The sequence below is a fragment of the Chiloscyllium plagiosum genome, unplaced genomic scaffold, assembly GCF_037043375.1.
Source record: "Chiloscyllium plagiosum isolate Xiang-an unplaced genomic scaffold, Cpla_swu_hap1 HiC_scaffold_32, whole genome shotgun sequence".
Classification (NCBI taxonomy): Eukaryota; Metazoa; Chordata; class Chondrichthyes; order Orectolobiformes; family Hemiscylliidae; genus Chiloscyllium; species Chiloscyllium plagiosum.
The window spans coordinates 3,189,706-3,246,673 of NW_028270170.1; the positions used below are offsets into that span (position 1 = coordinate 3,189,706).

The window sequence follows — 56,968 nt, forward strand, 5'->3', positions numbered from 1 at the left end:
CCTTAATCAGGATTTGTAAATCAGTCAGTGATATCTCCTCTATCTGCACAACAGTTTGAGCTGTTTCACTGGCATTTCATTTTGTATTGTGAGAAACCTGGTTTCTGTCCTTAATGAATTAATTCTACTACACACCCAATCTCGTTCAAAGATCCTGCACCCGAGCCCTTTAAACTTCCTCACGATCCTGATGGGAAGAGTGTGCAGGAAATCAAGCCAGCTAATACAGCATAGGCCTTCTTACAAGCTCTATCCACCTGAGTGGCAACGTTCAAAGATCTATGAACATAGACCCCAAGATCCCTCTGCTCCTCCACCTTACTAAGAACCCTACTGTTAACCCTGTATTCCGCATTCTTATTTGTCCTTCCAAAATGGACAACCTCACACTTGACAGGGTTGAACTCCATCTACCACTCCTCAGCCCAGCTCTGCATCGTATCTAAGTCCCTTTGCAGCCGACAACAGCCCTCATCACTATCCACAACTCCACCAATCTTCGTATCGTCTGCAAATTTACTGACCCACCCTTCGACTCCCTCTTCCAAGTCATTAATAAAAATTACAAACAGCAGACGACCCAGAACTGATCCCTGCGGAACTCCACTTGTAACTGGGCTCTAGGCTGAATATTTACCATCTACCACCACTCTCTGACTTCGACCGGTTAGCCAGTTCTCTATCCAACCGGCCAAACTTCCCACTATCCCATGCCTCCTGACTTTCCGCATAAGCCTACCATGGGGAACCTTATCAAATGCTTTACTAAAATCCATGTACACTACATCCACTGCTCTACCCTCATCCACATGCTTGGTCTCCTCCTCAAAGAATTCAATAAGATTTGTAAGGCAAGACCTACCCCTCACAAATCTGTGCTGGCTGTCTCTAATCAAACAGTGTCTTTCCAGATACTCATAAATCCTATCCTTTCTCTCACAGACACTGCCAGACCTGCTGAACTTTTCCAGCAATTTCTGTTTTTGTTTCTGAAACCCACACTAGGTTTATTGTATATTTGTAAATGTATATGTATATTTGTTCTAAACAACTGTTTCGATTAACTAGTGGCAAAGTGGTTATTATCTGCTACGAGGCAAACTTAAATTAAATCTCATGCAAAAGGGCAGTAGAGAGGGCTTTAAATGAATTAAAGTGGGGAGAGGTCTGGAGAGGAGAAATCTAGGCTTGCTCAGCAAAATGATATGGCAACATTGCAGGTATGATACCCAGAATGGGACAGGAAAGAAAGAATGCACAAACATAAGAAAAAGCAGCAAATACAGTCAAAGGGGAGAGAAAAATGGTAAAAATGCAAAATTAATGGCCTTGTCCTTGAATGCACATAGTATTCCAAACAAAATAAATTAATTTATGGCACAAAAAGATGGATGTGATCTTACAGACATGAATACAATAAAGTCAAAGCTGGGAGCTAAATATTCAATGGTAAGTAGTGGTATGGGTATATGAATAGGAAGAGTTTGGAGGGACATGAGCCGGGTACTGGTCGTGAGACTAGATTGGGTTGGGATATCTGGTCAGCATGGATGGGTTGGACCGAAGGGTCTGTTTCTGTGCTGTACTTCTCTACGACTCTATATGCCTTTGGGAAAGGGCAGGAAGGAAAGGGGGATGGGCTAGCTTTGTTCATACAGATAAAATAAGTACAATAGCAAAAAAAATCTTGGATTGGCAGATGTGGAATCCATGTAAAGGTAAGAAATAACAAGGGGAAGAAGACACTGTTGGGAGTAGTCTAGAGAGCACCTAAGAGTAGTTATAATGAGGATCAAATATTATATCTGGAGATAATGACAGCATGTAGAAAAGGCTGTACATTAATAATGGGTGACTTTAATCTCCATGTAAATTGAGAAAAGCAATTTAGTAAAGGAAGTCAGAAGAAAGAATTCATAAATTGTAATTGGGAGAGTAGATAAGCTGCATATTATTTAAATGGAGAAACACTGCAACACAAGGGATTTAGAGGTCTTCACAGATAACTCATAAAATATCAGCATCCAAATTCAGCAGGTAACAGGGAAGGGAAATGGAATGTTGCTCTTTATTTCAAAGGAAATAGAGTATAAAATATAGGGAAGCATTGCTAATAACTATACAAGGCACTAGTCAGGCCACACCCTATCATACCATGAACAGTTTTGGTCCCGTTTGAAACTGGAGAAGGTTCATTAGGTTTATGCCAAGTATGGATGGATTTTCTTATGAGGAGAGGTTAACTAGGTTGAGCTTGTACTCATTGGAGTTTAGGAGATTGAGAGGAGACCTCACTGAAGCCCATAAGATACTTAAGCAGGGTGGGTTGTTTCTTCCTGTGGGAGAGTCTACGACCAGAGGGCATCATCTCAGAATGAGGGACCATACATTTAAGACAGAGTTAAGAAGGAATGTCTTCACTTTGATAGAAATGAATTTGTGGAATTCTTTATTGCAGAGGGCTGTTGAGGCTAGGTCATTAAGAGACAGACAGATTTTTAATCAGGAAGGAAATCAAGGGTTATGGGGACAAGGCTGGGAGATGGAGTTGCGGATTATCAGATCAGTCATGATCTCACTGAATGGTGGAGCGACTCAAGAGGCTGAATGGCCTACTCCTGCCCCTATGCCTAATGGTCTTAACCAGATTTATCTATACTGGTGTTGTCTATTTGGAGGCAAGGTGGCTCAGTGGTTGACTCTGTTGCTCACAGTGTCAGGGAGCCAGTCCAATTCTAGCCTCGGGTGACTGTGTGGAGTTTGTCTCCCCGTGTCTGTGTGGGTTTCCTCCGGGTGCTCTGGTTTCCTCCCACAGTCTAAAGATGTGCAGGTCAGGTGAATTGGCCATGCTAAATTGTCCACAGTGTTCAGGGTGTTTAGGTTAGGTGCATTAGTCAGGGGTAAGTATAAAATAGTGGGGTGGGGGATTGGGTCTGGGTGGGTTGCTCTTCAGAGGGTCAGTGTGAACCTGTTGGGCTGAAGGGTCTGTTTCCACACTGTAGGGATTCTATCCCATTCCGCTTGTAAATGTTAATAAACTAGAGAGTATGATGTGAGGGGACGAGGCCTGTGACACAGGTGATAGTAACCCTCCCTGAAACTGTGTCCCCTCCAGCAGCTGCTGAGCTCAGAAGGTAAGCCCGTAACTATAACCAGACACATTGGATATCAATCTGTAAGTGCTTCCAGTGGTGGATTTGGAGAGTGGAGACCCCTTCAGAGTGCAGCTTCTGGTGATATTTTCCAGGGAAAAATCCAGCCCCAGGGACTGGCGCCACAGCTTTCAGGAAAAGCAGAAAAAGTGCTAGAGAAACTCAGCAGGTCTGACGCAGCTGTAGAGAGATAGAGAAAGAAAAACGATCTCACTCTTGGGAACATTTATCTACAACAGCTCCACAAGGGTGGCAAAGAAAGGAATATTAGGAATATGCTAGGGATAGGATTGACTATTTATCACGTGAAAATTCCCTGGCCGGTTTCTTGAGATCTGTGGCTTGTTTTTGGACGATTTGAAGTTAGTTACCGACAGCCTGTAAACTTACAAATATTGTCTTTTGTTATGTCATTTTGAAACGCACAGCCTCAATTTTTACGTTATGAGAACAGTCAATAATTAGGTTACATACAAACCAAAGGCAGTCACAGATCCATCATGTGAGTTGACAGGAGCAGGGAGTAAGTCGGCGGGGTCTGGCAGAGAATGTAAGCGGGTGTTAGTACTGACTCTGTGGCCCACTGGATACTGAATGACCTCTCACTAAACGAAGGCAAGGACCGTGCATTGTCCATGTCACCAAATGGAAGTCGCTGGGGAGCTTGCCCTTAGTGATGTTACAATTGCCCGGGTTCTGGAACCCTGAGCGGCGCCGCTGAAAACACAAATCGTGACAACCGCAGCTCACACATTGAGCACCTCCACCAAGCTCACTGGGAAAAGTTCTTCAGTCGCTTCTGCTTTGAAAGCTTCATTATGGAGGAACCCTCAACCTCAACTCGGCAGCTGAGGCAGAGCACCATGGAGAGGAAGATGAGCGCCATGGCATGTACTATCTTCAATGAGCTTCGACTTGAGGGAAAACTCTGCGACGTGCTCATCAGGGTGAACGGCATTGACTTTAACGCCCACAAGAACATCCTTTGCAGCTGTAGCTCCTACTTTCGGTCAGTAACTGCAGCAAAGAGACTCCTTCCTCAGCCCCGGCCACCCCATGTGTGCTCTAGTCCCTATAGGAACCGCTCTGAAAGGAAGGCTCACAAAAATAACTCACCCCCAAAATGTGAAACTCAACAAATTCAAAATGTAAAGTGAAATTCAGAATTAATCCACTGGGTAAGGTGCAATATTTTAAATGGAACACGATTACAGGAGGGAGCTCTATGACAGGGTGTTAATCAGAATACGTAACTTTGTAACCTTCACAATCACACTATATTATTCCTTGCCAAGCCAAAAGGAGTGGGATTTTGCGAAAAGTCTGCAACATTGTATTTGCTAGTCCTAGCCAAAGAATCTCCTGCTTTGGTTTCTAGATCAGAGTGGTGCTGGAAAAGCACAGCAGGTCAGGCAGCATCCGAGGAGCAGGAAAATCAACGTTCCGGACAAAAGCCCTTCATCGGGAATGAACGCATTTCTGATGGGCTCCTGCCCGAAACGTTGATTTTCCTGCCCCTCGGATGCTGCCTGACCTGCTGTGCTTTTCCAGCACCACTCTGATCTTGACTCTGATCTCCTGCACCCGCAATCCTCACATTCGCCTACTTTGGTTTCTACTCGATCCTACACTGCCACCTCTTATCCTGCAAAGCATCCATCCTTGGCCACCTGCTATTTCTTACTCACATGTTGTTCCCGGACCAGACACTTCGCCAGAGTGCCCGACTATCCCTGGCCAGGAGCCACTCAGCGCCAACTGATAACTCCGGACGTACCCAGCATTCAATAGTCGCTGCCCCAGTGCTCGGTTTGAAATTCGAATCTTTGTACTCAAACCTTTCGAATGGGCCTCGCCACCCCTAACCTTGTGGTACTTTCTGCCACCATACAGCCACCGGAGTACTCCACTTTCCTCCAATTCTGCCCTCTTCCCCCAACCCGTTTTCTGTCAACAACTCCCCGGGAATCGCAAAAACACTACACCTGCTGGAAATCTGAAATAAAAGACCTAAAGTTCTCAAAGTGTTCAGAAGCTCCGTGAATTCAGAGAAATGACCTGCTAACATCTCAGGTTCGTGACCTTTCATCAGAATCTGAAACATTAACTTTTTCTATCCACTGATGCTGCCCAATATTTCAAATTCTTTAGTCAACCATTGGTGGTCATGCCTTCAGCTCTCTGTATATCAAGTTCCAGAATTCCCTCCCAAAACCTCTCTTTGTTCCAAAGATGTGTGGGTTAGAGTGACTTGGTCATGCTAAATTGCCCATAATGTTCAAGGTTAGGTGCATTAGTCGGAGTTAAATGTAGAATAAATGGGAATGGGTTTGGGTGGGATACCCTTTGGAGGGTTGGTGTGGACTTGTTGGGCTGAAGGGCCTGTTTCCACACTGTAGGGAACCATGGTTGAATGGGCAGAGCAGACTCGATGGGCTGTTTCTGCTCCTGTCTTTTATGGCCTCCCTCATTGATCCAACTTCAATATTTCCATGGGTCTCTACGACAACATTGTTTCATAATGGCCCTCTAAAGGAATTTTGGACACCATTAAATGCAAGGTGTTTTTTTTTATTAATTCATGGGACGTGACACAGTTGACTGGGCCAATATTTATTGCCCATCCTTAATCTCCTTAACCTGGTGATGAGCTGCCTTTTAAACCACTGCAGTCCTTGAGGTGTATGGACATCCATGATACTGTTAGGGAGGGATTTTGAATGAGCAGCACTGAAGGAACATGTCAAGATGGCCTGGAGGGAAACTTGCTGGGGGTGGTATTCCCATGTATCTGCTGGGAGAAAGTGAGGACTGCAGATGCTGGAGATCAGAGCTGAAAATGTGTTGCTGGAAAAGCGCAGCAGGTCAGGCAGCATCCAAGGAACAGGAGGATCGACGTTTCGGGCATGTTCTTTTTAAATCTTTCCCCTCTCACCTAAAAGCTATGTCCTCTAGTTTTGGACTCCCCCACCCTGGGAATACACCTTGTCTATTTATCATGTCCATGCCCCCTCATGATTTAAAAAAACCTCCATAAAGTCACCCCTAGCCTCCGATGTTCCAGGGGAAATAGCCCCAAGCCTATTCAGCCTCTCTCTACAGCTCCAATCCTGGCCATATCCTTGGAAATAATTTCTGAACTCTTTCAATTTTCATGACATCCTTCCATTAGCAGGGAGACTAGAATAGAATGCCTACTGAAGTTATTCCTTTAAAAAAAAGGATCAGGACCAAATGATGCCTTAGCAGGGAAGCACGGTGGCACAGTTGGGAAGCACGGTGGCACAGTGGTTAGCACTGCTGCCTCACAGCGCCAGAGACCCGGGTTCAATTCCTGCCTTAGGCGACTGACTGTGTGGAGTTTGCACATTCTCCCCGTGTCTGCGTGGGTTTCCTCCGGTTTCCTCCCACAGTCCAAAAATGTGCAGGGCAGGTGAATTGGCCATGCTAAATTGCCCATAGTGTTAGGTGCATGGGCAAATGTAGGGGAATGGGTCTGGGTGGGTTGCGCTTCGGCGGGTCGGTGTGGACTTGTTGGGCCGAAGGGCCTGTTTCCACACTGTAAGTAATCTAATCTAATCTAATCATTTGAAGTTTATTGTGGATTTAAATCCTCGTGTAGGATTAAGGTTATATCTCAGCCCTTTTTATTTCAAATGTACTTATGCCAAACTATTCTCAGTTGGATTACTACAGAGCAGCTACGAGGTGAGACAGATGGAACGTTTAGGTAGAAGTATGCTCTTATTTTCCTAAGCTTTCTGTGTCCTTTGCTGTGCAGGGCTCTATTTACTAGCGGCTGGAACAGCATAGAAAAGAAAGTGTACAACATTCCAGGGGTATCCCCCGACATGATGAAGCTCATCATAGAATACGCATACACTCGGACAGTCCCAGTCACTGTGGAAAATGTTGAGAGACTCCTGGCTGCTGCAGATCAGTTCAATGTCCTGGGAATTGTCAGAGCTTGTTGTGAATTCCTTGAATCTCAGTTATGCCTCGAAAACTGCATCGGGATTTGCAAATTTGCAGACTACTACTTCTGCCCAGAACTCCGACATAAAGCCTACATGTATATCCTACACCATTTTGAGGAGATAGTGAAGGTGAGTGAGGAGTTCCTAGAGCTGTCAGCCTTTGAGCTCAGAGACATCATTGAAAAGGATGAATTGAATGTGAAACAAGAAGATGTAGTATTTGATGCCATTCTCAAGTGGATTGCCCAAGACCCAGACCTCAGGAAAAAGTGCATTGTCATACTGCTGCCCAAGGTACATTAGGAGCTAGATGTATCTTTCATTTGTATCAGTTAAATATTTTTGTTGTTAAAGAGAGACTGGTGGGAAGCATTAATTAGCATACTGTCCCTTCACTTACACCTGAGCTTGAGTCCTATCACAACTGGGAGTACCCCTGTTCTGTTTTGTTGGTTCTATCAGCCCTACAATGGGACTACTTGCTGGTAAGCCTTGGTCCACTTAGAAAGCAGCCATCAATCTGGCGATAAACAGGAAAGCACGCAGCTGAAGTACATGGGTACAACACATAATTAGCATTTAACTTCAAGATTTTGTTGAGTTAAAAATCAAGATTGTTATTTTCCCTTGCAATCTTGGCATCCATGATAATGGCATAATACAAGTCATTCCCTAATGGAGGTTAAAAGAGTCTTCTTCATGAGGATATATTGCTGTCTTCCTCACAAGGAAGTAGCTGGTGCTGTGTGGATGAAGAATTCACCAATGGGAACAATCTAATCCTAAATAGCGATTACTGGAGCTGGAGCCTATTAACCACTTCATATTAGCTCTACCACAGTGAGGCGGTAGTGTGGGGGTAACGGGAAAAAAACAAGAGGAGTGTCAGACATCCTGTTCAATCAGACAGCTGGCTCAGAGGGAGCTGGGGGAAAAAAGAATTAACCACTTCATGGCATTTTGTGATTCCAAGTCTTTGTATTTAATCTCTGCAGATTGATTATAAATGGGTAGAAGAATCTTATCAACATACATGTTTCTCTCAGTGCATGTTTTATTGATAAAATTTTACCGAAGTAATGTCAATTTTGACATCACTTAAAAGTGAAATACAATTATTTTATTTCGGTCAAGTCTGTGACACTGAGTTTCCTCAAGCACTACCCCTATAATTGTAGGTTATATTCACAATGGATTCCATGTAAAATGTCTGTGGTTACCCACAGACCGCCGGCTTTTACAAGGATTCCAATTCCTCAGTGTTCTTTGATGGAAGCACCTGAGAGAGTGGCCTTTTCCCATTGAGCCTTTGTGGTAACTGTTCCTCGTTACCTAGGATGTGCCAATATCATTAACTGTGTTTCCCGTAAGCGTCTCCAGTAACCCATCAACTCAACTCCTGTAAACACAAGCTGTAATTCACCTTTACTGTTTAAATTTCCATCCCATGCATTAACTGACCTAGTTATCGAAACCTTGGATCAGCCTTGCTACTTATGTATTTTACTGTCCCCCCACCCATTCCACAATGGGGCCAGGCTCGTTTCCACTACCCCTGCATTCCACCCATGATCATTCCTTGGGTTGAGGCTATAGACAAGGAACAAGAGTAGGTCATTCAGCACATCAAGCATGCTCCACCATTCAATAAGTTCATGGTTGATCTGATTTTAATCTCAACTGTACATTGTTGCGTATCCCTGATTATCTTTTATCCCCTTAGTCATAAAGAATCTATCTGCAGAAAATTCTGCATCCACTTCCTTTTGAGGGAGGTCATTCCTAAGACTCACAATTCCCTGGATTGCTGAATGTTCGGGGGAAGCAGAGAGAAACCCAGAGGCAGGTTATCCCCTACCCCAGGCCTGACATGTGCATTCCTGCAGGGACCATTGAGAAATGAACATGAACTGGTTCTATCCCCGCTTTCTGGGGGGGTGTTCTGGGACAATGAGGTCACCACATGGTTCAAACTAAAACCTCCCTCCATTTGGGATCAGCAAAAAGCCGAAATTAGAGCCTTTGGTCCAGGTAGCGTGATGCCTTTGCCCCAGGAGCCATCTCAGTTTGTGTCGTCACATTTATGTGACACTGAAAACAAAAGTATCTTTGATGCTGGTGATCTGAAACACACACAAACAGAATGTGCTGGAGAAGCTTGGCAGGTCTGGCACTGTCTGTGAAGAGAGAAACAGAATTAATGAAACTAATGTTGATTTTCAGGAAAAAGCCCATCAAGTTGGACCAAAGGGTCTGTTTCCATGCTAACTCTATGATTCACTAATGTCCTTCAAGGATGGAAATCTGCCATGGTCTGGCCTATATGTCACTCCAGTCCCACGGCAATGGGGTTGCCTCTTAACTGCCCTCTGGGCAATAAATGATTGTCTAGCCAATAACGCCCACATCCTGCGACTGAATAAAACCGACTTAATGTTTTGAGTCCAGTGCCCCAGTCTGCTCAGTTCTGAAGAAGGGTCACCGGACTCTAAACATTATCTCTGTTACTCTCTCTTTAGATGTTGCCATAAAACAAAAAAAAAAATTACTGGAGAAACTCAGCAGGTTTGGTAGCATCTGTGAAGGGCGAAATAGAGTTAATGAAACCTTTGTTGTATAAACACCCATCTGCCTCATTAATGTCCTTTTGGGAAGGAAATCTGCCATCCTTATCTGGTCTGACCTACATCTGACTCCAGATCCATAGCAATAGGGTTGACTCTTAATTGCCCTCTGAATAATTAGGGATGGCCAATAAACAAATGATGGTCTAACCAGTGATGCCCATATCCTGTGAATGAATAAAAAAAGTTATTGTTTTGAGTCCAGTGACCAGTGTGCTCAGTTCAGAAGAAGGGTCACTGGACTCACAGAACAGAGCATTGTACAGCACAGGGTTAGACCCTTCGGCCCACAATGTTGTGCTGAACATGATGCAAAATCAAACTAATCCATTCCGCCTGCCCTTGGTCTATATCCCTCCATTCTTTGCATATTGATGTGCTTATCTCAAAGTCCTTTAAACGCCCCGATCGTCTCTGCCTCCACCACCAGCCTCAGGCAGCGCGATCCAAGCTCCTATCACTGTGTGAAAGAAACGTGCCCGTCACATCTTTCAACATTCCCGGAAATGTTAACTGTGTTTTTCTCTCTCTCCACAGAGCTGCCAGACCTGCTGAGTTTCTCCAGTAATTTCTGTTGGTGTGCATTTATGTGGCGCCGGAGAAGGGGCTGTGCAAGTAAGGTAGGGGTCGCGGGTTTTGATCATTCTGACCACCCCTCCCTCTCTGGCAGGTCAGACTGGCCCTGATGAATGCCGAATACTTTATGAATAACGTGAAGAACAACGACTACGTGAAGGACAACGACGACTGCAAGCCCATCATCATCAACGCGCTGAAGGCCATGTACGACCTGAACATGAACGGACCTTCCAACTCGGATTTCCGGAACCCGTTGACCAGACCCCGGCTGCCGTACTCCATCCTGTTCGCCATCGGGGGCTGGAGTGGGGGCAGTCCCACTAACGCCATCGAGGCTTACGATGCCCGGGCGGACCGCTGGGTCAATGTGACCTGTGAGGAGGAGAGTCCCCGGGCCTATCACGGAGCCGCCTACCTGAACGGCTTCGTCTACATCATCGGCGGCTTCGACAGCGTCGATTACTTCAACAGTGTCAAGCGCTTTGACCCGGTCAAGAAGAGTTGGCAGCAAGTGGCGCCCATGCACTCCCGCCGCTGCTATGTCAGTGTCACGGTGCTCGACAGCTTCATCTACGCCATGGGCGGCTTCGACGGCTACGTCCGCCTCAACACCGCCGAGCGGTACGAGCCCGAGACTAACCAGTGGACACTCATCGCCCCCATGCACGAACAGCGAAGCGATGCCAGTGCCACCACCCTCCACGGCAAGGTACCGGCAGCAGGGCTGCAGGTCGCGGGTTGGGCACGGCCAAGGCTGGAGATGGGGGGGTCAAGCAATGGGAGTGGGCTGGAGGCGCGGCAGGGATGGAGATGAGGATATGGGGTTGGGATGGGGTCACACTTGGAGCTGGGATGAGGATTGGGTGGTAGATGGGGTCACAGACGGTGTTGGGACAGGGATGATGATGGGACTGGTGGGTGAGGAGAGGGCATGCAAATAGGGCTAGGGGTTGGACTGGAGATGGGAATGGAGGATGGGTGCAGGGATGGGGCTGGAGATGGGGATAGGGCTTGGGGCCAGGGATGAGGATGAGATGGGGGTAGCTGAGGTCTTGAAAAAGCTTGCAGCAGCCAGAGCATGGGAAAGGAAAAGACTCCCCTTCACATTCCCTCCCAATGAACACCAAGATGCAGCTTGTTCGATGGCTCAAACCTGGGAACCTCTGGTTTCACGGTCTTGGGCAACACCAGGGAATGGGTCAAATGCACTTCCTCTCCCAGTTTATATATTCTTTTTAATTCAAACTCTTGTGCAGGTAGGACTTGAACCTGGGCTTCTCCTGGCCCAGAGGAAGGGACACTACCACTATGCCTTAAAACAGCCGAAATCTGAAACTAAAACAGAAATTGCTGGCGAAACTCAGTAGGTCTGTGGAGAGAGAATCAGAGTTAACATTTCAAGTCTAATAACCCTTCTTCTAAACCAAAATCTTACATGTGTAGAGTTCACTTAGGAGTGATCTGAAAGAGCCAGCATGGTCGCAATGGACTGAGTGGCCTCCTGCATTGGATGCTGAATCATTCCTGATTCGACACAGGTTCTGCCACAGAACCTGGACCTACTAATGTGTCCTATGAGCCCCTCATCCTGGTCCTCAAATTGTTCATTAACCTGTTGGGACAAGCTGGCACCCAACACTGGGGCTGGTTGGGTTGAACCAAGAACCTTCTCGTCCAGAGGTAGAGTCATTACCACAAGAATCCTTTCACTCCTGGTTCAATGTGGATGACTCTGCTATCCCATTCAATCTGCGGAACGTACCAATTTTGGCTGATATTACTTTTAAGCACCCAGTCGGTTATTAAGAACCTATCATCATTGCCATGGCAAAGCTTCATTCCTGCCTCAGTTTCTGTACCTGCAGACAGTACCACCCTTGCCACAGTCTGATATTTTCCTGAAATATCCCAGGCCTCTCCATCACTCACATCATAAGGATGTTCCATCGCTATTCTGTCCTGGTCTCAGGGGAACATTATCTAGTTTCAGGATTCTGGTCCTTGTATCTGAGAATGGTTTGATGACAGAAGCCTACATCAGATATTGATTCTCTCCAGGACATGGCCTAAAATTTCATCTTCAGACAGTGATGCAAAACTAGATCAATTGCCTCTTAGCAATCTCTTTATTTCCATTAACTATGAGCGGCTGATTTGATATTGCCCACTTTGTGCCACTCTCTTAGACATCAATACTGGATCGTGTATGGTCACCAAGGTGCAATATCTGAGGATAGCTGACATAAAGGAATCAGACTCTTATAAGAGTCAAAAGTTTTTAGAGCAGTAATGACCTGGAAAATAGCATCTTGTTCAAGTCTCCTTGTTTGTTTCCTCTCCCAGCTCAAGAACCATATACAAGGCCAGAGGTGCTCGGGTTCACCTTGTATTTCATGAGTGTCACAGTTTTGTTTTGTACTCAGGCGGATGATAGCATTAGAGCTGAGAAGTGAAACACCCCTCTTCAGGCATTCTGGCAGCTTATAAACCCACCCAGGCTAAGCAGGGTACAGTTCCCTGTGTTCTTCATTGTCGTTGACAGTATCCATGTGTCCTTATATCTAGATATAACCACATGTCCAATGGAATTAGTTTAAGATTGCTAAAACTCATTTCACAAAAGCCTGGGGCTCAACAAAAGGAGTCTCTGGTCCTTTGGCTGGGTATGAATCCAGGTCCCAGAGATTGGAGATCAGTATTTAGCCCAGAATGTCATCCTTTTGCGGATTCGATTCCTGGCATGAGGCTGCAATTATCCCCTGCATAATGGGTTTTGATGTTGTGGTTATGTTCGCCGAGCTGGGAATTTGAGTTGCAGACATTTCATTCCCTGTCTAGGTGACATCCTCAGTGCTTGGGAGCCTCTTGTGAAGCACTTCTGTGATCTTTCCTCCGGCATTTATAGTGGTTTTATAACTATAAATGGGGGAGGAAACATCACAGAAGCGCTTCACAGGAGGCTCCCAAGCACTGAGGATGTCACCTAGACAGGGAATGAAATGTCTGCAACTCAAATTCCCAGCTCGGCGAACAGAACCACAACAACGAGCACCCGAGCTACAAATCTTCTCATGACTATTGATATCACATAGTCATGCTCCCACAAAGTGTATGACTGACATCCTGACCCTTTCAGCAGACTTCACTCTGCACACATTAGAGATTATTTATAGAACCAATGCTCCAAAAGTACTCCCAACAATTGTGACCTATTCCTAAACATTTGCTGCCTGATCTTTCAGGCTGATGCTCTTTTCCATCAGGAAGGTGCAGCATGGTGGCACAATGTTTAGCACTGCTGTCACACAGCACTAGGGACACAGGTTCAATTCCAGCCTTGGGCGACCATCTGTGTGGAGTTTGCTGTGTGGGCTTCTACCAGATGCTGTGGTTTCCTCCCACAGTCCAGAGATGTGTACACTAGGTGGATTGACCATGTTAAATTGCCCCATAGTTTCTGGGATTCAACAGGCTAGGTGGATTATCCATGATAAATGTGGGGTTATGGGGATCTGATGGGATGCACTTTTGAGTGTCAGCAAAGTCTCAATGTGTTGAATGGCCACTTTCTGCACTGTAGGGATTCTGTTCTATGGAAGGTGAGGTTAAAGTCATTCCCCTACAAATGAGTACCCACATTGCCAACATGTCTGCATTAGGTAACTGAGCAACAGTCAGATTCTTTGGCCCATTCGGTCTTCACACATAGTCATACAGCATGGAGGCAAACCCTTCAGTCCAACTCATCTGCATTGACCAGACATCCCAAACTGACCTAGTCCTATTTTCCAGGATTTGGCTAATATCCTTCTCAACCTTTCCTGTGCATTTACCTATCCAGATGCCTTTTAAATGTTGTAATTGTACTCACCTCCACCACTGCCTCGGGCAGCTCTTTCCATATATGCACCATGATCTGTGTGAAATAGTTACCCCTTAGGTCCTTTTAAAATCTTTCCCCTTAAACCTAATCCCTCTAGTTTTGAACTTCTCCACTCTAGAACAAAGAGCTACGCTATTCATGCTATCCATGCCTTTCATGATTTTATAAACGTCTACAAGGTCACCCCTCATACTCTGATGCTCCAGGGAAAGAAACCCCAACCTATTCAGCCTCTCCTTATCACTCAATCCCTCCAGTTCCAGCAATATCCTTGTTTATCTTTCCTGCGCCCTCTCAAGTTTCACAATATCTTTCCTAAGAATGGTAACCAGAATTATACACAGTATTTTAAAAGTGGCCTCACCAATGTCCAGTACAGCCACAACATGACCTCCCAATTCCTATGAGAAATTCCTGTATCAGCGCTGCCTTGTGCTCCCATGAGGAGGTTGAACAGTTCATCCACTTTACCAACACCTTCCACCCCGACCTCAAATTTACCTAGACCGTCTCAGACTCCTCCCTCCCCTTCCTAGACCTCTCCATTTCTATCTCGGGCGACCGAATCAACACAGACATTTACTATAAACCGACCGACTCCCACAGCTACCTAGACTACACCTCCTCCCACCCTGCCCCCTGTAAAAACGCCATCCCACATTCCCAATTCCTTCGTCTCTGCCGCATCTGCACCCAGGAGGACCAGCTCCAATACCGAACAACTCAGATGGCCTCCTTCTTCAAAGACCGCAATTTCCCCCCAGACGTGATCGACGATGCCCTCCACTGCATCTCCTCCACTTCCCGCTCCTCCGCCCTTGAGCCCCGCCCCTCCAATCGCCACCAGGACAGAACCCCATTGGTCCTCACCGACCACCCCACCAACCTCCATATACATCGCATCATCCGTCATCATTTCAGCCACCTCCAAACCGACCCCACCACCAGGGATATATTTCCCTCCCCTCCCCTATCAGCGTTCCAAAAAGACCACACCCTCCGTGACTCCCTCGTCAGGTCCACACCTCCCACCAACCCAACCTGTGGGCGGCACGGTGGCACAGTGGTTAGCACTGCTGCCTCACAGCGCCTGAGACCCGGGTTCAATTCCCGCCTCAGGCGACTGACTGTGTGGAGTTTGCACGTTCTCCCCGTGTCTGCGTGGGTTTCCTCCGGGTGCTCCGGTTTCCTCCCACAGTCCAAAAGATGTGCAGGGTCAGGTGAATTGGCCATGCTAAAATTGCCCGTAGTGTTAGGTAAGGGGTAAATGTAGGGGTATGGGTGGGTTTTGCTTCGGCGGGTCGGTGTGGACTTGTTGGGCCGAAGGGCCTGTTTCCACACTGTAATGTAATGTAATCTAATCTAATCTAAAAACCTCCACTCCTGGCACCTTCCCCTGCAACTGTAAGAAATGCAAAACTTGCGCCCACACCTCCCCCCTTACTTTCCTCCAAGGCCCCAAGGGATCCTTCCATATCCGCCACAAATTCACCTGCACCTCCACACACATCATTTACTGCATCCGCTGCACCCGATGTGGCCTCCTCTATATTGGGGAGACAGGCCGTCTACTTGCGAAATGTTTCAGAGAACACCTCTGGGACACCGGGACCAACCAATCCAACAACCCCGTGGCTCAACACTTCAACTCCCCCTCCCACTCCACCAAGGACATGCAGGTCCTTGGACTCCTCCATCGCCAGACCATAGCAACACGACGGCTGGAGGAAGAGCGCCTCATCTTCCGCCTAGGAACCCTCCAACCACAAGGGATGAACTCAGATTTCTCCAGTTTCCTCATTTCCCCTCTCCCCACCTTGTCTCAGTCCCAACCCTTGAACTCAGCACCACCTTCCTAACCTGCAATCTTCTTCCTGACCTCTCAGCATCCACCCCCACTCCAGCGTATCACCCTCACCTTAACCTCCTTCCACCTATCGCATTTCCAATGCCCCTCCCCCAAGTCCCTCCTCCCTACGTTTTATCTTAGCTTGCTTGGCACACTTTCCTCATTCCTTAAGAAGGGCTCATGCCCAAAACGTCGATTCTCCTGCTCCTTGGATGCTGCCTGACCTGCTGCGCTTTCCAGCAACACATTTTCAGCTCCCAATCCCTATACTGACCAATAAAGGCAAGTCTGATCAGGTCCTGGGGATTTATCTACCTTGATGAATTTTAAGCACTCCTCTGCTGTAATATGAGCTCTTTTCAAGATATCACTTTATCTCCCCAAGTTCTCAAGCTTTCATGTCCTTCTCCACAGGAAATACTGATGTAAAATATTTCTTTAGTTTCTCATCTATCTCCTGTGGTTCCACACATAGATGGGCACATTGACCTTTTAGAGGCCTCATTCTCTCCCTAGTTACTTTTTTGCCCTTCATGTACTTATAGAGTCTCTTCGGATTCACCTCAATCCTATTTGCCACAGCTATATCATGTCCCTCTTTTGCCCTCCTGATTGCCCTCTTAAATATACTCAAAGTGCCCTTATGATCATCTAGGGTTTTACTTGATCCCTGCAGTCTAAACCTGACACTTGCCTCCTTTTTTTGACCACAGCCTCCATTTCTCTAGTCATTCAGCATTCCCTACACCTCTCTGCCTTGCCTTTACACCAACAAGAATGTAGTGTCTCTGACCTCTCATTACGTCATTTTTAAGGGCCTCCCACTTTCCAATTGTCCCATCACCTGCGAACAGCCTCTCCCAGTCAACTTTTGAAACTTCCTGTCCAATACCATCAAAACTAGCCTTACTCAAATTGAGAACTTTAACTTTTTGATCAGTTCTATCCTTTCCATAACTATTTTAAAACTAATATAATTATGATCACTTGCCCATAGTACTCCCCTACTGATAGCTTTGTCACCTGCCATGCCTTATTGCTCCTTCTCTAGTAGATACATCCACATTATTGTACACACTGAACAAAATCCTCCCCTTCCAAGTCCTTAACACTATGACAGTCCCAATCTGTGTCTGGAAAGTTAAAATCCCCTACCATTACAACCCTATTATTCTTACAGCTATCTGAGATCTCCTTACATATTTGATTCTCAATTTCCAGCTGATTATTGAGGGGCCTAATAGTATAATCCCAGCAGGCGAACATTCCTTTCTTATTTCTCAGTCCCACCTATATAACTTCAATGGATGATCTTCCAGGAATATCCTCCCACCCAGGACTATCCTCCGTAAGTACAGCCTAACCAAAAACTCCACTCCCCCTGCTCTTTTTCCTCTTTTTCTATCCTTCCTGTAGCCTCTATACCGTGGAAAATTAAACTGTCAGTTCAGTCCATCCCTGAGATTGGATATTGGTCCATCCCTGATATTGGTCCCCTCCCAATTCAGGTGAAACCCATCCCTCTTATACAGATCATTTCTACCCCTGAAAAGATTCCAGTGGTCCAAAAGTGTGAATCCTTGAACTAGCTCCTCTGCCACGCATTCATTTGATCTATCCCCCTATTCCTATTCTCACTAGTTTATAGCACTGGTAGCAGCCCAGATATTAGTACCCCCAAGGATCTACATTTTAACCTCCGACTTAGTTTCCTATTGGACACAGATTTCTAAAACAGAATCTCATCCTTTCCTTACCCATGTCATTGGTACAACTATGCACAACAAGCTCCTGCTGGTCATTCTCCCTTTTCAGAGTATTCTTTACCATCTCTGAAATATCCTTGACCCTGGCCCCAGGGAGCCAACACACCATCCTGATATCTCGCTGATGACTGCAGAAATGTCGGTCTGTGCTCCAAACTAGGGAGTTCCCTATTATAATCAATAGCTTGGAATCTGACATAGCCCTCATTGCAATAGAGCCAGTCACATTATCAGAAACCTGGTTGTCAGTGCTATACTCTCCTAAAAGGCCATTCCCCCCATTGTATACAAAATGGGATACCTGTTTGAGATGGGAATAGTCACAGGCAACCCCTGGCTACCTCTCCTGCCATTTCTAGCGGTCAACCATCTACCTGACTGTATCTGCAGTGTATCCACCTTCCTGAAACTGCCATGCATTACATCCCCTTGCTCTTGTAAACTCCTCACTACCTCAAACTGCCACTCCAGCTGATCAATCTGGTCCAATAAGATTCGCAAGCAAACATACTTTCTGCAGACATAGTTGCATTCAAATTGTCCCTGATCTCCCACATCTGACAGGAAGAACACATCACTATACGAAAAGCCATTTCTGCTCCTTTAACAATCTGCAGATCCAGAAATTACCTAAACACAAACACAATCTTGTACTATAACCAACCAAAGCCCCCTCCACATTCCGAACTTTCCCTGATATAATATCAACCATCTCCAGAGATGGTTTGAAAAGTTTTGGCTGAGATATTCTAACTTTCCCATCACTAAACAAATATAGAATAACATAAAGATGTTTCCTCTTGTGAGTGAGCCTAGAACTGGGGACACAGATGAGAATTTATTTTCTTTCTGAGGTTTATGTAACTTTGGAAATCTCTGCCTCACAAGGTGGTGGCATGGAGTCATTGAATATTTTTAAGATGGAGCTAAATGCACATTTGTTAGGCAGGGAATCAGATGGAAACATGGAATTCAAAACACAAACACAAAAGTAATGTTCCTTTGAATGGCAGATCAGGCTTGAGGAGCTGAACGACCTATTCATATGTTTATAAAGCATTAATAACCCCTCCAGCACTGCCTGCTCTGTAGGGATCCCCCACTTTGTCTTGGAGTTGAGCAGAAATTTGAGATAAGTACCAAGAATAATAGATACTTACTGGTAGATAGAATGAATACATTAACAGGGCTTTCAAGATGAGTCCTCAATGAGCTAATGTCTATACTTGCAGCTTAAATTAAGGTTCAGTTCTCATTCTGAACCTGCAGTAGCATCCATTTTTATTCATTTTAAAAGTTTTCTAAAAACACAAGTTGCAAACTCCTTCAGTGGTAAATACAGTGCCTGGTGTGACACTATGTCATATATAATTGCCCGAGTCCCAAGCCTTGAGTTGTCTTCAGTTTGATATCAATCAAGATAACAATGTAATTTACAATTAGTTTTGGCATAAATAGACTGGGAAAATTAGGGAAATATTCGTCCAGGTTCTTCCTGAGATACTCTACAATATGTGTGTGTACGAGAACATGGTGGGACAATGGAATTGGAATCTGTTGTGATGTCAGCTATCAGTGAAACATCCTCTGACACATTCTAGATCCACACCTGAAGGACAAGAGCTAGGGCAAGGTGTGGCTGGGGCTCTGGTGATTTGGTGATTATTTTCCAGAGTTCAATAGATTCGGAGTCGGTTCCTGAGGATTGGAGGGTGGCTAATGTTATACCACTTTTTAAAAAAGGTGGGAGAGAGAAAGCAGGAAACTATAGACCAGTTAGTCTGACCTCAGTGGTGGAGAAAGTGAGGTCTGCAGATGCTGGAGATCAAAGTTGAAACTTTATTGCTGGAACAGCACAGCAGGTCAGGCAGCATCCAGGGAACAGGAGATTCGACGTTTCGGGCACAGGCCCTTCTTCAGGAATGAGCAGAGAGTGTTCAGCAGGAGAAGATAAAAGGTAGGGAGGAGGGACTTGGAGGAGGGGAGTTGGAAATGTGATAGGTGGAAAGAGGTCAAGGTGAGGGTGATAGGTCGGAGTAGGGTGGAGGCGGAGAGGTCAAGAAGAAGACTGCAGGTCAGGAAGGCGGTGCCGGGCTGGAAGGATCCGGCTGAGACAAGGTGGGGGGAGGGGGGATGAAGAAACTGGTGAAGTCCAAGTTCATCCCCTGCGGTTGGAGGGTTCCCAGTCGGAAGATAAGACGCTCCTCCTCCGACCGTCGGGTTGTTGTGGTTTGGCGGTGGATGAGTCCAATGACCTGCATATCCTCGGTGGAGTGGGAGGGGGAGTTGAAATGCTGTGCCACAGGTTGGTTGGGTTGGAAGGTCCGGGTGGCCCAGAGGTGCTCTCTGAATCGCTCCGCAAGTAGGCGGCCTGTCTCCCCAATATAGAGGAGGCCACACCGGCTGCAGCGGATGCAGTAGATGATGTGGGTGGAGGTGCAGGTGAATCTGTGGCGGATATGGAAGTTTCCCTTGGGGCCTTGGAGAGAAGTGAGGGGGGAGGTGTGGGCGCAAGTGTTGCACCTCCTGCGGTTGCAAGGGAAGGTGCCGGGAGTGGTGGTTGGGTCGGTGGGGGGTGTGGATCTGACAAGGGAGTCGCGGAGGGAGTGGTCTCTACGGAAAGCTGATAGGGGAGGGGAGGGAAATATATCCTTGGTGCTGGGGTCTGTTTGGAGGTGGCGGAAGTGACGGCGGATGATGCGCTGTACATGGAGATTGGTGGGGTGGTAGGTGAGGACCAGTGGGGTTCTGTCCTGGTGGCGGTTGGAGGGGCGGGGCTCAAGGGCGGAGGAGCGGGAAGTGGAGGAGATGCGGTGGAGGGCACCGTCGACCACGTCGGGGGGGAAATTGCGGTCCTTGAAGAAGGAGGCCATCTGTGTTGTGCGTATTTTGAACTGGTCCTCCTGGGAGCAGATGCGGCGGAGACGAAGGAATTGGGAGAATGGGATGGCGTTTTTACAGGGGGCAGGATGGGAGGAGGTGTAGTCCAGGTAGCTGTGGGAGTCGGTAGGTTTGTAGTAGATGTCCGTGTTGATTCGGTCGCCTGAGATAGAAACAGAAAGGTCTAGGAAGGGGAGGGAGGAGTCCGAGACTGTCCAGGTGAATTTGAGGTCGGGGTGGAAGGTGTTGGTGTAGTGGATGAACTGTTCAACCTCCTCGTGGGAGCACGAGGTAGCGCCGATACAGTCATCAATGTAGCGAAGAAAAAGATGGGGGGTGGGGCCAGTGTAGTTGCGGAAGATGGATTGAGCGAAGAAAAAGATGGGGGGTGGGGCCAGAGCGAAGAAAAAGACATCTTCCGCAACTACACTGGCCCCACCCCCCATCTTTTTCTTCGCTACATTGATGACTGTATCGGCGCTACCTCGTGCTCCCACGAGGAGGTTGAACAGTTCATCCACTACACCAACACCTTCCACCCCGACCTCAAATTCACCTGGACAGTCTCGGACTCCTCCCTCCCCTTCCTAGACCTTTCTGTTTCTATCTCAGGCGACCGAATCAACACGGACATCTACTACAAACCTACCGACTCCCACAGCTACCTGGACTACACCTCCTCCCATCCTGCCCCCTGTAAAAACGCCATCCCATTCTCCCAATTCCTTCGTCTCCGCCGCATCTGCTCCCAGGAGGACCAGTTCAAAATACGCACAACACAGATGGCCTCCTTCTTCAAGGACCGCAATTTCCCCCCCGACGTGGTCGACGGTGCCCTCCACCGCATCTCCTCCACTTCCCGCTCCTCCGCCCTTGAGCCCCGCCTCTCCAACCGCCACCAGGACAGAACCCCACTGGTCCTCACCTACCACCCCACCAATCTCCATGTACAGCGCATCATCCGCCGTCACTTCCGCCACCTCCAAACAGACCCCAGCACCAAGGATATATTTCCCTCCCCTCCCCTATCAGCTTTCCGTAGAGACCACTCCCTCCGCGACTCCCTTGTCAGATCCACACCCCCCACCGACCCAACCACCACTCCCGGCACCTTCCCTTGCAACCGCAGGAGGTGCAACACTTGCGCCCACACCTCCCCCCTCACTTCTCTCCAAGGCCCCAAGGGAAACTTCCATATCCGCCACAGATTCACCTGCACCTCCACCCACATCATCTACTGCATCCGCTGCAGCCGGTGTGGCCTCCTCTATATTGGGGAGACAGGCCGCCTACTTGCGGAGCGATTCAGAGAGCACCTCTGGGCCACCCGGACGAACCAACCCAACCAACCTGTGGCACAGCATTTCAACTCCCCCTCCCACTCCACCGAGGATATGCAGGTCATTGGACTCATCCACCGCCAAACCACAACAACCCGACGGTCGGAGGAGGAGCATCTTATCTTCCGACTGGGAACCCTCCAACCGCAGGGGATGAACTTGGACTTCACCAGTTTCTTCATCCCCCCTCCCCCCACCTTGTCTCAGCCGGATCCTTCCAGCCCGGCACCGCCTTCCTGACCTGCAGTCTTCTTCTTGACCTCTCCGCCTCCACCCTACTCCGACCTATCACCCTCACCTTGACCTCTTTCCACCTATCACATTTCCAACTCCCCTCCTCCAAGTCCCTCCTCCCTACCTTTTATCTTCTCCTGCTGAACACTCTCTGCTCATTCCTGAAGAAGGGCCTGTGCCCGAAACGTCGAATCTCCTGTTCCCTGGATGCTGCCTGACCTGCTGTGCTGTTCCAGCAATAAAGTTTCAACTTTGACCTCAGTGGTGGGAAAGATGCTGGAGTCTATTATAAAGGATGAAATTACGGCACATCTGGATAGTAGTAACAGGATAGGACAGAGTCAGCATGGATTTATGAAGGGAAAATCATGCTTGACTAATCTTCTTGAATTTTTTGAGGATGTAACTCTGAAGATGGATGAGGGAGATCCAGTAGATGTAGTGTACCTGGACTTTCAGAAAGCTTTTGATAAAGTCCCACACAGGAGGTTAGTGAGTAAAATTAGGACGCATGGTATTGGGGGCAAAGTACTAGATTGGATTGAAAATTGGTTGGCTGACAGGAAACAAAGGGTAGTGATAAACGGCTCCATTTCGGAATGGCAGGCAGTGACCAGTGGGGTACCACAGGGATCCGTACTGGGACCGCAGCTTTTTACAATATATGTTAATGATATAGAAGATGGTATCAGCAATAACATTAGCAAATTTGCACAAAGCTGGGTGGCAGGGTGAAATGTGATGAGGATGTTAGGAGATTACAGGGTGACCTGGACATGTTAGGTGAGTGGGCAGATGCATGACAGATGCAGTTTAATGTGGATAAATGTATGGTTATCCACTTTGGTGGCAAGAACAGGAAGGCAGATTACTACCTAAATGGAATCAATTTACGTAAAGGGGCAGTACAAAGAGATCTGGGTGTTCTTGTACACCAGTCAATGAAGTTAAACATGCAGGTACAGCAGGTATTGAAGAAGGCTAACAGCATGCTGGCCTTCATAACAAGAGGAATTGAGTATAGAAGCAAAGAGGTGCTTCTGCAGCTGTACAGGGCCCTGGTGAGACCACACCTAGAATATTGTGTGCAGTTCTGGTCTCCAAATTTGAGGAAAGACATTCTGGCTATTGAGGGAGTGCAGCGTAGGTTCATGAGGTCAATTCCTGGAATGACGGGGCTACCTTACACTGAAAGACTGAAGCGACTGGGCTTGTATACCCTTGAGTTTAGAAGACTGAGAGGGGATCTGATTGAGACATATAAGATTATGAAAGGATTGGACACTCTGACAGCTGGAAACATGTTTCCGCTGATGGGTGTGTGCCAAACCAGAGGACACAGCTTAAAAATACGGGGTAGACCATTTAGGACAGAGATGAGGAGAAACTTCTTCACCCAGAGAGTGGTGGCTGTGTGGAATGCTCTGCCCCAGAGGGCAGTGGAGGCCCAGTCTCTGGATTCATTTAAGAAAGTGTTGGATAGAGCTCTCAAAGATAGTGGAATCAAGGGTTATGGAGATAAGGCAGTAAGAGGATACTGATTAGGAATGATCAGCCATGATCATATTGAATGGTGGTGCAGGCTCGAAGGGCTGAATGGCCTACTCCTGCACCTATTGTCTATTGTCTCTGAGGTCTGGTGAAAGACGTGCCTTTATGTAAGTTACAGCTTGCAGGAAAGGTGAAAAGGCAACAAATGTGGAATAGGTAGTGGGTGACAAACTGGACTTTAAATTATTAAAGCAGCCACTGTTTTGAAACTTATTCTCAAATAAATAACCAGAAATACTCAACAAATACCTTCAAAGTCAGGCTAAAGTTAGTGACCACAGAATCCTGGAATGAGGTAGCCATTCACCCCATCATGTGTATTCTGGTTCTTTGAAAGAATACCTAAGTAGTCCCACCCTCCTGCTCATACCTCCTTCCCCAGGTGATTTTCCTCCTCCTTGGCAGTGTGGAGGAACAGAGGGATCTTGGGGTCCATATCCTTAGATCCCTCAAAGTTGCCACCCAAGTTGATAGAGTTGCTAAGAAGGTGTATGGTGTGTTGGCTTTCATTAGCAGGGGTTTGAGTTTAAAAGCTGCGAGGTTATGCTGCAGCTCTATAAAACCTTGATTAGACCACACTTGGAATATTGTGTTCAGTTCTAGTTGCCTCATCATAGAAAGGATGTGGAAGCTTTAGAGAGAATTTACCAGGATGCTGCCTGAACTGGAGGGCATGTCTTATAAAGAAAAGTTGAGGGAGCTAGGGCTTTTCTCATTGGAGCAGAGAAGGATAAGAGATGACTTGCTAGAGATGTACAAGATGATGAGCGGCATAGATAGAGTGGATAGCCAGAGGCTTTTTCCCATGGTGGAAACGGCTATCACAAGAGGGCATAATTTTAAAGTGATTGGAGGTAGGTTCTTTAAACAGAGAGTGGTGGGTGCGTGGAATGCACAGCCAGCGGTAGTAGTAGAGTCAGATACATTAGGGACATTTAATCGACTCTTGGATAGGCACATGGATGATAGTAAAGTGTATGGTATTTAGATTAATTTGATCTTAGAGTAGGATAAAAAATTGGCACAACATTGAGGGTGGAAGGGCCTGTACTGTGCTATGTTCTAATCTAGCATTTCAGTGAAGCAAGAATACAGAGAAATAGAGCACCTTGTGAACTCAGAATTCCGAGTGTGAGTTCTGAAATTTTAGCAGTGTGGGTTCAGTTTAAGCTCGATGCTGTCTAGCACTTTGAGACTTGAATTGATTGAATGGAAGTGTTTAAGAAAATTAAAGTTAAAAATCACACAACACCAGGTTATAGTCCAACAGGTTTATTTGGAAGCACTAGCTTTCGGAGTGCTGCTCCTTTATCAGGTGGTTGTAGCAGTGCTTCGAAAGCCAGTGCTTCCAAACAAACCTGTTGAACTATAACCTGTTATTGTGTGATTTTTAACTTTGTACATCCCAGTCCAACATCAGCATCTCCAAATCACACAATGTTTTATCATTTGGCAGCAAGGATAGAGAGAAATGTTCCTCCAGTGGGAGAGACCAGGACAAAAGACCATGGCCTTGGGAACAGATCTGGGCTGTCGAGGAGTAATGTTTGGAAATACTTCCTCACACAAAGAGGAGTGGAAATATTACACAGCCAAGTGGTAGATGGAGTTAAGGCATAGGTCAGTCTTAACCTAACTTTTAATAAGGCATTTGACAAGGTTTCACATGGCAGATTGGTAAAAAAAAAGCTTATGAGGTATAGATTGAATGGGGTTGAACAGGGCTTAGCAAGGTCAATGGCTGCCCTTGCAAATGGAAAGCTGTTTCAAGTGGTGTTCCATGGGGTTGTGTTGGGACCCCTCCTATTTGTTTTGTACATTATTGAATTGGATTTAAATGTGCAGGGCACATGTGGTAAATTTGCAGATGACACAAAAATTGGCCATGCAGTGGATAGTTAGAGGATAGCTGTATAGCTCCAAAAGAACGCGTATGGGTTGGTAGAGTGGGCAGGACGGTGGCAGATGCAGTTAATCACTTATAAGTATGAGGTTCTACATTTAGGGAGGTAAACTAGTAAAAGGGAATACACAATAAGCATGGATATATTGAGAGGGGCAGAGGAAGTGAGAGATCTTGGCGTGCAAGTGCAAGAGGTTGGAGTTATTTTCCTTGGAGAAGAAAAAGTTGAGGGGTGACATGATAGAGATGTATAAAATTGAGGGGTAGAGATAGACAGGAGGAACCTGCTTCCCTTGACAGAGAGTTCAAAAACCAGGAGTCATAGGTTCAAGCTCAGTGGCAGATGGATTAGATGGGACGTGAGGAAAACATTTTTTTTCAGAGTCTGGAATTCGCTGCCTGAATTGATGATGGAGTCAGAGACCCTAAATTATTTCAAAATGTATCTGGATCTGCATCTTTAGCACTGTGAACTGCAGGGCTATGGGCTGTGTGGAGAATGGTAGGGGTTGATAAATGGTTTCCTTCTTTTTCAAAATTTCCAACAGGAACAATCAGTGAGAGATTAGGAGAGGGAGCCTTGGCTATACTTTCCTGCTAATCCTGGGATGGAAATTCATAGTTAAGAGACTAAACTGTGGGAAGGGGGAATACACCTGGGACCTTACTAATCAGCAAGGTTGACTACCACAGTAGTTACCAATCATGTCATTTTGTCGATTAAAGTGAGCAGTTTGAATTCTTTTCATGGGTATCAACTGGAATGTCAACTGTCCATCAGACACCCACTCATTAATGCCGGGTGTTAAGGAGTGGAGATAACCATGAGTTCATCCATCAGTAAATTCTCTCAGTAAACTGGCCCCCACTGGTATTTTGTACTGCAAGTTTCATTGATACACATCTCCAGAAAACAGTTAAACGTCCGCAGTTAAAGTTCAGCTTTTACTGTGAGAGGATCAGCTACAAAGTACAATAACTTAAGAAAGAGTAGAATGAGAAAATATTGAATCAGCCACTCTCCACAATCTCTGTGCAATTCCCCATTTCAGAGATTCTGCTCCAGAATAAATCATGTACCAGAACGCATGCAGCTATCCTCTGAGAATCTACCCTCACCTACTTAATGTCTTGAGGGAAAGCTGTATCAGCATTCACTGATCATTCCCTCAAAAAAAGCTGAACTGAACTCCTCACATTCACAACTCAACGGATTTAAGTGCAGCTTGCTAAAGCTTAAACATAGCCGACTATCTAGGAATTAGCATAGATGCTGAGGGTGGCTGTGGTGGGGTCTATAACAAATTGTTTTAATCATTGCTGGTTATATTTGACCGCAGCATGTTTTTAAATAACTACAAATATCACTTATGATAATTAATGGTTAATACCTGGTCTGTATGGAAATATACTACCTCACAAAGATAGCTCATTTTCACCTACCCTGTTTTTGAAATGAACATTAAAGTACAATAATTGATTCCTCCATTATTATAAAAGCTTTTGCTGTGTACCCTTAACCTTCAAGTTTCAATGATGAGCTCTATTTCAAAGTGTGGCACACCAAGGTTCAATCTAGCTTCATCATCTCCTGTTTAAACAATGCCTGGTGTGCCACATCTCTCTTTAAGATAATCCTTCCCGCTCACGGCTATCTAGCTGTGCTTTCCTCTTCACCTCAGGTTTACATTTGCGGAGGATTCAATGGTAATGAGTGCTTGTTCACAGCCGAATTCTACACTCCTGAAACCAACCAATGGACAACCATAGCACCTATGAGGAGCAGGCGTAGCGGCGTTGGCGTTATAGCTTATGGTGAATGCGTATACGCAGTAAGTGACACAGCTTGCAACTGTAGAACACCTTTAATATCACAAAATATCCCAAGAAATTTTCCAGCTTGGTGTTAGAAGTTGAGAGAACATTAGTTTGATCAAGTAGGTTTAAAGGAGACTTCTGATGTGGGGTAAATGTTGCTAGAAGAAAGAGTAACTTCCAGACTTAGTGTGGCAAGATGACTGAAGGCACAGCTATCAAGTAATCTAAAGAAATGGGCATTAACCCATAGACTTACTATAAAGTTACAGAGATTGAGAAAGTGGAGCCATATATTGGAGAAGAATGGGATTTTGAAATGGACACTGGGGAATAGGGTCAAAAAATGTGGTGCTGGAAGCAGGAGCACATCTGAGAAGCAGGAGAATCGATGTTTTGAGCATAAACTTTACATCAATCATTCCTGATGAATAGCTTATGCTCGAAACGTCAACTTCCTGCTCCTTGAATGCTGCCCGACTGGATGTGCTTTTCCAACACCACACTTTTGACTCTGATCTCCAGCATCTGCAGTCCTCACTTTGTCCCACTGGCGAATAGGGATAAAGCCAGTGTGTGACACTGAGTTGTTAGACCACCTCATCTTGATCCTAGGCACGTCTGTCACCCAGACATCAGTCCAAGAGACAGTGCTTCTATCTCTGCCTTCAGAGTGGATAGGTTGACAGTTCCTTCAGTTTCCTTCTTGACAAATCATTGGTTCAGCACTCTCACCATTCAGTCGAACCCCATTGCAGAGTCACAGGAAACTAAAGAGAAGTCAACAAGGACATGGGAATAAATAGGTGAGCAGCATTTCATACAGAATAAACATTGTTTTTTTTAATTGATTTACATTAATGTAAAGTTGCTGGAATTACTTGTAAACTTATCCAAATGCCTTGTTTATTCTTTATTCCAATATGTCCTATCTTCTCCAAGTTTCACCAGAGGCATTCCTTAACAAAGAAATTTTCAAGCAAAAGGAACCTGAACCAGACACTTGTCTTGTAAATTTCCTTAAGAACAGATGCTAATGTTTACTCCAGTCCCTAGCGTCCAAGTAGGTGTAACAAAAAAGATACTGGCAGCATTATAGACACATGATGAAGGCCAAAAATCTGGATGTTGTAGTGATAGGACAGAAGGACTGCTGACTATGCATTTGAAAATGCTTCCTGGGGTGGCCTGGGCACTAAGTTGATATTACCAGAAGAACTGTCTGAAGAACAGTTCAAAAAGCTGGCTTGAGAAGGTTTCAACGGCAGGAAGAGTGGCAGCACGGTGGCTCAGTTAATGGTTAGAACCACTGCCTCACAGCACCAGCAACCCGGTGTGACTATCTGTGTGGAGTTTACACATTCTCCCCGTGTCTGCGTGGGTTTCCTTCCAGTGCTCCAATTTCCTCCCACAGTCCAAAACTGTGCAGGTTAGGTGGATAGGCCATGCTAAATTGCCCATAGTATCCAGGGATGTGCAGGCTATGTTGGATGCTCTTTGGAAGATTGGTGTGAACTTGATGGGCCAAATGGCCTGCTTCCCTCAGTAGGGATTCAGTGAGTAGTTCAAGGAAGGAATGTAGGATAAAGTTTACAGATTAAGGTCAACAACTAAAGGCAGAAGAGACAAGCAGGGATGGATGTACTTGTGGCCAGAGCCATAAGTGAAGACTACAGTAAATTAACACTTGAATTAAGTTGAATTCTGAGAACCAACTCTCTACACTCTATTAAAAATCACTCCTTTGTCCTGACAACAAACCTCACCGTTAGCTGTTCACTAGAAAGAGCTTTTTTTTAAAAAAAAGATAAGCTATCAGCATTAGCCAGACCAGAATTCTACAATCTGGAATGACTTCAGCACAATTAAGCATAAGGAACACCAAAGAGGTAAATGTACAGAAGCTTCTGTATACTCCTTATTCTTCTTTTTCATATCCAGAAGTGCTTTCATGCACAACTGAGCGTTTTTTTTGCCCCATTACCAAATCACCCACAATACTTTTCAACTATTACCCAGGGGTGGCACAGTGGTTAGCATTGTAGCCTCACAGCGCCAGGGACCCGGGTTTGATTCCCGCCTCGGGCGACTGTCTGTGTTGAGTTTGCACATTCCCCCCCGTGGGTTTCCTCCCACAATCCAAAGATGTGCACGTCAGGTGAATTGGCCATGCTAAATTGCCCGTAGTGTTAGGTGCTTTAGTAAATGTAAGGTAGAGGATTAGGTCTTGGTAGGTTACTCTTTGGAGGGTTGGTGTGGACTTGTTGGGCCAAAGGGCCTGTTTCCATATTATTGGGAATCTAATCTACTCACTAAGTCTCCTGTTCTTCCAATCGATCAGTTTATACTCTTCATTCCAGAATACTATCTGGTAACCCTTCTGGTTCACTGATCTCCTTTAATGAAGGTAACTGTCATCCTTACCTGATCTGCTCTACATATGACTCCAGACCCTCAGCAATGTGGTTAATGCTTAAATGGGGCACTTAACCAATGAGGGATGAGCAATAAATGTTGGCTTAGTCAGCGATGCCCATGTCCTGTGAATGAAAGAATACATGTAACTCTGAATACAAAGGTTCGTTTTAAAAATACTGACGACAAGTGGGCACCAGGTAAGGAACAGCTGAACAAGCCCATTCTCTTGGATTGATCTTGACTCTGCCTACCCATCTTTATACATTACAGAAACAGAAATTACAACACAGGATATTAAACCCACCCTATTGCTAGCTGTTCAACTGCAGCTATCTATATTAATCAGATTTTCCAGCCTTTTCCTCCTCTTTGCATCCTGTTACTTTTCAGCTGTCAGCCTTGTCTCAGCAGGTAGCACTCAAGATGATACTTTATAGAGTCAGTCATACAGCACGAAATAAGCCCTTTGGTCCATTAAGTCTACGACAATCTATCCTACAATTTCCAGTACTTGGCCTATAGCCTTGAATGTTATGACATTAAGTGCTCATCCATACCCTTTTTTAAAAAGCTCTGAGGTTTCCAGCCTCTATGCCCGCCCAGACAATGCATTCGATTCCAGAAAATATTTTTCCTCAAATCCTCTCTAAACTTTAGCACTGTACTGACACAGTGCTTTGCTGTCATCCAGAAAGTTAGGAGGTATGGGATACGGGGAAATTTGGCTGTCTGGATACTGAATCGGTTGGCTGAAAGAAGACAGCAAGTGGTAGTGCACGGAAAGTAATCTGTCTGGAGGTCGGTGACCAGTGGTGTCCTGCAGGGATCTGTTCTTGGGCCTCTACTCTTTGTAATGTTTATAAATGACTTGAATGAAGCAGAAAGGGTGGATTATTAAATTTACTGATGACGCAAAGGCCGGTGGTGTTGTAAATAGTGTTGAGGGCTGTTGCAGGCTACAACACATTGACAGGATGCAGAGCTGGGCTGAGAAGTGGACGATGGAATTCAACTTGGATAAATGCAAAGTGATTCATTTTGGAAGGTCAAATCTGAATACTGAAACAGGGTTAAAGACAGGATTTTTGGCAGTGTAGAGGAACAGGAGGAGCTTGTGGTCCATGTACATAGATCCCTCAAAGTTGCCACCCAAGTAGATAGGGTTGTTAAGAAGGCGTATGGTGTTTTGGCTTTCATTAAATAGTGGATTGAGTTTAAGAGCCACAAAGTTTTGCTGCAGCACTATAAAACCCTGGTTAGACACTTGGAATTTTCTGTCCAGTTCTAGTTCCTCATTATAGGAAGTAGATAGCCAGAGACTTTTTCCCCAGGGCAGAAGTGGCTGTCACAGGAGGTCATAATTTTAAGGTGATTGGAGGAAGGTATAGGAGAGATGTCAGAGGTAGGTTCTTTACACAGAGAGTGGTGGGTGCGTGGAATGCACTGCCAGCCTGGTCGTAGAGTCAGAGACATTAGGGATATTTAAGTGAGTGCTGGACAAGCACATGGACAACAGGAATTCGAGAGGTGATTAGGTTAGGTTGATCTTAGATTAACATGAATGCTTGGCACAGCATCGTGGGCTGAAGGGCCTGTACTGTTCTATGTTCTATTAACTACCAACACTGCCAGCTTTCATGTGAAAGACTGAAGAAAGTCCCCCCTCCCCCTTAAGCAAACATAAAAGATTCCATGGCAGACGTTGAAGAGAAGAATTCTCCTTACTGCTGAAACAATACTGTTAGGACAGATGATCTAGTTGTTTACTACATTGCTGTTATTGTATCTTGCTGTACTTAAATAACTGTCATGTTTCCAACTTTACAATAGTGACGACACTTCAAAAGGTATTTAATTAGTTGAGAAACATTGTGAGCTATGCTCAAGTTGTAAGGGGTACTATGGAAATGTGTTTTTCTCCTTTCGAAAAGACACAAAAACTTTGAATGTTTCTCTATCTTTTCATAATCATAAATGCTGCATTGGGCACCTCAAAACCAGATTTTCCCCAAAGAGGTTCTGTATGAAGTATTTCCTCAAAGTGGTGGAGGTTGGTACAATTGCAGCATTTAAAAGGCATCTGGATGGGTAGATGAATAGGAAGGGTTTGGAGGGATATGGGCCGGGTGCTGGCAGGTGGGACTAGATTGGGTTGGGATATCTGGGTGGCATGGACGGATTGGACCGAAGGGTCTGTTTCCATGCTGTACATCTCTATGACTGTGTGTGTTTGATTCCCAATTACCAGAATTATCCTTATTCCATCCGTCTCAGGGTACTTATTTTATATTACTCAAAGCAAAAGGAAGTGAATGGTTATCTTTGTAGTGAACAGCTGTCTTTTCAATTTCCGTGCAGGTTGGAGGATTTGATGGAGCCAATCGTCTCCGGAGTGCTGAAGCCTACAGCCCACTCACCAACACCTGGCGTACCTTACCCACTATGTTTAATCCACGGAGTAATTTTGGAATTGAGGTGGTGGATGATCTGTTGTTTGTTGTGGGCGGTTTCAATGGTTTCACAACGACGTTCAACGTAGAGTGTTATGATGAGAAGACAGATGAATGGTATGATGCCCATGACATGAGCATCTACCGCAGTGCCCTGAGTTGCTGTGTTGTGCCAGGACTACCCAACGTTAGAGAATATGCAGCACCCAGAGACAGTCTGCTGGGATTACTGTCCCGTGAGGAACAAATAAAATACTCTGCCTCTACCAGTCTCTTAGCGGTATGATCTCTGCACTAAAACCCGATTACTCTTTTGCTGTTACCAATAAAATATTTTCCTGAAGAATCAACAGTGTAATAACCATAAAGAAAACTTATTTTTAAATAAAATTTTAAGCACAGTGTGAAGATTGGTCTGCATATGTTCATTGGTTATTGTGACGACGGAGCCCAAAAGACCCTTGTGACACATTGGGAAGAACATCATTTCGAAAAAAGGCACGTTTGTTCCAAGGGTTAAGTAACAATCGGAAAATTATCTTTAATATCACATATACACCAGGAAAGCTGCATCCATTCCCTTGGCTACTCCACCTTACAGAGAAGAGTCAAGACAGTGATCCCCAAAGACAATGATACAAGCTGCGAGAGAAGACCAGAAAAATTTGGGCTCTTCCGCCGAGAAAGATATGAGAAAAGTGACCTCACACGTGATTTTGAAGATGGGTAAAGAAATGGAATAACATTTTAACTTATATTCCAGGAAGGTAGAATTCAGCAGAAGTCAAATTAAAATATCAATGTAGGACAGAGATCAGCAGTTCTTCATAAAGAGTGATCAACTCCTGAAAATAATTATAATTTAAAAATCCAGTATTTTTCATGTCTTCCCAGAATAATGGAATATATTGATGGGAGCAAATTGAGTTGATGGATTATGATCATTCACAAGCACAGTGGTTTAAAAAGAAATGATATGTTTTGTTAGTGGACTACAAATGTTGAAAATTCCTAGAACAAATTCCCAAAGAGCTTGCAACAGCAAATGCACTAAACTGAATTGAGCTTAGGGCAATTTTTGGGGAAATGCATAAAACTATCAATAGCCAGGAAAGAATTTTCAACTGCAGAAGCTATAGGTTGGCTGGTACAGGAAAGAGATATACACGACAGAAACTTCTTCGAGGTAGTGATCTTGGAAGCAGAAGGGCATTTCATCAGTCAGGGTAATGGCATATTCAAAGCACATCTCCCACCTCACATCTACCAGAATTAGTTCTGCATGGGAAAGCTCATTGTTGACCTTCTGGTATGTCCGCCAACTCAAGCCCTTCAGTGGGCATTAAGGACTATTGGATAGCCTCAGCTTGTCGTTGATGGGATTAACCCAGCAGCAAGTGGGTCTTTCACTATTTTGAGTGGGGGTGTAGGGGTAATGTATAAAGTTGCTCAGTCACGTGGGTGGTATGGGGTGGGAGGGTTTGAAGGTGTCTCCAAAGGTAGTGTCTGGGAGCCATCACCATGTATTCTGGCCCTCTGAAAGGGCCTTTGTGGTACAATTGTAGTCTCCCTGCCTCTTTGCCAAGAGGTCTAAGTTCAGGTCCAGCCTTCTCCAGAGCTGTGCAATAACATCTCTGAACAGCTCTGGAGATTAGGTGGTCAGAGGGCCAACAAGAGAAATCCCACACCACCATCACTTACCGTTTTCTTGGGCCTTTCATGGTCCTGGAACTCTGAGGTGCTCTTCTGTTAGCAGTCACAGTATTTGTCACAGTACTGCTTTGTGCAAGAGCTGCTGGCTTCTGATTGGCTAGCAACTTTTGATGTGTAGGACACCCAATCCCAGGGCTCCAACAAGCTGTTGACTTGCCAAATGTCTGATAGATGTGTATATTTGGCAGACCTTCCGTGGAAAGCGCAGCACAGGTCTCTCACTTGTTCTCATCAGCAGTTTAAAAGGGAACTTATGAAGACTGGAAATCATGCAAAGAAATTTTCAGGTTTATTTCCAGAGCAATAGTAGACAAGCAGAATATGATTTAAATTGAGGGAACTACGAATGCTGCAGCATAGTTGGTTCTGAGTGTCCTTGTATGATTCACAAAAGCTTATTAGGCAAGTAATTCAGAACATAAATGAAATATTGGCCTTTACTGCAAGGGGAATGAAGTTTAAAAGTACATAAGTCTTGCTGTAGAGATATAGGACATTGCGAGACGTGTACAATTTTGGTCTTCTTACTTGAGGAGGTATTACTTGCATTGAGAACATTTCACAGAGGGATGACTAGGCTGATTCCAGGGATGAAGAGATTGTCTCATCAGGAAATGGTAAGCAGTTTAAGCATATACTCATGTGGAGTTTAGAAGCACTGATCTTACTGAAACAAAGAATTCTGAGAGGACTTGAGATAATGGATACTGGGACTGTTTCCTTTTGTGGGAAAGTCGAGAATTATGGAGCACAGTTTAAAAATAAGAAGCATTCCATTTAAGCCAGAGGTGAGGTAGAATTTCTTCTGTCATTGGATTATTAGTCTTTGAAATTATCTTCCATACAGAACTGTGGACACTAGGTGTACTGAATATATTCAAGTTTGAGGCACAGATTGTTGAGCTACACAGGAGCCAAATGAACTTAATGTTACAATCTGATCAGATCTTACTGAATAGTGGTACAGGTTCAATTAAGCCAAATCACATACTTCTATTTCTTATGATCATACAGGTTTGAGCCGAACTTAAAAGTAACTAAAGTTTCATGATTGACTTTTGTTTTTGCACTGTTATTCCAGTCTGAAAGGTGATATTTACTCCTCAAGAGGTGGAAAAGGTAAAATAAAAGCAAAACGGGCTTTGGTGACGGTAATCATGTTCTTGGACTAGTCATCACGAAGCAGAGGCAGGTTCAAATCTCACCATGGGACCTGGGAAATTTAAATATAGAACATTACAGCGCAGTACAGGCCCTTCGGCCCTTGATGCTGTAAGATAATTAATCTGGCATTAAAAAAAATCAGCAATAGTAACCATATAACTACTGGAATGTGGTTTTAAAGACAAAATCAGGTTCACTACTGCCGTTAGTATTCATGATTTGGAGATGCCGGTGTTGGACTGGGGTGTACAAAGTTAAAATCGCACAACACCAGGTTATTGTTCAACAGTGAGCTTCCAATTAAACCAGTTGGACTATAACCTGGTGTTGTGTGATTTTTAGCTGTTTAGTATGGCACAGTGGCTCAGTTGTTAGCATTGCTGCCTCACAACGCCAGGGACTCGGGTTCAATACCACTCTCGGGCGACTGTCTGTGTGCACTTTCTCACCGTGTCTATGTGGGTTTCCTCCTGGTGCTCCATCTTCCCCTCACAATCCAAAGATGTAGGCCAGGTGAACTGGGCATGGTAAATGCGGGGTTACAGCAATGAGGTGGGTCTGGGTGGGATGCTCTTTTTTTGGGGGGGGTGGGGGGGGGGGGGGGGGGGGTCAGTGTGGTCTCAATGGGCCAAACAGTATGCTTCCATGCTGTAGGGATTCTATTATTCTAGTCTGCTATCAGCATGGCTTGAATAGCTCCAGAGCCACAGCAACATTGCTGACTTTTAATTGCCCATTGATTTGGTCTTGACATTCATCGCATTGAATTCAAAAAGGCAATTCACTACAAGTCCTCAAGGGCAACAAGGATGAGCAAAATAAGCTGATCTTACCAGCAATGCCCAGATCACATAAATGAAAATCAAAAGGAGCATCACAATTAAGGAAAGGATTGAGGGTTGGGGGAATAGTGGTCCCGTTGTACACATGATACAACACTGTAACCATGAGTGTTCCACATGCTGGTTCTTGCGCATATACTGCCCAACCTGCAAAAGCTTAGATAACCTGATGTACTTTAATCAAATTCTGGCTATGGTGGTGACTCAACGGCAATTTAATACTATTATATTAACTCTACATACCATATTGCCAGCACCCAGCCCACAAAAAGCAAACACACATTATTTGTGATAAATTTAAACTCTTCCTTTATTAATAAACAAGCTACTGTATTATATTTTAGAAAAAACAAGAGTGGATGAGTAACACATTGCTACACATGCATACACACAATACACCAAATTAAGTCCACACAACCTTGCTGGTTAGTATTCCAACTGATATCAGGCAGGCAAATGCATACTCTGCTATTGGAAAGATAATCGTTTACCATCTCCTTTTTAATGCAAGTCACAATCACACAGTGCCCAGCTAGCTGCACAAATGCAGTCAAAGAGTTGGAAGGGAAAAAAATCCTCTTTATTTAGGCAAAACATTTTAATAAAAGGGACAATGCTGAAGGTAAAGTGGAACGGACTCATGCCTGAATGCTAGACAGCACACTGCTCCTAATTCAAACTACAACATGCGTCAGAATTCAAACTCTTTCCTTACCTCAGTCCTCTCTCACTACAAAACATTCCTTATCCTTAGGCAGAGAGAGAGAGAGAGAAAAAAAAAATCACAGGCAGCTTGTTCATTCATAAATACACATACAAACATGGGTAGTGAAGTCTGTGTTAGTTGAAATTGTGTGCATCTTGGATCATTCTTCAACATGTTTGACATGATGGGGGTGAAATAAGCAAGAAAGGGTTGAGCAACAAAAACATTTTTAAGTAAAGAAAAGATCTGTGAAGGAAAAATAAAATCAATAAAACTAATAAAAGAAATTTGTTTCTGTCTGAGATTGCAGTTAGCCAAACATAACTGGTAGCCATCACACTGTCCCCTCTCCTAACGTACATACTAAGCGCTGAGGCAGATTTTGCTCTGGTAATTGTGCATTTCAGAACAGCAAAATGGGAAATACTAGCAGCATGCATATCCACATAAAGTACTTAGTTGCTTATTAATAAATTTAGAAGCACATTAAAAAAAACTGTCCAGAGAGGCAGCCCATGGAGCATCAAATTAAGAGTGAATGTAGAGAAAATGTCAATAAAATATCCAAAGATCCAATAGTAATGTGCATGTTAACAGAGTCAAATTATTAAGGAATTTAAAAAGGTCATTCTATATTGTCATCAGGTCAGGCCCGGTTTGGTACATCTCATTATGCTGTGTGTAAGAAGAATGGATCTACCCTGATGGGTTACTTGCACAAGATCAGAGGAATGTATAAAATACCAAACACCAAGAGTGTGCACAATTTGGTGCCATTAGCTGACCAGAGATATCCTATTGATACAATATAGGAGCATCTAAAGTTGCATCAAATCAACACAGCTAACAATTTGTGTGACACTTACTCCTAATAAGGTGATATCCAAGATTTTCCAACACCAAAGGGCAATGAAATCAAGGACACCATGGCCTTGATCATCAATGAACTGAGCCTTTCAAGTGATGCTCACTATTGGGATCTTGCAGTACAGTCCATGACAGAACAACTAAAATTCATTCCAAATTTGAACATGAAATGTTTTGAGGCATTTCTGAGATGCAAAAGACATTAAAAATCAAGACCCCTTTTCAAATCTATGTCACAATAGGGTGCGAGTATAACAAAAGGCAAAGGCCACCACACTGGACTGTTTGCAGGCAGCAAGGTGTCATGCTGAAAGTCATACCTGAACAAAACATATTCTGAACTACAGCTTGAAGTTCGTTCGGGGTTATAAAGTGAGGTGCAGCACAACATGTTCACTCTGGGTTTAGTGCCCCATGCTTAATCAGGCAAAACACCTCTTCTGTTAAACCATGCTGATGTATCACTTACCATCACTTGTAATACTGCATGTACTGAATCTAAAAATAAAACACCTCATTAGCACAGAGAATTTCAATAAAACAATAATACCACAGCCTCATTTCAAACTACATAAAACAATAATAATCAAGGATGGGCGAATGCAGCTGCATTTTTCTCCTCTGCCATACAGTCTTACAAGTGCACAGCACAATGGATGGGATCAGAAAAATTTGACTTTGATCAGTTGTACGGACAATGGTCTTGTACTTCCAGGGGCGGAAATTTGCCATTCAACAGGCTACATCTCAGTGAGTGAAATCATCCAAATAATATACCCTCAGCTGCATCACCAACACTACCTCTGGATGGCTTTGTGTGCCCTACCTGATGACAGGAGTGTGTTATGGAAAAAATAAATCCAAGCTCAGGATCCCTCAAACTAAAACTGTGCACAAAACTGCCAAAAAGCTCTCAAAATTTTCAGTTAAGAGTAAAGTAGTGCACAATTTTTAAACATCAGCTCAACAGTTTAATTACAGAATGTGTCCTTCCAAACTGAACCATAACTGAGGAGAGCATTCTGCGGGTTACAGGGAAGTCACTAGCAGTGAAAGGACAACAAAATTAGTTTAGACTTTCAGTATCAGACAAACCAAATATATCACAATGCTAAAGTCTAATCCAACCTTGTAACAGGAACATGGACCGATCCTGTCTCGGTTGTGACCACAGATGAATACTGATGGCTCTTATTTAATTTAAAACTGGAACAGATTGTTAAATACTAGCAGTATGAAACCTAAGTGCTTGGTCTCAGCCCACTTTTAGTGTTTAAAAAAAACAAAGAACTGCAGAGTCTGGAAATCAGAAATTGCTAGAAAAACTCAGCAGGCCTGGCAGCATCTATGGAGAGAAAGCAGAGTTAATATCTCAGGTCCAGTGACCCTTCTTCAGAAACATTAACTCTGCATTCTCTCCACAAATGCTATCAGACCTGTTGAGTGTTTCCAGCAAAATGTGATTTTGTTTTACTTTCAGTGTTACATTGCTACAAAAAGCCTAAGGCTCTCATTAAAAAGGAAGAATGGTGCAGCTCAAAAAAATCTTCAGTTTTGGAAATCAGTTGCCATGAACAAACATTGGGTCATCACCAATTGCAAGTTACAATGAGTTTGTAACAGATTCATTTAGGAAAAGAGCGAACTTAGCAAGGAATGTACCACCAGCAGGACATACTCTGCACATACATCACAAACATCAACTGGTGAAAGAATGGCCACAAAACAAAGCCACGTTAACACTTCTTTACTAAGTCACCTTTCAAATACATTTACAAAATACAAATTAATTCTACTTGAACGATTTACAATTAAATAAGTTGACTTCTGATACAGAAATTATGCTGGCTAGTTTAAATTTAAGACTTTCCTTCCTTTGAGGAGAGTTTCACAAAAAGATTGAAAACATAAGCTATACATGGAAGTACATCTCAGAATCCAATGGTTGTGCAAGTTAGTACATTGATACGTAGCACAACACACACACAAAACGTAACGTGACAGCACCAAGTTAGAGACTGCAACTAAAAGCTATACTCCACACACTGATTCTCACTATGCCTCAGAAATGAACTGATATGACTGAACTATTTAAAATCCTTCTATTTCAATGGTTTCTAGATTTTTAACTACACTAACTGTTCAGAACAAAGTATTGAATAGGCTGCACAAAATCTCTTGGTACAACAGGCAGTTCTCCTTGTCCACCAAACAGAGCAAGAAAAAGTACAGAGAATAAATTTTCATCTCCAACAACTCAGGAGTTCAGATGTCTGCAGAGTTTCGATCATTTAGGACAGGATACAAGAATTGAATGAAATATAACACACAAGTACTACTGAATCCTAAGCAATGTATATAAATTAAGCTGACTCTAACTCATGAGTGTGCTGGAGTGTAGGAATTAAGGAGAAACAGATAAGACACAAGGGTCTGCAAATATCATTCAAGATCAATCACTCAGGTACCCTGTCCAAACAAAAACTGTTTGATTGTAATTCTGCTAGGCCCTTTATTAAAAAGCCCAAATGGTAAACCAAAACTGAAGTGTAATGAAACCCCAGCAAGCCAGGTAGCAGATTCCTGGAGCAATGAATCAATACTGACTGACTTGTGGCTCAAAAATAAAACTGAGATTGACATAATGGAAAGTACTTTTAAAGGATATCTTAAAATGGAAATCACCTCAGGTGGTTTAACGGTAGTGTAGTATGAAAACATGGTGTTCACTATTATGTGCACCAATCAAATTAACAAACATCAGTTTAAAGTGCTTTCTGCGATAACCAAAGTGCTTAGGGAATCCTTTGCTGGTTAGTACCCAACTTAAGTTTTCCAATTATTGAGCATTCTGTTTAATGGATCATGATTGGAAAACTTGGAGCATATTGTCAGTTGTGCTATCTGAACTAAGTCTAGATTCAACAATTTTCTCTTATTGTTCCTCCTGTAAGTTTTAGGTTAGCCCAGGGATTGGTGCTATGTGCTCCCAGGCACCATGCACTAGACTGGCCCCCAGTCCTCCATCATTGTAGTTTTCATTCAAAACAAAATTAAGCTGTTGCAACCAGAGAGTGGCATTAACAGTAATGGAGATGTCCACATGATCAAGTGGCACCCTAACGAAATTAATACGGCTCAACAAAACAACTTCCCTCCCACTCCCTAACAAAGCCAATTGGATTATTTTTGCACATTTAAGTAAATGTCTCATTTAAGTAATAAGTAGTAAAATCTGGTCCCAACAAGAGATGAAGGGGAAATAAAAAAAGGTTACGTTTTTATAATAAGGCAAGACATTATTTTAAAAATCACACGGTACTCATCCACCACTTGGCTGAGGACTGAGTGTGGCGTGGAAGGAGGCAACATCTCTGAAAAGGAAATCCAAGAACCTGGATGCAGCACACCATTCTACAGTGGTTTAACTCCATAGCTCTTAGAATATTTCTATTGCAATGTATCCCCAGAGATAGATGGATGGAGAAAGTGAGGCTATGCAAAAGAAAAATGTAACAAGCTTGGCGGGGGGGGTGGGGAGGAATGGGAGTGTTCCTCACTCAACCCTCACCTCCAGAAATGCTTCTGGTTAACATTCAACTTGAGGTTGCAGCTGCCGCCTGAGGCTTAACGATCGCCGATGTAACTGCTGCATCTGCTGCAGCCGCTCTCGCTGCCTGGCTAGATTTTGTGGCATTGGGTATCTCTGAACTCCATACAGGTACCTATAAGGTATCCTCACGTGGCAAGCAGTTGCCCGGCATCGTGGCTGGGGCATGGGAGGCAGCAGCATCCAGCGCTTCCTCTCTGAGCAATAACGGTATGCCTCCTTCCGATACTGTTTGTCCATGTCATCACTGTTCTTCCAGCCGCCAATTATGAATACATCATCACGGAAGTAGCAAATCGCCGCCCCTTCAATACTCAACACTTCGGGGGGCAAGCTCTCCAAGATTTCATCAGCTGTCATGTTAGAGATTTTCTGCTTTGCTTCGGTGTCTGTCACAGTGTAACATTTGGGGCAGCAGGAGGCTGTGTGGTAAAAGTTTGTTGTTGCAATAGCCATCTGGAAGGCGCAGTAGTTATCAAGCAGTGGCAGAGATTCCACGTCTTGCCACTGCCTTGTGTCAGTATCATACTTTGCATTTATAGTCTCCAATCCGTCTTCGTTGTCAGTGTCCACAGGGGTGCGAGCAGTGACATACACAAAACGATCTTCCACACTGATAGCTTTAACATCTCGTAATATTTTGGGAGCCGATTCCAGATGGTGCCATCTATCTTGATCAGGTTCATATACGTCAACATCTTTGAACCCTGGGCTAAAGTTCCCATGTCCCCCAATACTGTACAAATTCTGCTTAACTGCTGACAGCCCAAAGGAATGCTTCCTTGTGATCAGGTTGTTAACCTGCTCCCAGCTATTTCTGTTTGGGCTGTATCTCTCCACTGTCTTTGCAAACCCAGGTTCCATGGAGCCAGCCACATACACATGAGAGTCTGTGATGGCCATAGCATGGCCGTCCAGATGGTTGTGAATGTGGGGAAGATTCACCCATCGATCTTCATCAATGAAATAGCCAACACACTCACTTAGATAATCTCCACCCTCTGACACACCACCCACCACCATGATGATATCCATGTTTTGTCCAAAGCGAGGCTGGAATGACACAACCTGGGATGCCCAGTTGTCCAGATTGGCAGGCTGAAGATTTTCTGATCTCAGTGCATGACCTTCAACTGCTTCTGAAACAAGCTGGAGGCAGTTGGCATTATCAGCCACAAGCCGCTCAGATTTGATGATTCGAGTTAGGTATGTAGGCTTCATCTGAGGCAACCGCAATAGCTGGAACAGTTCCTCAAAGTGCTTCTCCCTCTCCTCTGGGTTCCGCTGCACCCACTTCACCACAGCCTCAAAAAGAACTTCTTCAGAGTCCACTGTGATTTCAGAGTCTGACAGCCAGTCCCTGACCAGGTGAAAAGGCAGCGTGTAGAACTCATCATCCTGTACCACCTTGGAGAAGTCCCTGCGGATCATGTCTGCTGCTTTCAAAGCCAGCTGGTCCAGGGAGTACATGTGGGCCAGACTGTGAACTGCCACACAGTTGGTGAGATTCAGCTTTTTCTTTAGAAACTCCCCACAGAATTCCTTCAGCTGGAGCAGGAGGAACCTGGAACAGGGAAATGGCACTTTTGGAAAATCATGTAACTGCCACTAATGGAGAGTACACTTGAAAACAAAAAAAAAAATGCACGTTTTACATTTTTAAATTAAAGTTACCATAAAAACTCCATATTGCATGAAAATGAATCAATTAACCAAAACATTTTCATTCCATACCTTCTGAAACAGATTCAGAAATATAAAAGAAAGTGGTGCCAAGTAAACTGGTGGGCGTGGATCAGGGAGTGGAGAGTGTTGGCTGTCTAATGCTGAGATCTGTTTATCTTCTGCGCGGATGCTGCTGTTAATTTCTGGCAGTGATTCACCTAACAGTCAGTGCACAAAATGTCACTTGTACAGATCTTCCTACAGCATGCAAGCTCAGGCATACACTCACTCTTTATTCCCAAATTCAGAAAAAAGGGACTTCAACATCACACTACAGAATCACTTCAAGTGATTCTGCAAAATTAAAACAGAGCATCAAAAACATATGCCTCGACTTTACATTGCAATACAGATGTCTTATATAATGACTGCTTCCTCATCTGGTGCCTTTGATATTCTCTGCTACTTAAATGTTTCTTTGTCACAATACTCCTATGCGTTATCCTCTCTTGCTCTGTTGTAACCATGATATCACAGACCTCTCAACTCAAATAGCTTCCCAGTCTATACCCATACAGGCACAGGGTTGCTCATCCTTGGTCGTCTGCAGGTTAACTTTCAGCAATGCTACCCAAATTACTTGAGTCAACTACCACATATATCCTGAAGACATTCAACCATATCTCATCTGCTGTTCTATTCTTCCTGCAAACTATTTTACCATCTTTGATTGTTTGTCCTAATGAAGTACACAGAGTTAGGTCACATTGTTTGGAAAAGACATCTAATTTATGTGGTAACAGTAAAGACTAATGAAAAGACAACAATATATGTCTCTTTGTAAGAAGGTTCTTGATGAAATGCCACAAAGAAGACAGGTCAACAAAATTGTTGCTCGTGAAATGGGAGGAGACTTGGATAATCGGCAAGTTGGAGGAAATGGTTACTTTTCAGACTGTCTCTTCCCCCCACCCTAGTGCATTGCTCTGAAGTTTAGAAGAATGATAGATGACTTGTTTGAAGTGTACAATATCCTGAATGATCTTGAAAATGAGTACAGAACTAGGGGCATATTAAAATTAGGGGCCACTCTTTTAAGAAAGAAATTAAAGGAACTTTTTCTCCGAGATGGTTGAGAGACTTTGAAACTTCTAACCTTGAAGATTGTGGAGATAATTTCATTGAATATTTTTAAGGTGGAGCTTAATTCTTATGAGGGATCAATGGTGCTGGAAGAGCACAGCAGTTCAGGCAGCATCCGAGGAGCTTCAGCAAAATCGACATTTCGGGCAAAAGCCCTTCATCAGGAATACTTTTTACCTTAATTCTTATTAGGCAGGGGATTAATGGTTATCTGGGGTAGATGGAAATATGGAATTCAAAACGCTAACTGATCAGCCTCGATCTTAGTGACTCATGGAACAAGCGCGAGCGATCAACTGATCTACTACTGCCCCTAGTTTGTACACCCCCACCCGACCAGGACTGTTATCAAATGACAACCTGTCCTTCTTATGTGAACCAACCTCTCCCCAATGGGAGTAGATGCCCAATGACTGTGGATCACCCAACAGAAAGGAATGAATTCCCTCAATAGCTTGGAGTTCCTTCCCCTACCAACTGGACTGGATGTCACACTCCTCTGGCTACTAAGAGTGAACTCCTCCTACATGTACATAGTCTTAGCTAATGGATGTGGATCTACCACTCCAGGAGAAAGTGAGGACTGCAGATACTGGGGATCAGATCTTAAAAATGTGTTGCTGGAAAAGCACAGCAGGTCAGGCAGCATCAAAGGAGAAGAAGAATCGACGTTTCGGGCATACGCCCTTCTTCAGGAATGAGGAGGGTGTGCCAAGCAGGCTAAGATAAAAGGTAGGGAGGAGGGACTTGGGGGAGGGGCGTTGGGAATGCGATAGGTGGAAGGAGGTTAAGGTGAGGGTGATAGGCCGGAGAGGGCCCGCCCTCACCCCCTCTCCGGCCTATCACCCTCACCTTAACCTCCTTCCACCTATCGCATTCCCATTCGGCCCATCGAGTCCACTCCGCCATTCAATCATGGCTGATGGGCATTTCAACTCCACTTACCCGCATTCTCCCCGTAGCCCTTTATTCTTTGTGACATCAAGAATTTATCAATTTCTGCCTTGAAGACATTTAGCGTCCCAGCCTCCACTGCACTCTGTGGCAATGAATTCCACAGGCCCACCACTCTCTGGCTGAAGAAATGTCTCCGCATTTCTGTTCTGAATTTACCCCCTCTAATTCTAAGGCTGTGTCCACGGGTCCTGGTCTCCTCGCCTAACGGAAACAATTTCCTAGCGTCCACCCTTTCCAAGCCATGTATTATCTTGTAAGTTTCTATTAGATCTCCCCTTAATCTTCTAAACTCCAATGAATACAATCCCAGGATCCTCAGCCGTGTGAATCTCCGCTGGACACGCTCCAGTGCCAGTATGTCCTTCCTGAGGTGTGGGGACCAAAACTGGACACAGTACTCCAAATGGGGCCTAACCAGAGCTTTATAAAGTCTCAGTAGCACAACAGTGCTTTTATATTCCAACCCCCTTGAGATAATTGACAACATTACATTCGCTTTTCTTAATCACGGACTCAACCTGCATGTTTATCTTTAGAGAATCCTCAACTAGCACTCCCAGATCCCTCTGTACTTTGGCTTTACAAATTTTCTCACCGTTTAGAAAGTAATCCATGCTTCTATTCTTTTTCCCAAAGTGCAAGACCTCGTATTTGCTCACATTGAATTCCATCAACCATTTCCTGGACCACTCCTCCAAACTGACTGGATCCTTCTACAGCCTCCCCACTTCCTCAGTACTACCTGCCTGTCCACCTAACTTTGTATCGTCGGCAAACTTCGCTAGAATGTCCCCAGTCCCTTCATCCAGATCATTAATATATAATGTGAACAGCTGCGGCCCCAACACTGAACCCTGCGGGACATCGCTTGTCACCGGCTGCCATTCCGAAAAAGAACCTTTTATCCCAACTCTCTGCCTTCTGTCAGACAGCAAATCTTCTATCCATACCAGTAGCTCACCTCGAACACCATGGGCCCTCACCTTGCTCAGCAGCCTCCCATGTGGCACCTTATCAAAGGCCTTTTGGAAGTCTAGGTAGACCACATCCACTGGGTTTCCCCGGTCTAACCTACTTGTCACCTCTTCAAAGAACTCCAACGAGTTGGTCAGGCACGACCTCCCCTTACTAAATCCATGTTGACTTGTTCTAATCCGACCCTGCTCTTCCAAGAATTTAGAAACCTCATCCTTAATGATGGATTCTAGAATTTTACCAATAACCGAGGTTAGGCTAATAGGCCTATAATTTTCCATCTTTTGCCTTGATCCTTTCTTGAACAAGGGGGTTACAACAGTGATCTTCCAATCATCTGGGACTTTCCCGGACTCCAGTGACTTTTGAAAGATCTCAACCAATGCCTCCGCTATTTCCTCAGCCACCTCCCTCAGAACTCTAGGATGTAACCCATCAGGGCCAGGAGATTTATCAATTTTAAGACCTTTTAGCTTTTCTAGCACTTTCTCTTTTGTAATGGCAACCAAACTCAACTCAGCCCCCTGACTCCCTTTAATTGTTGGGATATTACTCATGTCCTCCACTGTGAAGACTGACGCAAAGTACTTATTAAGTTCTCCTGCTATTTCCTTATCTCCCATCACTAGGCTTCCAGCATCAGTTTGAAGTGGCCCAATGTCTACTCTTGCCTGTCGTTTGTTTCTTATGTATTGAAAGAAACTTTTACTGTCATTTCTAATATTACTGGCTAGCCTACCTTCATATTTGATCCTCTCCTTCCTTATTTCTCTCTTTGTTATCCTCTGTTTGGTTTTGTAGCCTTCCCAATCTTCTGATTTCCCAGTGCTCTTGGCCACTTTATAGGCTCTCTCTTTTTCTTTGATAGATTTCCTGACTTCCTTTGTCAGCCATGGCTGTCTAGGCCCTCCCCGGATAATCTTTCTCTTCTTGGGGATGAACCTCTGTACAGTGTCCTCAATTTTACCCACAAACTCCCGCCATTTTTGCTTTACTGTCTTCCCTGCTAGGCTCTGCTTCCAGTCGATTTTCGTCAGTTCCTCTCTCATGCCCTCATAGTTACCTTTATTTAAATGTAACACCATTACATCCGATTTTTCCTTCTCTGATTGTGTATTACCCTCCTTAGCCAAAGGGAAGTGGATTCATCACTTCTTCGGCCAGTGGGAGAAAATCAAACCCCACCAACACCATCCCCCAAATGAAACAATCACCATAATGCCTTGGGCCAATGGTAGCAAGGCACCTAACCCCAATGCCAATGGATTGGATCGGTCTTCCCCTGGGCCAATGGGAGTGGATCATTCCACCCTCCCCAATGGGAGTGGATCACTTCCCCCCATCCCGGGTCAACAGAATGGATCGCCACTCTCCTCCCACCCCGGGCCAACGGGGTGGTTCGCCACACTCCCCCAATCGCTCCTCTCCCCTCACCCTGGGCCGAACTGGGGTGTATTGATCCTCTTCCCCCGTCCCACTCCTCTTCCTCACATCGGAGGTAAAATGGTGGCGGATCATTCCTCATTCCCCCACCACAGGCCAAAGACAGTAGTTCACTCCAACCCAGGCCAATGGAAGTGGATCGTTCCCCCACCAAAAGGATCACATTGTCCCAGCCTAAGGGAGTGGATCACTCCACTGCGCCCCCCCACCCCCGCATGAGAGTGGATCTGTCCTCATGCTCCAGACCAATGGGAGTGGATCAATCCACTCTGAGTGTCAATGGGGTGCATCAGTCCACCCATCAGTCAAACCCACTGAAGTAGATCGCATCACCCGGGCCAATAGGAATCAATCACTTTGCAATCGCCACACCCTCTCCCCGCCCCTGGCCAATGTGAGTGGATCATTCCGCCCCCCGAACCAATGGGAATTGATCACTCCGCCCCTTGTGGAAGTGGATCACTACGCCTCCGGGCCAATGGGAGTGTAGCTCCGCCCTCACCTGTCGGCCAGCTCCAGGACCTCATGGACAGTGCCGGTGCAGACACGGATGGAGCCCGTGTACATGAACTGGAGGACGGCTTCCACGGTGTCGGGGTCAGGCCCGGGCTCCGTACTCCATTTGCGCATCTCCACCCGCTCGGAGCGGGACTCCTCGAAGTTGCCGCCGAGCAGCGGCTCGAAGTACTCGGTGGCGGCGGCCAGCACCGAGCGGTGGGCGCGGAACTCGCGGCCTCCCACTGACAGGGTCAGGTCACAGAACAGGCCGCGCTTCCTCTGCTCGTTCTGGCGCCGCGACAGCTCCAGGCAATGGGTCCTCGATTCGAACACATCGGCCTCGCCATCGCCGTCGTCCCCGCCCTGGCCCGGGTCCGGGTCCGGGGCCGCCGCCATTACGCTGTCCAACCGCCAACGGCCCCCGACTTCCCTCGTTCACGTTATCAGAATCTACGCTCAGACGTCATCACACTTGGTGCACTATACCTCCGCTCGTGACTCACGTCATGGGAGCCTGCGTTCGTACGTCATCATATTTGGCAGCCTGTGCTCCCGCCCAAACAGCACGAGCCTTGCCGCTTCTAAAGCGTCATCAGAAGCTGCGAGCTTTACTCTCCATTTCGGTTGATTCTGCTCACCTCTGTCATGAGCGTCATCAGAACTAGTGCCCATACGTCAGTCATTTATGCGCTCCCCTTCCCCCCCAGGAGCTCCTCCAACAAATGGGCCTCGAACTGGTTGCAACTTGGAAATAAGGGGGAACATGGCTGAGATCTGTAGTTATGAGCACCATAAACAGGAGAAACTTGGGAGAGATCAATGAACCAGGGAATAGAGTTAAACTAAAGGAGATGGAGAAGCCCTTCTTCACTCAGGGTAGTGGGAGTCTAGAACCCTAAGGGAGAAACCCTGATAACATTTAAGAAATGTCCACCTGCAAGGCACACAAGGCTATGGGCCATGTGCTGGAAAATAGGATTAGAATAGTTAGGTAAAAACAATGACTGCAGATGCTGGAAACCAGATTCTGGATCAGTGGTGCTGGCAGAGCACAGCAATTCAGGCAGCATCCGAGGAGCTTAGAAATCGACGTTTCGGGCAAAAGCCCTTCATTAGAATAGTTAAGTGGCTAATGTTGACCAGTATAGACTCAATGGGCTGAAAGGCCATCTTCTGCGTAGATGTCTCTGACTAACTTGTTGGTAAGACACTAGTTAGATCTCAGCCAGAATGTTGTGTCCAGTTCTTTAGTAACAATTGGATGGCAGTGGAGCACGTGCAGAAGAGGTTTTCTGCTCAAAAGTTAAAATAGTGCAGATATTAGAAATCTGAAACAAACTCATGGAGCAACACAGTAAACCTGGCAATGTCTGCAGAGATAAGCTGAGCGGACTCATTGCTGCTGCAGCAGAGGCAAGTTTGGGTTCCTGGCAGCGCCTGTTTCCAGTGCAGATTCATGGAAGTGCCTTTGAGTCCAGTATGGGTGTGTGCAGCATTGAAAGCGGCCGCATCATTTGAGATACGCCCAAAGTGGGCTCACGGCAGCGTAGAGTTTGGGCCGGTACGTTACGCAGTAGCACCTGCATTGGCAAAGTCCAGTGAGGATTTGTAATGGTGAATGCATCGTTGGAGGTGAGATGGTGCCTGAGTAGCAACTAGTGATCTAGTGGCAGCACAGCGAGGGGGACTTGTGCCTGGCCACCAGGCCCTTGGCAGAGCACTTGAGGACTGTAAAGCTGTATATTTTATTTCTTTTTTCTGCTTTTATGTTGTATGTTTTGGCTTATTTTTGTCTTAACACGGTGCCAGAAGTGGTGACACTATACAACACTTTTCACTGTATTGTGACAAAAAACACTTGACAATAAATACATTAAATCAGTTAACATTTCAACTCCAAACTTTGAATTTCAACTCCAGTATGACTTATTAGCATGCAGGAGGCCATTTGACCATCATAACTGCACTGGTTCTGTTAGCTAATGCCAATGTGTTTTTTTTGTCCCAAATCCTACCACTATTCAAAAAAAATAGAAAGCCATCTTAAACACCTCAGTTGAAGCTTCCACCATATTTTGGGATGTGATTTTGGACAATGGTTTCAGGGATCAGGCCAAGTAATAACTCAGTACGTAGATTGTCCGATCAGAGGGGAGGCCATATTGGATTTGGTACTCAGTAATGAACCGGGACAAGTGATGGGCTTGTTAGTGGGTGAACATTTTGGTGGTGGTGATCACAATTCTGTGACTTTACCTTGGTTATGGAGAGAAATAGGTGCGTGCAATGGGTAGGTTTTACAATTGGGGGAAGGGTAATTACGATGCTGTAAGACAGGATCTGAGGAGCATAAGTTGGGAGCATAGGCTGTCAGGGAAGGATGTCGTGGAAATGTGGAACTTTTTCAAGGAACAGATACAACGTGTCCTTGATATGCATGTACCTGTCAGGCAGGAAAGAAATGGTCGTGTGAGGGAACCTTGGTTGACGAGGGAGGTTGAATGTCTTGTAAAGAGGAAGAAGGAGGCTTACATAAAGTTGAGGAAACAGGGTTCAGACAGAGCAGTGGAGAGATACAGGATAACCAGAAGAGACCTGAAGAAAGGGATTAGGAGAGCTAAGAGAGGGCATGAAAAATCTTTGGCAGATAGGATCAAGGATAACCCAAAGGCATTTTATGCGTATGTGAGAAACATGAGAATGACGAGAACGAGGGTAGGTCCAATCAAGGACAGTAGTGGGAGACTGTGTATTGAGTCGGAAGAGATAGGAGAGGTCTTGAATGAGTACTTTTCTTCAGTATTTACAAACGAGAGGGACCGTATTGTTGAAGAGGACAGTGTGAAACGGACTGATAAGCTAGAGGAGATACTGGTTAGGAAGGAAGATGTGTTGGACATTTTGAACAACTTGAGGATAGACAAGTCCCCCGGGCCTGACGGGATATATCCTAGGATTATGTGGGAGCAAGAGAGGAAATTGCAGTACCATTGGCAATGATCTTTTCGTCTTCACTGTCAACGGGGGTGGTACCAGGGGACTGGAGAGTGGCGAATTGTGTCCCTGTTCAAAAAAGGGAATAGGGATAACCCCGGGAATTACAGGCCAGTTAGTCTTACTTCGGTGGTAGGTAAAGTAATGGAAAGGGTACTGAGGGATAGGATTTATGAGTATCTGGAAAGACACTGCTTGATTAGGGACAGCCAGCACGGATTTGTGAGGGGTAGGTCTTGCCTTACAAGTCTTATTGAATTCTTTGAGGTGACCAAGCATGTGGATGAGGGTAGAGCAGTGGATGTAGTATACATGGATTTTAGTAAGGCATTTGATAAGGTTCCCCATGGTAGGCTTATGCAGAAAGTCAGGAGGCATGGGATAGAGGGAAATCTGGCCAATTGGATAGAAAACTGGCTAACCGGTTGAAGTCAGAGAGTGGTGGTAGATGGTAAATATTCAGCCTGGAGCCCAGTTACAAGTGGAGTTCTGCAGGGATCAGTTCTGGGTCCTCTGCTGTTTGTAATTTTTATTAATGACTTGGATGAGGGAGTCGAAGGGTGGGTCAGTAAATTTGCAGATGATACGAAGATTGGTGGAGTTGTGGATAGTGAGGAGGGCTGTTGTCGGCTGCAAGGAGACTTAGATATGATGCAAAGCTGGGCTGAGGAGTGGCAGATGGAGTTCAACCCTGCCAAGTGTGAGGTTGTCCATTTTGGAAAGACAAATAAGAATGCGGAATACAAGGTTAACGGTAGGGTTCTTAGTGAGGTGGAGGAACAGAGGGATCTTGGGGTCTATGTTCATAGATCTTTGAAAGTTGCCACTCAGGTGGATAGAGCTTGTAAGAAGGCCTATGGTGGATTAGCATTCATTAGCAGAGGGATTGAATTCAAGAGTTGTGAGGTGATGTTGCAGCTGGACAGGACTTTGGTAAGGCCACATTTGGAGTACTGTGTGCAGTTCTGGTCGCCTAACTTTAGGAAAGATGTGGAAGCTTTGGAGAGGGTGCAGAGAAGATTTATCAGGATGTTGCCTGGAATGGAGAATAGGTCGTACGAGGATAGGTTGAGAGTGCTAGGCCTTTTCTCGTTGGAACGTTGAAGGATGAGGGGTGACTTGATAGAGGTTTATAAGATGATCAGAGGAATAAATAGAGTAGACAGTCAGAAACGTTTTCTCCGGGTGCAACAGAGTGTTACAAGGGGGCATAAATTTAAGGTGAAGGGTGGAAGGTATAGGGAGGGGATGTCAGGGGTAGGTTCTTTACCCAGAGAGTGGTGGGGGCATGGAATGCGCTGCCTGTGGGAGTGGTAGAGTCAGAATCTTTGGTGACCTTTAAGCGGCAATTGGATAGGTACATGGATGGGTGCTTAAGCTAGGACAAATGTTCAGCACAACATCGTAGGCTGAAGGGCCTGTTCTGTGCTGTATTGTTCTATGTTCTATAATGAGGCTGGAAAGAAGAGGTTGGGACTATTCTTAAGCTAAAAGATTTGACAGGACTTTTCAAATGATAGGCCTGTACAGAGCAGTAATTCTGGTTGTAGGTTTGCTCACTGAGCTGGAAGGTTCATTTTCAGACATTGTCACTCGTCACCATACTAGGTAACATCTTCAGTGAGCCCTGGACGAAGCACTGGTGGTGTTTCCTGCTATTTATATTTGTGTTTCCTTGGGGTGGTGTCATTTCCTATTCTTTTTCTCAGGGGTTGGTAAATGGGATCCAAGTCAATGTGTTTGTTGATAAAGTTTCGGTTGGACTGCCATGCTTCTAGGAATTCTCGTGTGTCTGTTTGGCTTGTTTTTGTCACCACAGGATATGACATATAATAGAAAGCAGGGAACACCAGCGGTACTTCATCCAGAGGCTCATTGAAGATGTTACCTAGTATGGCGAGGAGTGATGAAATGTCTGAAAATGAACCTTCCAGCTCAGTGAGCAAACCTACATCCAGAATTACTGCTCTGTACAGGCCTATCATTGGAAACCTACACCCAGAATCTCAACCTGAGCTACAAATCTTCTCAAAACTCGCTATGAGCAGAAACTGTTCATGCTCATTGGGCACAGATTTACAAAAGAAACAAGTGCAAAGTGAGACCATGATTAATGGCCTTGAATACACTTCCTATGTGGCATCAAGGAAAGTTCAATTAAGATATTTGAGAGAACAGATTTTAAGTAGTAACAATATGCAAGTAATTGGGAAAGGTAGGAGAGTCAGTGTTAGATAACGACGTTTATATGGAGGGAGAGTTCAGGCATGCTGGACCGATTGTCTTCTGTGCCATAACACCACTGACCAACTCATTCCTCACCACACCCCACTGAGCTCCAAGATCCAACCTCTCCATCACCCCTTTATTCTGAGCCTGTGACCCACACCTCGTTTCTTGTTAGGGTTTCATTCTATCCCTACCCTACACCCACTCAACCGCAAGTGGTTGGCAGGGCCCTCAACTGTGACTGACTGCCACACTTCTGTCCTCAGCCATACCCCTCCCTCCCAGAGCAATGACAATGTTCCCTTGCCTCAATTTCCATCCTATCAGCATTCCACAGTAATCATTCTCCCTGCAACATAATGGTCCACTCTTCACACTTCCTTACTCCCCCATGGCACCTTCGCATGTAGTGGCAGAAGGTTGCCCATTCATCTCTTCCCTCCTCACCATTCTATGCTCCAAACACATTTTGTTAACCCATACTTTTTAATCTAGTTCATTATATTGCTGCTTAACACAATGTCCTTTTACATTGGTGAGACAACACAAACTAGGTGACCATTTTGCAGAACACCTCCATTCTGTCCATAGGAATGACCCGGGCCTGCTACACTGCTCTGTTGAAGTGGAACTTGGAGGATCAACACCTCGTTTTTCATTGAGGCACTTTACAGTTTCCAAGACTGGATATTAAATTCTGCTAAAGAATGACCTGTCTTAATTTTCCAAACCCATTTAATTAAGTCATATTGCACTCCACTTTAACCATTAGCTTCAGCTAGCCTGGACAAGCAAATTTAATAAAATAATTTCTAACCAAAGGGCAGAGTTATATAATGTTATACAGAGTTATACATAAAGGAAAGTGCATAACCATTCAAGCAGTTATTGACAAATCAGTAAACTGGCTTGAGAAAATCTTAAACATATATATGCAAAGCAAGAATGATTTATCTCAACCTGCTGACACTGGATCAGTGATTAACACTACTTGTCCAATAGGCAGTATCATGGACAGTGAGGAAGGTTATCAAATTGCAACAGGACCTTGATCAGCTGAGGAAATAACAAATGAAATTTAATATAGATAACAGTTCTTGCATTTTGCAAAGTCAAAGCAAGGTAGGAGTTTCATGGTAAATGGTAGGGCCTTGAGGAGTGTAACGGAACAGAGATCTTGGAGTTCAGATGCCTGGTTCTCTGAAAGTGGAGTCACAGATAGACAGGGTAATGAAGGGTTAAGGCATTGAGTATAGAAGTTGCGAAGTTATGCTGCTGTTGTCCAGGACATTGGTGAGGCTACACTTGGAGTATTGTGTTCAGTTTTGGTCATCTTGTTACAAGGAGGATGTTATTAAACTGGAAACAGTGTAGAAGAAATTCCCAAGGATGTTGCCAGGACTCAAACAGTGAGTTATAGGGGGAGGGTGGACAAGCTAGGACTCTTTTCTTTAGATTGTAGGAGACTGAGGGGGGGAAATCTTAAGATCGGAGAGGCATGGATAGGGTAAATGCACACAGTCTTTTTCCCAGGGTTGGGGAATTGCGGATTACAGGACATCGGTTTAAGGTTAGAGGGGAAAGAATATAAGGGAACCTGAGGGGCAATTTTTTTTTTGGCAGAGGGTGGTATACATATGGAATGAACTACCAGTGGAAGTGGTTGAGGTGGGTACATTAACAACATTTAAAAGGTATTTGGACAAAGACATGGATAGGAAAGGATAACAAGAATATGGGCCAAGTGCAGGGTAATGGGGTTAACATGGATGGACATTGATTGGCATGAACCAGTCTAGGCCAAAAGGGCATGTCTCCATGCTGTCGGATTCTGACTCTCTACTGTCACAGGGAGGAGGAGAAAGTGAGGACTGCAGTTGCTGGAGATCAGCTGAAAATGTGTTGCTGGAAAAGCGCAGCAGGTCAGGCAGCATCCAAGGAGGAGAATCAACGTTTCAGGCATGAGCCATTCCTGAAGAATGGCTCATGCCTGACCTGCTGCGCTTTTCCAGCAACACATTTTCAGCTCTCTACTGTCACAGACAGGAGAGAAAAACTTAAATTTCAAAATCCCTTTCCTTACTGCCCACAATGTTGCTGTTTTGGAAATGTAGGCGTGTTTCTAAGTTCCTCTAATTTAAAGAACCTGCAACAGACTTTCATGGATTTAAAGATAATTATTTATTCACACACCCAGAGTGTAAACACAATCACATACTCAAAACAGATAATTATAGTACATTTCTACACGTTAAACCAAATGTGTTAAACCATTTCTACACGTTTAAATAATTAACAACTCATTTGTTTGACTTTTCGTAGGTTCAGTTTGTGGGACCAGAAGAGATCATCCTTTTCTATCTTAACAGATGGATTAAGAAAGACTGAACTCTGATAACCACACTGTTGCTGGATTCCTACAAATGTTAAGCAGGTCAGCAAGCTACACAATTGAGACTTGTTTGTACCAGGTTGTTGTATTTCTGTACAGATACAATTGGAGTTTGGAATCAGACCAGGAGGTTTTTAAATGCCTTTACAGCATCCTTGTTCTTAAAAGGCAAAGATGGCACACTCTTCATGTTCTTGCATTCTTTTCTTTACAGTATCAGAAGTTTATTTTACTCATTTGTGGAATGTGGGCGTTGCTGGCTGGCCAGCATTTATTGCCCGTCCCATTTTCTCCTTGATGGGGTGATGGTGAGCTGCCTTCTTGAACCGCTGCAGTCCACTTTTTGTGGGTTGACCCACAATGCCATTAGGAAGGGAATTCTAGAATTTTGACCAGCAACAGTGAAGAAATGGCAAAATATTTCCAAGTCAGGATGGTGAATGGCTTGAAGGGAAACTTGGAGATGTAGGTTCCCACATATTGGCTGTTGTCCTTCTGAATGGAAGTGGTCATGGATGTGGAAGGTGCTGTCTGAGGATCTTTGGTGAATTTCTGCAGTGTATCTTGTAGATAGTACACACTGCTGCTACTGGGTGTCAATGATGGAGGAAGTGACATTTATGGATGTTGTGCCAATCAAGTGGGCTGCTTTGTCCTGGATGGTGTCAAGCTTCTCGTGTGTTGTTGGAGCTGCACTCATCCAGGCAAATGTATTCCATCACACTCCTGACTTGTGCCTTGTAGATGGGTGTATAGAGAGTCAGGAGGTGAGTTACCCTCCACAATATTCCTAGCCTCTGACCTGCATGGTAACCAGGTTTATCAAACTAAATTATTCCCATTTACCTGTGTTTGGCCATATCCATCTAAACCTTTCCTATTCATGTACCTGTCCAAATGGCTTTTCAATATTGCAACTGTACCTACCTCTACCACTTCCTCTGGCAGTTCATTCCATGTACGTACCACTCAAACATTCACCCCTTCAGTCATAGAGATGTACAGCATGGAAACAGACCCTTCCGTCCAACCCGTCCATGCCGACCAGATATCCCAAACCCATCTAGTCCCACCTGCCAGCGCCCGGCCCATAATCCTCCAAACCCATCCAAATGCCTCTTAGATGTTGCAATTGTACCAGCCTTCAACACATCCTCTGGCAGCTCATTCCATACACATACCACCCTGTGTGAAAAAGTTGCCCCATAGGTCTCTTATATTTTTCCCCCCTCACCCTAAACCTATGCCCTCTAGTTCTGGACTCCCGACCCCAGGGAAAAGACTTTGCCTATTTATCCTATTCATGCCCCTCAATTTTGTAAACCTCTATAAGGTCACCTCTCAGCCTC

General features: G+C 44.9%; 2 protein-coding genes across 7 annotated transcripts; one reads left to right on the forward strand and one right to left on the reverse strand.

Moving 5' to 3' along the window:
• Positions 1–6,984: 6,984 nt before the first annotated feature.
• On the forward strand, positions 6,985–32,823 carry LOC122539721 (kelch-like protein 10). Its single transcript, XM_043674739.2, has 4 exons — positions 6,985–7,423; positions 10,424–11,041; positions 27,421–27,570; positions 32,330–32,823. Exons 1-4 carry the CDS (start codon positions 7,004–7,006, stop codon positions 32,705–32,707), a joined length of 1,566 nt encoding a protein of 521 aa, XP_043530674.1. The 5' UTR covers positions 6,985–7,003; the 3' UTR covers positions 32,708–32,823.
• Positions 27,585–48,524, reverse strand: klhl11 (kelch-like family member 11). Of its 6 annotated transcripts, XR_015752467.1 has the most exons (6): positions 48,009–48,524; positions 41,285–42,887; positions 38,183–38,211; positions 36,856–36,889; positions 34,123–34,394; positions 27,585–28,323 (listed from the first exon to the last, which is right to left on the reverse strand). XR_015752467.1 is itself a non-coding variant. In XM_043674730.2 (4 exons), exons 1-2 carry the CDS (start codon positions 48,398–48,400, stop codon positions 41,303–41,305), a joined length of 1,977 nt encoding a protein of 658 aa, XP_043530665.1. In that variant the 5' UTR covers positions 48,401–48,524; the 3' UTR covers positions 27,585–28,323; positions 38,183–38,211; positions 41,285–41,302. The 6 variants fall into 6 exon arrangements, 3 of the variants coding, with proteins under 3 accessions (XP_043530665.1, XP_087833840.1, XP_043530664.1); XR_015752465.1 differs by having other exon boundaries at positions 36,856–42,887; XM_043674730.2 differs by lacking the exons at positions 34,123–34,394; positions 36,856–36,889.
• Between the last annotated feature and the right edge of the window lie 8,444 nt (positions 48,525–56,968).

Coding starts and splice junctions, on each gene's coding strand:
- LOC122539721 (XM_043674739.2), top strand. CDS start 7,004: ATGATGAAGCTCATCATAGAATACGCATACACTCGGACAGTCCCAGTC. Junction 7,424..10,423: donor TTGTCATACTGCTGCCCAAG/GTACATTAGGAG, acceptor CCTCTCTGGCAG/GTCAGACTGGCCCTGATGAA. Junction 27,571..32,329: donor ATGGTGAATGCGTATACGCA/GTAAGTGACACA, acceptor ATTTCCGTGCAG/GTTGGAGGATTTGATGGAGC.
- klhl11 (XM_043674730.2), bottom strand. CDS start 48,400: ATGGCGGCGGCCCCGGACCCGGACCCGGGCCAGGGCGGGGACGACGGC. Junction 42,888..48,008: donor GTCCTGGAGCTGGCCGACAG/GTGAGGGCGGAG, acceptor TCCCTGTTCCAG/GTTCCTCCTGCTCCAGCTGA.